At 37.5% G+C, this 72,089-nt stretch overlaps 3 pseudogenes; all 3 read left to right on the top strand.

Moving 5' to 3' along the window:
• Positions 1 to 39,027: 39,027 nt before the first annotated feature.
• Positions 39,028 to 54,444, top strand: LOC149188015 (putative xyloglucan glycosyltransferase 9; annotated as a pseudogene).
• Positions 54,445 to 55,211: 767 nt separating this feature from the next.
• Positions 55,212 to 56,427, top strand: LOC149188014 (putative xyloglucan glycosyltransferase 2; annotated as a pseudogene).
• Positions 56,428 to 57,230: 803 nt separating this feature from the next.
• Positions 57,231 to 58,427, top strand: LOC149188013 (putative xyloglucan glycosyltransferase 12; annotated as a pseudogene).
• The last annotated feature ends 13,662 nt before the right edge of the window (positions 58,428 to 72,089 follow it).

Genomic DNA, 72,089 nt, shown 5'->3' with positions numbered 1-72,089 from the left:
AGTGAGTGGAAACAATTCAAAATTTCATGGTGCATCAATTGCAGGAGCTTTAGAAGTTAAATATTTTGACATTCAAGAGAATATTATTCAGAACTCTATTATATTCATTCAGTTCTGTTCACCGCATTCACAACTTGATATTTATGGCTCTGGGCACATTCTAATAGCTAATCTTTTGAATCTGCTAACCAATTGCATTTGTTTTGAAGGGAACAAAGAAACTTGTTTGAATCTAGAAGGAAAACCTGTGAAAAAAGGCTTTCATTCAGAGGTAGCACAATCCTCGATTCTGATTCAGTGCAATGTTGTTGATATTGCAATAGATTTGGCAGAGTCCACGAATATAAGGGTTTTCATGGACGTTTCCTTGGAAAGGGAACTTCTAGGATTTTGGTCCAGTTTTCGACTAACAGTTAGGAATGTTGATGTTCTGTCCGTGTCAAATCTTGGGGGTGTGTCTGGTGCAAGCTATTTCTCGCTAAATCATGAAGAGGCATTATTGTATGGATCGCTAATTGACAAATTGGAGAATTCCCAATCTGTTGTTGCAGCTAGAGAATTGTGTTTACTTTGCTGTGAAAAAAATTGTTTTCGGGCACTGTAATGGGCAAGGTAATTCTGAATTGGCTAATGGAAATGCAGGAACAACAATTACACATCTTTATAATCGACGAGATTTACAGAGTCTTACAGCTGTTACAGTCAGATGTTGTACACTTATTGCACCTGGTGGTCATCTTGATTACTTGGCATCAATTATTTCGTTTTTTAATCAGTCTTCTCAGGTTGAGAACCAAATCACCGATACTGATCCACAAGAATGGCAAGGCAAGTCCTATTTTACTTCCATTTTGCTAGAATTACTAGACATTGTTGTCAGTTATGAGCGTTTTCTTAAAGGCTCAAGAATCAGTAATGCTGCTAATAATGTTGAAGTAGCATGTGCACATGTTGCTTGCATTTTAGCTGCTGCAGCAGTGAGGGTTTCATCAAAGACAAATCCTAGTACAGAGAACACAAAATACACCATCTCGCTAGAAGATGTAGATTTTTTGGTCTTGGATTTATCGAAAGGAAGCAACGATAAGCTTGCCTATGACGTAGAGTCCTTACAATCAGCAGGGGAGACTCTTCATGATCGCCTATCCACTGGCCGAAAATTGGACTTGCTACTTTTATCTTGTTCCATGTACACTAGGTCTGATCCTAATTTTGGCATTTCTGCGAAGGCAATTCAAAGACATGTGGAATTATTCGAATTTTTCTAGGAACCGATGGAAAATGTTTTAGCCATGAAAACAACAGCGCTGAGTTTTTGAAGGGGATAGATGGCATCATTCAAATTTTCCACTAGATAGGTGGCAGAGTTTGTGGGTTTGAAATCAACAATTGTTAAAAAATTACAGATTTCTAGCGATGACACCTTCAGCAATTCGAGTTCAAAAGATTGCAGCAAATCTATTTTGATGAGATCTAATTAAATTATTTAGTTATGATTTTAATTTATGTAATTTGACTGCAACGCATATATGGTTTTCTTTTTAGATTTAATTATTTTGATTCCTATGTTTAGGAAATCATAATTAATATGTAATAGAGTATATATGGGGTGATTTTTGAAGATGTAGAGGTTCGATTTTTGCAACAGGAAGAGGCATTTGGACTGTATAAAATTTCTTTAAATATTATTTTAATAGAGCAGTTTCTGCCCTTTAGACCTGGGATCCATTATGGTGTTTAATGTCCAGTATGTTTTTCTCATATATTCACTTACATATTTTGTCTTTTCTACTATTTTTGTTATAGCATGATATAAGAGAAGTGTTAGGAATCCATCCCCTATGATGCTCCTTTCGCAATGATTTTGCTGTTAGATGTAATGGTTGTCTTTGCAGAATACATCCTCTGTTAGATGCTTTGTTGAGCAACCCCGTGTTCCTCTTTCATCTAACGCTGCTATTGTAGATCCATTCCCTATTTGATGCCTGCAAGGTAGCAGGATTTCTCCTCTATTCTTCTCACATTTGCAATCTTTTATCTGGCTGAACATTGCACTTACTTTGCCCCAAGTTTGTTGGCAGAAGCTGGCATCGACTCCATAGCCTAATGGTCCTTTCTGTTGATGTTTTCAACCCAAAAACCTTTCAAACAAATCCCCGCACTCCATTGGGAATAACATCTTTGTTTAAGATTTTACAGATAACTATATTTTTTAGGCAAAGACAATGATGTCATTGAAATTTTGTCGTAGTGTACTTTTTTATACAAGCTAAGTTTGAGCACAGTAAAGCAAATTTGAATCAATGCATGATATGCATTGTATTGCTTTTGATTTCCAAGATGGAATGTCAAGTTTGTCTTAAACAAAGGAACTTCAAGATGTAGTTATTTAAGTTGTGAAAATATGGGTTTAAAGAGAATGTTTAGATAATTTCACTCATGAGTGTTTTTGTTCCTGCATCAGTAATAAGAATTTTTGGCTCAATCCTTAACAGGGCAGTAGGTCTTCACGAAGAAGATAGGTGAAGTGCCTTGATTGGAGCTTGAAGGGCACCAATTGAAAACAAAGCATTATGGATTGAGATTTTTGGTAATTTTGAGTTTCATCCTCATTTTATTTAGTTGGAGAAGTAAAATTTTGGAGTCCAAAAGTTCCTAGTGGGGAGGTATGATCCGGTGATCAAAGTTTAGCTCAAAAATGAAAGTTACCAGAAATTTTCGAAAGTGACGTCAAGTTGAAGTGTTTGTCATTTTGAATCCAATGATGTTCGTTTCACTTCAATCTAACATTGTATGCTCAAGTTATCACGTTTTGATTGTTTGGCCCAACAACTGAAAAATGAGCAAGGTCGTTGACTGGGCTACCGTACTGTTTTCATCATCAGACCATTGTGAAGGTATAGGCCAATGAGGTTCTTCCAAGTGGCAGCCTCATATTGCTTGAATTAGCTCATTTTTATTGGTTTGTGTTTTTGTGCAGTGGACCAATTATGGTGTGCCACGTGGCCCAACCAGAGGTTTCCGCGTGGCACCCCATAGTTAGCTAAAATTGTGTTAATGGTTGGACAGGTTGGGCAGGATTCGAACAGAAGATCTCTGTATACTATGCCAAGTGCCTTACCACTATTCTCTTATTGTGTTTCTTAAAACCATAAGTCTTTAACGCTATTTGAAGTTTAAATGGCACATGTTTTTGGAGGAAGGGTCAGGCGGTCTGCCCCAGCCCCCAGTCACCTGCTTACCATACGTCCTCGGTGCAAAGGTATGGGGCTAGGAGACCAACCCCAACCCCTAGTCACAAAACCCTCACATGACCATAGTACAAGGTGGAAGGGCTCAACGCAGAGGGGGTAAGTTTGGGGCCCAACCCATGGTCTTGTTAACCTACATGTGACCTTGGCAGAGTGCCAATTGGAAAGAGAATGGAGACAAGCCCCAACCTTGGGCATATGGGCGCTCATGGGACCGTCAGCACACCAAAGTGGAGTGGAGCACGGTTAAGCCCTAGGTTATAAGCATATGGCACTCATAGGACCTTGGCGAACTGACGAGAGGGCTTCAGTGGTGAGGGTGGGTCGTTGGCCTGACCGTTAGCCCTGTGGTGGTTAATATGGCCATGGCCCCAAAGTTAATGGGCCAAGGCTAACGGGGGCTGACAATTAACCTTGGCCGCTGATTGCATGGCCTATGTGGGAAAATTTTCTGCCTTTAAGGGTTATTGGGAAATTTAAGTATCCAACAAATTGCACCTTTGACGGGTGAATTTGTCACCTCTGTAGCAGAAAACAAGGTGAATTTGTAGGACATTTAGATTGTTGGTTGAATTTGTAGGACGGATAACAACAAAAATACATGGAGAGATTGTAGAGCCATATCTTTGTGAGTTTTTGGCCTTTCGGAGCTCAAGAATAGTCTACCTAGCGGTTTTTAGACATTCTAGATCCAATGGTGACCTCTATTTGCTGATTTGAGCATATATAAAGGAACTTTTTGCAGGTTAGATTCCATTGGTGTATGGATCAATTCATGTTTTGGAGCAATGCTTGAAGATGTTTTAGCATGGAAAAGGCCTTGTAGCGGTTTTCTTACCTTCAAAAGTTTACTATAGTAGTTGTTACTTGCAAGGTTCAACTCATCTAGACTTTTCTCACTATGTCTTGTTGAGGAAGTTTTTCTATTTGTCCTTCAATGTAGAATTGAAGTGCTTATATGCTCATGTATGCTCATTTTTAGATGGAGTATAGGGTAATTGTAGAAGACACCTTGTGTTTCTAATGTTTTCATGATTGATTGTAGGTTGTCATGATGTTTATGTGACAGTTCTTTGCAAGATAATATTTCCTTTACTTTTCTCACTATGTCTTGTTGAGGAAATTTTTCTATTTGTCCTTCAATGTGGAATTGAAGTGCTTATATGCTCATGTATGCTCATTTTCAGATGGAGTATAGGGTCTTTGTAGGAGACACCTTGTGTTTCTGATGTTTTCATGACTGACTGTAGGTTGTCATGATGTCTATGTGAGGGTTCTTTACAAGATAATATTTCCTTGATGGGGAAATAGCCACATGTTTTATCAGCAAAATTTTATGTACTCCTTTTCCACTGAATATATGGAGCGATCTAGCTATGTTGGCAGGCCCGAAGATGTAGACCAGGAGGGATGAAATCTATCACCAAATCCTTTGTTCTACTCTTCATGAATGCTTGTATGAGTTATGTTATGTTGTGTTTCTTATGATTAAGTTTACATGTGAAAACTAACTCATGACTTAAAAAGACTTTTTGGAAAACATGTTTTATGTTAAGACCTTTTTTTCCTTGCAAAGCGTCGGAGAATCATCCCTATTTTTAGGAAGAGGAAATTTACCTCCTCCTCCATTTTCAAATCAGTCGCAAACTGATGTCCCTTTGATTTTTGTTGATTGATCAACTTACATAACCAACTACAAATATGTCTTTCAACATGTTTCCCTTCTCCATCTCCTTGTTCATCATCCTGTCATGGACTGATAGAGTACCTGCATCTTAAATTCACTCATGCTAAGACAACATCAGTCTGATGAACCCTTAGTCTAAGATGTTGCATGTTGATCCATTGACTGAGCTGAAACTGGGTTGTTGGCTGAGGGAGATGCTCAATGACTGCATAGTTGTGCAACTCAGGTAGTCAGGGGTGAAGTTTGAGCCTTGAGACTGGGAAACGCGTAGTTTAGGTAGTTAGGGGTGAAGCTTGAGCCTTGAGACTATGCAAAGCACAGTTCAGTTTGGATTGGGAAGGTAGATTATGCAGTTTTGAGACTCAATGAGCCAGGCTGAGGGATTTTGCACTGTTTGAGCCAAATGCGCAGTTTTGGGAGGTAGATCAACCCTGGTTATTGCGTAATTACACAGCTCAGGATCTCAAGGGTTGGTATTAAGCTTAGAGACTACATAATGTGTAGTTAGGGCCAAGCTGGAGGGTTGAATTGCACAAATTTGGAGGTCAAGTTCCGGGCTTGGGCACTGCGACTGCATAGTGCATAATCTTGGGAGGCGGGAAGTGCACATTACACAGTGTAAAGAGGTAGGGTTGCAACTTGAGGGTTGGAACTGAGAAATGCCTAGTTCAGGAGGGCTGGATGAGGCTAAGTTTCTAGAAAATATCTGTGTTGGTTTGTGTTATATTCTTTCCATGACTAGCCCACATAGTTAACCGGGAGGTTAGAGGGGGGTTCACAGGGGGTTTGAGGTGTACCTGTAACCCCACTTTATGGGGTCCGGGGCAGCGACCTGGAAAATTTTGGTTTTGGACCCTATGTTAGGTTGGGTGGACCCACCTATGGTTTTGTGCATGATTTTCTCACATGTTTTCTTGGACGCGATGGTTTTCGGTCCATCGTTTTGGACGCGATGGTTTTTCGGTCCATGGTATTAGATGCTTCGGCATGTATAAATATGTATTATAACATTGAAAGTAACATAATGAAAAATCAAGCTAGTAGTCTCAGTTTTGGGATCCAGGGGAAAATCTTTGTGTATATGTGTTTTATGTGTTATGCTCTCGCATTGTTTATTTTCTGTGTTTTAGAATTCATATGCAGGTAATTTTTGTACAGGGTTAAAACCTACACTCTAGAATTTGGCTACGTGTGGGAATAATGAAACTAATGTTAACAATGTTATGACTTGAGTGTGATCACACACTTAGAAAACTTGATTACACAACAACATAGATCATCCAGGACAAATGAATACATACTTCCCTCAATGCAACAAGATTTGCTATGACTTACGACAAGTGCGACACTAAAGATACACTTTGTGACGACCGTGGCGACACTTGTACGACAATTCTTACAACTTTGGGAATGAGTGCGACATATGTTTACATGGTAAGATAAACTCATTCACACAAAGATAACCCCTCGAAACCACCAATATAGGCTTATATATATATATATATATATATAGATATAGATATAGATATAGATATCGTGCGACACTTAACATGCGAAAAGACGACATTTTTATTTTCTTGCAAAAGGGACCAAAATAATTAAATAAAACACATGGAATGGATTTCAATGTTTACAAAGACAATCTACAAGACCAAGGCAAGCTCCAAAATTTTATGCAGGTCAAAATTTTGGAGGTGTTGTAGCAGTGACAATAGAACCCAACAACCCACCTAACACGTAGCTACTAGTAAACCTCTTGTAGAAATTTTGACTGTAGATCAACCTGATAATACAATATACTAAAGAAAAATACTTAATCTACTTCTACAATCAAACTTGCGGAAGCTTAATCGATTTGAGCAAGATCAAACAAAACACATATAACAAAGAAGAAGAATCAATACACATGAAACATAGAAGAATACTCTGGGGAAAGCCTCAGCTAAAAACCCTACTATTTGTATTATCATACAAGTGGAAATATCTCAGGATTACACAAAGCTTTAGCTCTCACAACTATCCATCTCTCAGTACAATCCCTCACTTCTGCTCATAGACAGAATAGACAGCTCATATGCCTCTCCTCTGCCCTCTAAGCCTCTTATTTCCTTGCGTAGTTTTCCCTGGGTGTTCCTGCTATAACCTTGTGTGACACTGATCTCACACACTGCTCCAACACACTATAAAACTGCACAAATCTCAAGGAATTAATTCCTTCTGCATGCAAGATATTTTCTTATAGGAAAATTCTTGCAACTGATAGTACACTGTCCCTGCCTTTAATATCAACTGGGTCTTTGTCTAAACTGACATACATGAGTTATTTATGAGAGAATATTCAGTTATCTGGAGTACACTAGTTTCTTGCATGTACCCATCAACTAACTGAACTCACAATTAGTTCCTCCGACAGTTTGGAACTAATTTAACTGGACTTAACTCATTTAACTGAGCTAACTAATTACAATCAAATACAAATCATCCTTATCTCCTTAATTAAGGGATAATCTCCTCAATCAAAGGAATAACTGTTGCATGACTTCACAAAGACTTCTAGCTTGAATTTATCCAACTAATTAACTCAAGATGAATTAATTAATTATTTTCCAAGCAAATGGTGAGACTAAATTCAAATTTTAATTCAAGGACAAATTAAAATTGGAATATTCTTGTTGCCACATTTCAACACTTCCTCTCAACAAGAAAGGGATTATCTGCCACCCTGATCCTGTCTCTATGGAACTTGAATTTACACTTTGACAATGCCTTAGTCAAAATGTCAGCATCTTGCTCCTTGGTCAAAATATACTGCAACAACATGATCCTCCTCGCCACACAGTCCCTGAGATGATGATACTGAATGTCGATATGCTTGGACCTATCGTGAAATACTGGATTCTCAGAGAGTTTGATACAACTCTGATTATCATAATAGATCATAGTTGGATCATAGTTTTAAAAACCGCTCAGAAAAACCAGTAACCGGTCAAACTGGCCGGTTAGCTAGCTGGCCGGTCCGAACCGGCCTAAAAACCCAGTCAGACCCCTCATTTGCCCGATTTTTGGCCCTAACCGGTGAAAACCAGCCGGTTTGTATCAAACCGGCCGGTTCCGTCCTAAACCGGCCGGTTTATGGCAAGCCCACCGATTCATGAAAAAAAGCGTTGTTGTTTTGTGGTTTAGGGGTTTTGGGGGGAGGTAAAGGTATTTTCCCTCCAAAAACACCCTCTCCAAGCTATAAGAGACCCCTCTCACTCTCATTTGTCTCACACAACTGATTTGGAGTGTTTGTGAGTGTTTGTGAGTTTGTTTGTGAGCTTGGAGAGTGTGGAGTTTTTGCTGAAGTAGTCATCTTGGAGTTGGAGTTGGAGCTATTTTGGAGATAGTGTGTAGCTGTCAGTGGAGTTTCCATCTTCAAGAGGAGGCTAAGGGAGCTAGTTTGCGTTTGCAGGTAAGGATTTGCACTTGATAATTCCTCATTTGAGTCTGCTGTCCATGAATTTTTTTTTAATGTGTTATACTTATAAACTTCTCACTTCTATGATCTATCATGTATGCTATAAACTCTCTAGCTCTATGCTATCAAATTTTGTAGCTTGAGCCTTGCATGTGCATTTGTTTTCCTACATTTATCTTTGGTTTTCCATTTTGCTTAGCTGCAATTTTTTTTAAATGGCAGATTTCTTTGCAAATTGTTATTATTTCAAGCAAACATGGCTCCAAAAGGAAAGGACAGTGCATGGGCTCATTGTGATGTAATTGATGGAAAAATGATATGCAAATTATGCCATAAATCTATTGGAGGTGGGGGTATTCTTAGGTTGAAACAACACTTGGCTGGGGTAAGAGGCCAAGTAAAGCCATGTGATGCACCAAATGCACTGTTAGGTCCTATTAGGGCAGAATACATTGCCAAGCTTGAAAAATTTTATGAGGATAAGGCTAGGGAGAAGGCCATCCAAGATGAAATTGCAAGGAAGAGGGAATTAATAGAAGCCATGAAAGAGAGTGGGTATGATGATTATGAGATTCAAGACTCCACTTCTATCCCTTCCACCAATGACCCCTTTCACTATGTTCATCCTTCTGTTGGACTTGGCCAACCATCAAAAGGAACAAAGAGAGCAAACATCCAAAGTTATTTCTCATCTTCTGCCAACATTGCCTCTTCTAAATCTAATCCCACTTCCTCCTAGCCAAGTCCTCAACCCACTTTGGATCAACATTGGAAAAAACAATGCAAAGAAACTTCTCACCAATACATTGCTAGATGGTGGTATGATTCAGATATCCCATTTAATGCTGCTCGCTCACCTTATTACCAAGCTATGTGGGACTCTGTTATAGCTACAGGAAAGGGCTTCAAAGGCCCTAGTATGCATGACTTGAGGGGAGCTCTTTTGCAAAAAGAGATATCTTCCATTGATGAGTATTTGGTTGAGTTTAAAGAGTCATGGCTCAAAACAGGTTGTTCCATTATGTCAGATGGATGGACCGATGGAAAGAACCGCACTATCATTAATTTCCTTGTTTCTTGCCCTCAAGGAACCATGTTTTTGAAATCAGTTGATGCTTCTGATAAGGTAAAGGATGCAATCCTTCTATTTGAGCTTTTGGATAACGTTATTCAGGAAGTTGGGGAGCAGCATGTTGTGCAGGTCATCACTGATAATGCCTCAAACTATGTTCTTGCTGGAAAGATGCTTGAGGCCAAATATAAGACCATATTTTGGACTCCATGTGCTGCACATTGCATAGACCTCATGCTTGAGGATATAGGCAAAGTGGAGTGGGTAAAAAACACTGTAGAACATGCCAAGTGCATTACAAAATACATTTACAACCACTCATGGGTATTGAACCTAATGAGGAAACACACTGGAGGCAAAGAGCTTGTTAGGCCTGCAATTACGAGATTTGCAACTCACTTCCTCACGTTGCAATGTCTCAATGGTCAACATAAAAACTTGCAGAAAATGTTTTCCTCTGAAGAATGGTCTGAATCTTGGTGGGCTCATAGACCAGATGGAAAAGACACCAAAAAGAAAGTGTTAGACACTTATTTTTGGAAAAGGTCTGTAGAGCTTGTGAAAATTACCGAGCCCCTTGTTAAGGTGCTAAGGTTGGTGGATGGGGAAAGATTGGCCATGGGCTACATTTATGAAGCTATGGATCAGGCAAAGGAGCAGATACGGGCAGCTTACAAGGACAGGTTAGCTAAATATGGCCGTATATGGGAGATCATTGATAACAGATGGAACAATCAACTCCATCGTCCTATACATGCAGCGGGGTATTTTTTGAACCCAAGGTATCACTATAAAAATTGGCTAGGAGATCAGCATGATGGGGAGGTTAGAGCTGGATTGATTGATTGCTTGGAGCGCATGGTCCCTAACCATGTAGACCAGTTGGAAATACATAGACAGCTTACTATTTTCAATATGGCAAGTGGTACTTTTGGCAAAAACTTGGCAAAGATGGCAAGAGATGTGGACCAACCAGGTAAGCAATTCCAATTTCCATTTTGTTTTTCATTTCAAGTTAAAATTGTTTACGTTCTTTACAATTCAAATTATAAACTAAGTTACTAATTATTGTCTTTTTCTTTGCAGCACATTGGTGGGACTCATTTGGTGGCCAGTGTCCTCAATTGCAAAGGTTTGCAATTAGAGTCCTCAGTCAAACTTGCAGTGCTTCAGGTTGTGAGCGCAATTGGTCTGTTTTTGAGCGCATACACACGAAGAAGAGAAACCGTTTGGAACAAAAACGGTTAAATGATCTTGTTTTTGTGCAATACAACCTTCAACTGAGGAGGAACCAAATGATGAGCAAATCACCTGATCTAGATCCCATTGTGTTGGACGATATTGATCCAACATCAGAATGGGTGGAGGAGACTGAAGATCCTGTGTTTGAGGCTGATTTTGATATCGACATGGCTTTAGCGGGGGATGAGGCAGATTGTGTGGCGGCATCAGAACCAGGATCAATAGCGGCATCAAGGAAAGGCAAGGAACCAATGGAAGGCACTAGTCGTGCAGGTCGACAAACTCGTGCTTCCATTAGGTCCACTTCTATTGTCATTGGTGGCATTGATACTGATGTTGCAGATCAGGCTGAGGCATCCTCAGACTCTGAACCAGATGATGTCTATGTAGCTCCTGATGATGATCCTGTGTCTAGTAGTGGTGATGGACTTGATGATTGATCATGTGTACACTGTAGACTTGTAGTAGGCCATGGCCTCATAGCTTGCAGCATTGTTTTTGGACTTTATAGGCCATTTAGAGCCTCATTCCTTATGTATTTTTCTATTTTGTCGATGATATGTATTGCACTCGGTGCAATTTTGATATATTCACCTTTGCATGGTATATAAATGAGCAAACTTTGCATATTTTGTCTCTATTGGCTTGGAATCATGGTTTTACATCTTAAAAATAGTTTTGTTTCATTAAAAATTAATTATTTAATGTATTTTTTTAAAACCGGTTTGTTTAGACCAAACCAGTCCCGGTTAGACCGGTTCCGGTCGGTAAACCGGTTCATTAGGTGGACCGGTCCGGTCACCGGTTCCGGTTTTAAAAACATTGAGTTGGATCCATCCTCTGATCAAACAAAACAACTAGAATTTTCCGCATCCAGATGGCCTCACATGCTACCTGACTTTCAGCCATGTATTCATCCTCTCCTGAGCTGAGTGAAACTGACCTCTTTTTCCTTCTGTACCAAGAAACTGCTGCTAACCCAAGGTTGAAAATTCCTCCTGATGTGCTCTTCCGATCTGATGGACTCCCTACCCAATCTACATCAGTGAACCCTGTAGCTTCACTCCCTCTGTCCGTTTGTACCATAATCCATACTGAGATGTGCCTCTAAGGTATCTCAAAACATGCTTAGCTGCCTTCCAAAACAGCTTGGTAGGCCGAACCATAGCTTGACTCAGCTGGTTCACCGCATAGCACAAATCTGGTTGTGTGTTCGCCAAGTACATCAGTGAACCTACAAGCTACCTATACAGAGTTGTTTCTACTACTTCTCCTGAAGTAACATTCTCCTTCCTCTAGTTACCTGCTAGAGGAGTCTGCATGGGCTTGCACTTTTCCATGTGGAATCTCCTAAGTATCTCATTGGCATACTTGCCCGAAGACACAAACAACTCCCCATCCTTCTGCCACACTTCCATGCCAAGGAAGTAGTGCATGCGACCCATGTATTTCATCTCGAATTCTCATGCAAGGTCCTCCTTGCAAGACATGATCAACTGATCATCACCTGTCAATATGAGATCATCAACATAAAGAACAATGATCAACTACTTACCTTCCACCATGATGTGGTATAGGTTCACATCTGCTTCACTCTTTGTGAAGCCCAACCCGGTGAAGTAGCTGTCGATCCTAGTGTACCATGCACAAGGTGCTTTTTTCAGCCCGTACAAAGCTCTCTTGAGTCGACACACATGCAACCCACGATTGAAGGTCTCAAAACCTTCCGGCTGCTCTATGTACACCTCCTCCTCAATATTGCAATTGAAGGATGCAGTCTTCACATCCATTTGATGGATCTTCCAACCCATCTGTGTTGATATTGCCAACATTGATATGATAGATGAGTACCTTGCGACAGGAGAAAAAGTCTCATCATAGTCAATCCCCTCGACCTGTGAGAAACCACAGGCAACAAACCTTGCCTTATGTTTCTCCACACTACCATCAAAAACTTGCTTTACCTTGTGAAGCCAAAGGGAACTCACAACTGACTTGTTATCTAGTCTTGGAACCACATCCCAAACAGTGTTCCAAACTATGGTGTCATACTCCTCCACCATAGCATCAACCCAAATCGACTGCTGCACTACTTCCTCAAAGGAAGATGGCCCAGTATCAATACATTCCCCAAAAAGGGCCATGTATCTGTGTACCTATTAGGTGACCTCCTCTGTCTGCGCTGAGAAGATGGTTCTCCCACATTCTCTCTCGCATTCGACAACAATCTGTCAGCTTCCCTTGAGAGCTTCTGCCCATCTCTGGAAGATTCTTCTTGAGTGGATGCCTGCACTCCTGGAACCTTTGCGTGCGGCTACTCTGCATCAGTCTGAGACTCCTCCTCCTTAGGAACCAAAAGTTCCTCCACAACCCATAGTTGGAGCCCCCTCTCAAGGGAAACTCGCATGGCCTTCTGCTCATCAAACTTTAGATCTCTGCGTACCACTATCCTTCGACTGGTAGGCAAGTACACCCGATAATTGTGAGGTGTATCAGTGTACCCCACAAGTATCTCCAACTTAGCTGTCAGCTCAAGTTTCTTCCAGGCACCCTTGGTCACATGGAAAAATACCAATGAGCCAAAGATCCTGAAGTGACTCACATCTGGTCTCTTCCCAAAGAAAGCTTCTTCTAGTGTCTTCATCCCAAGTATGCGATGTGAGCTCCTATTCTACAAATAGATCATTATGTTGCATGCCTCAGCCCACAAATGAAGTGGTAGGCCTTGGTTATGTAGCATCGCCCGAGCTGCCCCCAAACTCGCTCTATTCTTCCTCTCGGCCACCCCATCCTGCTGTGGGTTATGAGGTGTCGTCAATTCCTGTTTAATTCCTTTCGCTGCACAGAAGTCCTTAAACTCTTGAGAGACATACTCTCCACCATTGTCGATCCTCAATGCCTTGATCTTCTTCCCTGATTCTTTCTCAACCAAAGCTTTAAACTCATAAAGCTTTGAGAAGGTTTGATCCTTCTTTTGCATGAAATACATCCAGCATTTACGAGAAAAATCTTCAATGAAAATCACATAATACCTTTGTTTCACGATGGATGCTGTCGAGAATGGTCCACACACATTTGTATGAACTCACTCTAAGATCGCCTCAGCTCGACTATCTCAATCATGAAAGGAAGACTTAGCGTACTTTCCCAAGGTACAACCTTTGCATGTGTCCACTTGCTCAAGTTTACCTTTGGGAAGTTTGGTAGAGATCTGCTACATTATCTTCAAGGCCCCATGATGCAAGTGGCCCAACCGTCTATGCCATAACTCGCCAATGTCTTGGCTTTGCACCAATTCTGCTTTTGAACTCAATGCAACACAGTCATCTACCTCTAGTTTGTAGAGATTCTTCACTCGAATCCCAATCCTCTTGGTCTAACCCGTGGCTATGTGTCTCAGGAACGCCTTTCCTTTATTGAATACAACATCATAGCCTTTTTCTTCCAACATCGTGACCGCTACCAAGTTCTTCATCAGTCCAAGCACATACTTCACATTTGTCAAGGTGAGAGGAGCTCCATACTTCCTTTGAAAAGTAACCGTGCCCACTCCTGAAACATTGTACTTCCCGTCGTCACCCATCTCTATGCGCATCTTGAGGTCTTTCTCCTCCAAGGCACTGAACAAACTCTTATCACTGGTCATGTGGAATGAGGCTCCACTATCAAGGTACCAAACACAACCCACCATCGATGAAACCATACGTGCAATGAGGGTAAAATCCAATTTGAACTGAGAGGCAAGTGCCTCACCTTCTGATCCTTTCGAGGATCCCTTCTTGGATTTCTTCAATGGATAATTAGTTGCATAATGGCCCACCTCATGACAATTAAAGCATCTCACTTTAGATTTGTCAATCTTATTCCCACCATGAGGAGAACCTGATTTGGAATGGGAAGCCTTCCCTTTCCCTTTCCTTGCCTTACTTGCTAAGGATAGATTTTCTTCATCATCATGCTTAGATGAAGAACCATCTCTGGTGCTACTCCTAATCTCCTCCTGCATCAGATCCGACCACAGTCGTTCCCAATCTGGTAGTTTCTCTCTTCCATTCATAGAGTCCTGGTAGCTATGCCAGCTCTCAGGAAGACCGAGGAGAGCAATAATCACCATATCGTCATCGGTTGTAGTTATTCCTACACTACCAAGCTCATCTCTGCAGGTGGTGAGCTTGTTCAGATATGTAGAAATAGTGTCTCCCTTTTCACACTTGATTTTCTGAAGCTTGTCCTTGAGCGCCAGTTTCCTCTGGTCGTTGTTGTTCTAATAGAGATCCTTCAATGTCTTCCACATTGAAAACAGAGTCTCCTTCCCATGGAGACTCGAGACAATATGGTCTCGAACTCCCTCCAAAAGAATCTTCCTCGCCTTTGCCACACACTTCTTCCATTCAGCCAATTCTTGGGCACTAGCTGCAGCCATCTTGGGGATTTCTTGATCAATGAAATCCTTCAAACCATTGTCTTCTAATACTGCTTCCATGCGATCCTTCCATGCCATATAATTTGAGCTGCCATCTAGCACATACTCGAGTCTCAAGCCATTGAACGCCATTGATGAACTTAGAAGTATGATAAGAATTCGATTTAACTTCTCCAACCAAGAACTTAAAACTTCGAATTTTCCCTTCTTCAGTATATTGTTCATTGCTTCGATCACCTTTTCTCTGATACCATGTAGAAATTATGACTGTAGATCAACCTGATAATACAATATACTAAATCAAAATACTTAATCTACTTCTACAATCAAACTTGTAGAAGCTTAATCGATTTGAGCAATATAAAACAGAACACATATAACAGAGAAGAAGAATCAATACACATGAAACACAAAAGAATACTCCGGGGAAAGCCTCAGCTAAAAACCCTGCTATCTATATTCTCATACAATTGGAAATATCTCAAGATTACATAAAGCTTTAGCTCTCACAGCTATTCAGCTCTCAGTACAATCCCTCACTGTTGCTCATAGATAGAATAGACAGCTCATATGCCTTTCCTCTGCCCTCCAAGCCTCCTATTTCCTTGCGCAGTTTTCCCTGGGTGTTCCTATTGTAACCTTGTGTGACACTGATCTCACACACTGCTCCAACACACTATAAAACTGCGCAAATCTCAAGGAATGAATTCCTTCTGCATGCAAGAGATTTTCTTATAGGAAAATTCTTGCAACTGATAGTACACTATCCCTGCCTTTAATCTCAACTGGGTATTTGTCTGAACTGACATGCATGAGTTATTTATAAGAGAATATTCAGTTATCTGGAGTATACTAATTTCTTGCATGCATGCATTAACTGACTAAACTCACAATTAGTTCTTCCAACAGTTTGGAACTAATTTAACTGGACTTAACTCAGTAACTGAGCTAACTAATTACAACTCATCCTTATCTCCTTAATTAAGCGATAATCTCCTCAATCAAAGGAATAACTATTGCATGACTTCACAAAGACTTCTAGCTTGAATTTCTCCAACTACTCAAGATGAATTAATTAATTATTTTCCAAGCAGCTAGTGAGACTAAATTCGAATTTTAATTGAAGGACAAATTAAAATTGGAATATTCTTGTTGCCACATTTCAACACCTCTGGAGGTCTATGACTGTCCTCCTCTTCATAAACCAGGCCACAACTAGGGGGATTTGAACTTTGGATTTATTAGTTTTCTCAAGACTCACATTACTTTGATCACCAATTGAGTTTCCCCCTTGGGACAATTATATTAAATTATTAAAATTGAATTATTAGATTAAATAATTATGAAAATAGTTAAGTAAGAAATAGATGAATTAAATGAAATAGAAAAAATAGGATTAAATAATAATTATTAATAATAAAATATTAGATTCATAAAAGGGGGAAAGTTGAAGCAAATTTAACTAGAAAGAAGGAAATTATAATTGGTCTAAATAATAAAGGAGAAGGACGGGATATACAAGTATTGAGATAAAATATGGTAGTATTATTTAGAATTTGATTAACATCAAGATTTAATTACAAATTAGAGATAAGGAGAAAATATTATATTTAATTAGGATTGGATTGAATTTTGAGGATCATTAATAACAATGAGGGGGGAGTGGGGTGTGATGAGAAGAGGATAAGGAAAGTAAGAAACATGGGGAGGGAAACAAGGAAATAAGGAGGACAAGAGAGGATTAGGATAAGGATGAAGGGGAGGGCTACTAACATTAGAGGGGGGTGGGGGAAGGGAGTTTATGTACATTAGTGGAAGGAGGATTAGGTTTGGAGAACATAAAGTGGATAGTGGGTTTCCAATATTTGTTTAAGTGATATCTATATTCATGATTAAAGTTATTAGGATGATTTTCAAATTTAATAGCTTCTCTGATGACTTAGTTCGATTGGAATGGGGTAGAGGCCAATATTCTAGTTTTATAAAAACAAATTAAATGCTTGATGTTGTGGGAGTTTTGAACAATAACAGCTTTGACAATTTAGTTATGGAAGGTGTCTGCCATATGTTCTTTAAGGCGATCTTTGAAGGATCTCCCTATTTGTCCTATGTAATTCATACCACAAGAACAAGGGATCTCATAGACACCAAGGCCAAGCATAGGGTCATGCTTGTCTTTGGTTGACCTAAAGAGTTTGCCAAGGGTTTTCTAGGGTTTGAACAAGGTTTTAATGTTCCTTTTTGAAAGGATTATAGAAATATGATCGATAATTCATTGAGTAGGGAATGGATATTTTGGCTAAGGGTAGATTGTTGGAGGGATTTTGAGGATTATGGTGGAGAGAAGAATGGAAAGCCTTTTTAATTGGGGATGAGGAGTAATCATTGGTTTTAGGGAGTTTAGCGAGATGGTATTTTTCATTGCAAAAAGATAGAGAGGAGGGAGTTGTAATGGCATGAGTAACCAAGGTTTTCAGAATAATAAACTTTTGAGAGTGATGATGATGAGAGTGGGAATGGAGGTACCTATCGGTATGAGTTTTCTTATGATAGACTTGGTGGGTAAGAAAGTTATCAGGGAGGGGAGAAACAAGAACATCAAGGAAGGGAATGGATTGGTTAGATTCCAATTCCATATTGAACTAGATGTGGGAGGAGAAGTGATTGAGATAGTTAAATAAGGCTTGGAGTTTAAGAGAAAAACTAATATTGGCATGAAATAATACACATTAAACACAAACATAAGGGTTTCTTAGGGTAGGGAAATCCATCTTAACATAAGGAAAGGTAGAAAGTTGTCATAATGGAAAATCTTTAGAGATGTAATGCCAAAATCAATTTCCTTTTTATTTTGATATTAAGAGAAATTATGTAAAAATCATAATATTAGTTTCAAAAAATATGGATTAATATGAATAATCTTTCAAAATTAGTAATATATTCATAAAATTATATATACACTAAAATGATCATTTTGTATTTATATGCAAGTCTATGTTTGGATTACAACAAATACATCAGATAGGAAATAAATATATCTTTAATTCCCCCATGAGCCCTCTTATCCAAGAAAATAAAAATAAAAAAATATCCAAAGGGACTCGAAATTGGATAATAAAACAAAGGGTTTTATAGGTATATATCTTATAAAAATAACTCACCAAAAAGAAAAATTATATGTCATACTATCACTGATTGATAATGCAATCCTTCGTAATTGTGCAATGTCATTCATATCAGCGCTAAGGAATATGCAAGAGCTTGATTTTATCATTGATTTTTAAATCTACTAATGTTAATTTACACCCTTCATTAGCACACATGTTCGCATTTTTATTGAGATAACAAAGGACATGGAAAAATGTTATCTAAGAGAACCCTTTCACTATTTTCCTAATTATTTTTATAAGATTATCTAATGTTTTTCCTTGAAGGGGAACCCTTCACCAAATGCTAAATAAGGAGGGAGTCTCCTAAAACAATGAGAGAAGCTACCTGATTTTATTTGGCTAACTGAATCCTTTAATAAAAAGCATAAGCTTCAATTTGGTTATTTGTAATGCATCCTAAACCCTAAAATACTTTACAACTTTAATTTCCTTGAAACCATAAAGCACTCATCCCCTACTATCTATCTGTAATATATATACAAATTAATAACATTAAAAAAAATTATTTAAAAAAAAACTTATTTTATTTCCTATGATATTATTAAATAGGTTTTAGATAAACAATTACATCCTTACAACGATAAGTAATTCTAAAAGGACGAGTAAAGAACTTTAGAATATGTAAATTATTTTTACTATCTTATTTCTTTAGATGATGTCACTACATTTGTAGTTTATTTACTTCTATTTTTTTCTCTCTCTCAGTATAACATATTATTTTATTAACATTGGCTATATGTTTGATAAGATGGTTTGTTGTTGAATTGAGACTTCTGTGATCCATAACAGTAATGGTTTGTCTCTTTTAATCATAGTTGGACAATGAAAGACAACCATCTAAAAGGTTAAATTTTTAATGATTTTAATTTATTTTTTAGATATTTAAATTTAACAAAAATTGAGTTATCTATATATATAAAAATAATAATAATTTAGTTTAAATTATTTATAATTTTTAATTTTTTAACATATATATTGATAAAAATAATTTATTCTAAAATAATTATAATTTTTAACTATATTGATAGATGTATTTATTTTGGAAGAAGATTTATAATTTTAATTTAATTATCAATAATTATTAGGTGAATGATAGCGAGTTAATTTTTACTAAATATTTTAGAATATTATCAGTGGTGTTAAAAAAAAAAAACATATTTCTATTCAAATTTGAAAGAAAATACATTTTCCATATACACATTAAATTTGTGCATTCACGAGGAATTTGTCCAGATCCTTTTTGTGGCATATATTGAAAACTACAAAAAACTAGCTAATACGTATTTGCATTTTTGGACATCAAAAACATGTTTGTATAATCAATATATTGTTGACCAACAATCACCAAAACCAATCACAAAAAAAAACTAATATATACATACAAAATCTGCTAAGGAGCATCCATAATATGCGACAATTAAGAGAACAAAAATGAAATAGCTAAACATGAATAACATGCGGGGGCTCGTCCATATATGGTCTGTGATAACACTGGAAGTGATCAAAGCCCACCATCTTGGTCACCTGCCATAACCCCCGATCCAAAACTAGGCCTTCCTTAGAAAGTCTATTAGTGGCTCCATTCCTCTCCTTGAATACACAGAAGCATAAAAAGGAAGTAAATAAATTTTTAGTCTCTGAATATCCTCCATTATATGATCAAGTATTATATTTCAACACTACTAGGTCTCATTGACCCAATTAACCACTAATAAAGAGTCACCAAAACACTGAAGATGATCACAACCTTTTTCTTGTGCAAAAGCAATAAGAGGTTTGAATGCTAAAATTTATTATTGAGCTGAGAGGCTCATTCTACAATCCATTATGAAGGGAATGTATAATTACGCCTGTGTTCAAATTAGAATTGAGGTATGCCCCTCTAAAAAATACTTTAAATGAAAAGACATTATCAATTATAATAAAAAACATAAATGTTTATACATATTGTTAATTAGTTTTAATTCAAAACATTATAAAACATTAATAATCGCATTCTCATTGTGCTCACTTGGTTTGTTAATATTTCACTTTCATTCTTCTAATAATAAATACAATATTTAGATGTCTATGTTAAATAATATAATTTTATATAACTTTATAGAGATAAGTCTCTTATAAATATTTCAATATAGAACTTAAATAAAGTATTTTAATATAAAGAGACAAAAAGTGTGTGTTAATGTTAATAATAATAAATTAATAAAAATACAATTTAAAAAATGAAAAATTATGAGAGACAAAGTAAAATTATGAGAAACATAAAGTCAATATAGATCTATCTAAATCATGGATTCGCTGTAGTACACTCTTTGACAATTTTTTATTCCGTCAAGTAATCGATAAAGCTCAAGAGGGAAACTCCTATTTCCACCTCTATAGCATTATAAATGCCCTCTCACATGCAAGGGAAATAACGCTCACCCTCTGAGTGACAGCACGTGAACAAATAAATGGAACGTGGAGAGAGAGGGCAAGCGCTATTTCCCTCACATGTCAGAAGGCATTTATAATGCTATAGAAGTGGAAATAGGAATTGCGGAAGACGTGAGTTCTGTCAACCGCATCCGCAACATGAAAGCGAAAGCGTATCCAAATAAATTTCGGCATTTAATGCAAAATCGAAGCACGGGAGTCTCGCTTTCTCCCACACAAATTGTGCGATGTTGATGCAAATTCACAACATAAAAATTCCAAAATCGAAGCACGGGAGTCTCGCTTTCTCCCACACAAATTGTGCGATGATGATGCAAATTCACAACATAAAAATTCGAATCACTCCAAAACAGAACATCCGCTGTTTGCAAATATCGGCAACGCCAGCTGTCGATCACATTGCCGCGCGCCATACAAGATATCTGAACGGTTCCCGTGATATCTGCGCTCCGAAACGGGATCTTTGGAGTGTTGTCGAACAACGGCCAAATCTGAGTGTGGACGCCGTCAGTAGCCAACTGCTGGACACTCGAGTCTCGTGATCGAATCCTGTTGCATCAAACAGACCACAGTCAAACATTATTATTTAATCCCAGGCTTCATCATAAATGCTGATTATTAAAAAGCTTGCTTCACAATAAATGCCACAGCCTCGGAACTCCCGTCACATGACGCTGCCACTGAATCGACAGAGTGAAAGCCACAGTTCGGTGTAACCTCTAGCGACCTCTGATTTATATTTTCTTGAACAAGATTTTGTTATTGCAGATTAGTAAGAATTAATTAAAAAAGGAGTAGTGTTTAGGGCGCTGAATCTATTTTTTTAAGTGCTGAATTTAATTTGGACAAAAATACATTTTAAATAACGAGAAATTTTAATCTTGCTTTAAAAAGTCATTTATTCTATTAGTTAGATTCCATGTGTAAGTCAAATTTAATATGAATTTGGTGGAAAATTTAATAAACTTTTATCATGATGTAACATTTTTATATAGTGAAATCCTGAGGGGTGTTACTTAATTTTGAATAGATTCAAATTATGAAACATTACTTTTTTGTATCTCTAGATTTTTCTAATTAGAGAGAAGTTTGTTACAAGATTAGACAACTCTCATAAGAATCACCCTAGTAAACAGTAAGTGACATTTACTAAGTGCAATCATAATATCAATCACTCTGACATTTATTAAGTGCGATCACAATATTAATCGCCCGAATAAATATTAAAGAACATTTACAAAATGTAATCAGAATATTTGTTATATTTAATTGGGCTAGATCTATAAATGAAATAGTTAAAAAGGCCATGCAATTTCTATTAAACATGTAAAATTTTTATCCCATAAGCATGCTTCATTATATTCTTGAAGAGGTTAAACACTATAACTCAAAATCATTATATTCTTGAAGAGGTTAAACACTATAACTCAAAATATATTATTGTTTGATAGGTTTACAAGGATATTACCACATAGAACATATAAATTAAGAAAATTGGTGTTTAGAGTGTCATTTTTATAATGTGTTTGGGAGATATCTAAGGAGAGTAATTGATACTTAGGGAGGTATTTAACAAGGATGATTAATGTAATGTGGCCATAGTTATGCCATAAGGTTTGTAAGTTGCTAATGTGTGAACTCATTAATTATTGAAATGAGTGATACTTATTTAATAGAGCTCACTAAGTCGCTGGTGGTAATAAATATAATAATGAGGGGTAGTTGGCATAGACCGCTAAAAAAATACTCATAACAGTTAACACACCAATAATTTAGTGGGTCTTATTCGATGACTATGACAACATTGCATTAATTGTCTTTTTATGTACCTTCCTATGTACTTAAGAGTATGCTAATTAATTTCCATATGTATCTTTTGTGTAAATTACAATCTCCTTTCTACAACATTCCTTCTTCCTTCAACACTCAAAGTTATTGACTCCATGGTCTCATAGCTCATATAGTTTCCAACGATGACAACTCCACTCTCCAATTCACATAGAATAATGAATCACATTATACTTTATTTCTCTCACAATGTTGCACCCTATAACCTCTCAAAATCCGTAGAGCACTCAAATAACACTAGCATGCTCAGGGTCTCATGACCAAAATGATAGCATCAATAGTGGACCAATAATCAAGAAACTCAATAGTCACAACTAAGGGAAATCATGGGTGGTACTTTTTTTGGTAGACATATATGATCACAAAGTTTTGCTATGGTAAGTTTGTAAAATCAATCCTAATTGTATATGATAAGCACCTAAATTGCTTTACCTTACCACTGGAAAAAATGTCTTACCAAATGTTCTAGATAGACTTCTAACATTGGGCCCACCAACAAATGTGCACTAGAGTGATAAGGATGTACTTAGTTATGGTAGTCTTGTTTATTATGATAATCTCTTCATGCTTACTTTAGTTTACCCTTTGATTCTAACATGATTATTATGGTTGTAAGGATTTCATGTCAAAATGATATCAATGCTATGGTTTTGACATGTTTTTCATGGTGATTATTATGTATAACTAGAAATTTCACCACAATTTAATATAGGGCACATGGGTATCAAATACATTGACCATTAATGCATGAGTAGTGTCAATATTGTATGTTTGAATTGTTTGTTGGCATCTTTCTTTGTTATATATCAATCTTATGTACTTACAAACAAATGGTTAGTTTCATGAAAAGGTGTGTTTGTGCGTGTGCACGTGCGCAAGTGTTTTATGCTAGAGATAAGGTCAAAGCTTATAAACTCGAAACTTAAATACATGTGGATGTGAAAAGGCCATGGATAATAAAAAAGTGTGCAACCCATATCAAATATATGCTTAGAAAATGTTTTGAGGTGACTTATAGAGCTACATCAATATCTCATTAGGATTGTGAATGCACTTTGTGATTGGAACTACTTGTCTTGAAGGCAACTTGTATTAAGACTAATGTTTAAATGGTGTACTTGCATGCTTAATGAATCAAGCTCCCATAATAACTAATCTTGATTCTCAGCGTGGATTTCAAGCTCCTTGTTTCAATGACACTTACTGTAATATTTCAACCAACTTTATCAATAACTAGGCCTAATAGAGATTATCCCATCTAAGGCTTCATCAAATATGTCACAAGTGCTTGTACATATTCACATCAGTCATGCTAGGGTTTCTAAATTACATATCTCAAATCTCTTCCATAGACCAGGGTTTCTCCCAAACCCTAACCTCATAGTATCCATCAAACTCTAATAACCAAATTACCCAGAGTTTCCTTCAAATCCTAGTATTTTTTTAGGTCTCCTTCATCTTCTTTTGCATCCATCAAGGTTGTTTTCATAGAGGTGATCTTCAATGACTTTTCTTCAGCCCAACTCTAATACTATGTTAATTTTTCTTAGGGCTATATTGCTATTTGCTTTGATAATTGCATTTCATTATTTCCATATTAAATTCACCCCATAACATCATAACATTTTTCATATTTACATCATTATTCAATAGCATATGCAACCGCATAGAAATAACAATATCATCGTCAATGCAACGGAACATAAAGGAATAATAGAAGAAAATAATTCACACATAGAGACACTAGGATTGGTCAGAGACCAGGGAAAAACCCACTATGGGGAAAACCCTTTGTCATTGAATGATTCAACAGGGAGAGAGTACAATGATCCATAACTTCAACCATAAACCTATCTAGAAAAAATAGCTAAACAACATTCATGAGATGAACCCAACAATGCCAATAAACAAAACCCTTATTTAAGAACTTGTAATCAATTGTCATTGTCTGTATTCAACTTCCAAACTCTGCGGTCAACGGGCAAAAACTTCGGTCAACTGAAAATTCAACCTTTAGGTCCCAATCACAAGGAAGATGTGTCATGCATGAGGCTGAAAGGCTTTGGTTGAAATTTCTCCATGAAATTCCTATGACTACAGTCGAAATTTATCCATGACATGCCTATGATTGAGACCCAAAACCATAAAAACAAAGATGGGAGCTTCAGACCCTGCAATTTCGGACGTGTGCCAACCAATCTCCGAAACTTGCCTCAGACCTATGCGAGACAAACCAAAGAAGAGGATAGAAGAATGATCCAAGATGATATCCAAATGAGACTGAGGTCACTTGTATTTATAGCCTTCCAAGGGTGTCCAATTAGCTTTTGGGTTGACCTAATCAAATATGTGCATGTGGGATTTAATTCAAAAATATAGTTTCCCTTGTCCAAATTAAGTGCTTCAATAGTCAAAATTGGTCCTCTAAAAAAGTGGAATCTCATCCCATGGTTGAAATTTGTCACTGAGTTTCCAAATTAACACTCCCTCTCATCTAGGGAGAAATTCCAACTACATCATGTAATCATCACAAGAATATTGCCATCAAATCATATCTAATCTCAAGTATTTCATCATCAACTGTCATCTCTACTCATATCTACTCATCTCTTTCTTATTCCTACTGATCTCTTAATTGTCCCTACTCATATGTTGAACATTCTCAAATCTAAAGGAATAATAATTTGACATCGGAGAGGAGCCTAATATACCACCATTTATCCATCGGGGAGTCACTACTAGCACCCGAAATCATTGCCAGCGGGGAGCTCGATGCTACCACCTAGGAAACATCAGAGATTTGATAATTAGGGAGCACATCTCAACCTGGAACCACATCTGGGAGGTTAGTATCAACCCAAAATTTCATGGGGGAGCAAAACATCTCCAATCCCATATTGAGCAATAGGTGATATAGGGGAGCACATCTCAACCCATCCTATTTCCCATTGATCTTCCCAACAATGACCATCAAGAGTCATGTGGTAGAACACCTGCATCATAACTCGAGCTTGGATGATAACTCGACTTACCAAAGGTAATGATCATACACCCCCAAGCCTCCTCAACCTATTGGCCAAATGGGGAGGGACAATCCCAACAAGCCCACCTTGTGGGTGTGATGTCAACTGATGTATACTTTGCATATACCAAGATAGGGGGAGATACCCGACTTGTCAAAATAGAAAAGGATCACACACACCCTATGGGTAACAGATATGGGAGAAACATCTACGAACCTATTGTCCATAAGTCCCTCAACCCGATGAGCCCTCCATCTCAATTCCTCACACTTGAAGCTCAGAAAAGGGGGGAATATTTGGCTCAATGTTCTTGACCAATCCTACTCCCTATACATCATGCTCATATATGGTACCTGTTAATCATCATCTCACAATCAAATTAGATATCACATCAAATATATATATATATATCATAAAAAGGATACTTTATTCATCCTCCCTCTCATGGAGGCGACAACCAAAAGCCTAATCTTGCCTTGTACAACAACGTTGACTCAATATATGAAGAGATCTTAGTTCCAACTATATATGAGATTCTTTGCCAATCAGATCCCACTTAATATTATCACAATGTATTCCTATCATATTAAGAACCTGCTTAAATAACTCTCCAAAGAGATTATTTTACCTACCTCACAATTAGCCATGCCAACATCATCTTTCTCAACCTCGAGTGTGCTTAAAGCTACGAAATTCTCATCTAAAAATATCATGGTAGATATCATACTAAGGCAGCACCCAGATGTGATCTATCAATATAACTATGTAGTCACATATCACACGAAGAACGTCTCGGGCCAAAAATTGATCAACCGATGCAAATATCTCGAAGTGTGCTCGACGACAACTCAATGTGTATGAAGAGACTCAATCATGAATTGACTTAAGTTGATCTATGCAAGACATATCTCTCTCTCTCTCTCTCTCTCTCTCTCTCTCTCTCTCTCTCTCTCTCTCTCTCTCTCTCTCTCTCTCTCTATATATATATATATATATATATATGAGTACATCAATGCTTCAATCGACTATTAGTTTCCAAGGCAGGTTTAACAATATCTCTTCATAACTTCTTGAAATTCAATCAGAGTGTCCAAGGATTTGGATTTCCACTTTCCAAAAACTCTTCAATAAATTCATGATATATATTTTATTTTCCAAAATTCATAAAGTGATTCATAATGCCATGATTCATTATTTTGAGCCTAAAAAGCCAAATCCCTCTTACTTTGATCATCAGAGGATCATTACCTATCAAGAGTATACCATAAACATATAAAACCAAAATCAAAGTCATACCTTGGACCCATTTTGAAGTAGAGGTTTAAATCAACATATCTTCTTGGCTTCACTAGATAACTGTCAATGTGGACATACCAAGCTCGGGGAGCTTGCTTCATATAATGCTTTCTGTAAACATAACACTTAACCAAACCAATATGCTCAACCTTACACAAATCAATATTGTGAAATCAAATAAACTAAGTCAACTTATCAAGCCTTAGATGTCAAATCAAAGCTAATATCAAAGTCATAAAAGCTTCGGCCAATATCACTGTGACAAACTCTTTGGACCAAGTATTAGGTAGAGCTCACATCAAGTTACAACAACCTTTTATTTACCAAGCACTATCCAATCAACCTTTATCAAGCCATCCTTATGATCATAACATGAATAATTTTTGCCACTAAATATGAATGGATACATCAGGGACAAGTCATATAAGTTTCATGCATATACCAAGAATGAGTCATGCAGGTTCCATCCATTCATTGTGAGATTAATTCATACTAAATCACAATTGTTTATAATTCAACCATTGTACCAAGGAAAATGAGGCCAATACAAAACCATTATTGAATACCAATATTAGTCATTGAAAGTTATTATGCTCACATAGCACTGTCATCAAGGTAACTCATCAGATATCAAGTCAAAACCCTAATTTTCTTATCACGATGAGTTCAATCAGTTCATAACCCAAAAACATATGAGGCATCTTGTCAATGTTCTAAATAATATTTATGAACTATCAAGCATCATGTCAATTCTCATCTATATTAATCAACGAAATTTTGTCCACCCCTTGCAACTGTTATCAAATACTATCATACACTAGTTGCAATGATCAAATCAAAATAACATACTAATATGCATATTCCGGTCACCCAATTTTATGCATAAGGCTTTAGTTTTGTGACCTATAGGGATAACTGCACCCATAGGCTTTCTTCCATACAGTTGAGAGGCTACAACTGCACCCTCAAGCTTATTTCCATGTGGTTGAGGCTTAGAGTAAGTAAAAACTCTCTTCTCATAATAGAACTTGTTGTAGACCAAGAATATCATATATTTGTTTATTTATGTAAAAAAAACACACTTTAGCAGTAAATAATCTCGTATACATATAATTAAAATGACAATAGGAGAAGGGATATTGTAAATAGATTCTCCCTCTAAGAAGCCACTTTAGTCATCATCATTCAAGATATCAACCTGTCTATCAAAATACTTCTCATGCATCAAAAAAACTGTTAGATCATAAAATATAGCTATATTGGGTTCTAAAACATATAAACATCATATTCATAACATGTAAGAATAAACTACTTCATTATCATATATGTACTTGACATCAAAATTTTATCAAGAGTTAGAGTCTTATGATAAGGGCACCAGACATGTGATTCATCATACTTCAAATATCATGAAAACAATATCACTTACATAGCTTAGTCCATCAAGTCAGGTCATCCAGATTTTACCACATGACATAATTACTAAGTTTAGCAAAACCTAGCCAAGGATAACAAGAAGATCTTGTATATCAATCTTATTGTCATACTTTCTCCATTAAGGTTACCATGCTTATCACAAACATCAATAGTATCAAGTTACCATCTATTAGAATCAAGGTGTTACCCTTATTTATGGGATCAAGATATCCAAAATGATATATGTTAGACAAACATAAAGTATACCAATATATCAAAGATCGATATTAAGTAGCTTCATAGAATCAAGAAGTTCATAATGTCTAAAAGGTAAGATACTTGTTCACTACTGAGTACACCATCCCATCATGAGTACCATGAATCAAAATTTCATATACATGAGCCATTTGTGAAGGTGGCATTCCCATGTTGGCTTGTATGGGCCTGACCCAGGTTCAAAGGTGATTTAGCCAAACAAATCCCTGTACTACTGGCCCTTTCGGCAATAGTCCGCAGAATGCGGACTGAGGTCTCACCCGGAGTAGTATGGGAGGGTGCTAAAACCAGGTTTCTGCACCCTAGGGATGTCTGATGAGATTCTGGTGGTCCACGTTTTGACCCTACGTGCACGTCGCTACGCGCATCTATTTGTCCCTCGCAACCTATGATGTTGCCTTCGCGTAGTCCTATCCGGGGCGTGATTCGTGATATTACCCAAGTTCCTCATTATTAACATGTTACTATCCGATTACATAACTTATATGTGTAATTCTAGTGATAATTAACAATATATCCAACATTCATATAAGTGCACGTGATAAAAAAAACAATGTAAATGTATAGAATGCAATATACAAGCAAATGCATAGAAATTGGAATCAACTTCTCTTTATTATTCTTCGTTCAAGGTTACTGACTCGACACCACCCTAAGCACTCAGCTGCAGGGGTCCACGCACTCAGCTGCAAACTCTACTGGCCTCTGTGCACTCATCTGCAGAGCCTCTTCCTACTACTATGACCCAATACACTTAGAATATTACTCTATGCCCGAACCATTCATATTCATCTATCATTATCCAATTAGCTATCTTTACAACTTAGAGCCTCGCTCTATTTATACAATCCCATGGTTTGCAATCCCATGGTCTGCGAACCATGGGTAGGCCGACATGACATTACATTACATTACAAAGCTTAGGGCGGACAACCCTATGACTCAACCTATACTTTGCACTCCGCGCCTACAGTTCGCAGAGTCATACAATACATTTGACCAAAACTTGGGCTTTGAGCCCTAAAACATGTTGTGGGGGGATCCGATGCCCAAAAGGCCCCCAACACAAACACTGTGACTCTCCCTCGAGTCACTCTGTTGGTGTGGCGATCTTGGGTCGGAGTCCCTCCAACTGGTCCTGAACGACCTGAATGTCGGCAGCGCACTGAACTGCTGCCTGTTGTACCTATTGCAATCTTGCTTCTAAATCATCTGTGTCTAAATTGTGTCCTTACCTTGGTACCAGTGTCTGCTGCGTGTGTTTATAGTCCCGCGCCCTTGTCCAGCTCCTCGAGTTGCGAAGACCGTGCTTCGGGCGGTTAGTCAGGTAGCCAGCCCACCTGTGTAGGGCTTCAAGCGACTGTCATTTACTTTTCCTGGGAAGGGTTCTCCATTTAGTTTGACTAGCTGGACCGCACCTCTGTCTGTGACCTCCTTAACCACGTATGGTCCCAACCAGTGCATTCTGAATTTTCCCGGAAATTTTTCAAACTTACTGTCATACAGCAGCACTAAGTCATTTACCTTGAAGGTGCGCAACTTGATATGGCAGTCGTGTCAGGCATTTTCACGCTATTTTTGTACCTGCTGATGAAATCTAGCCAAAAACCGTTCTTCCTCGAGTTGTTCTAATTGTGCGAGCCTTTCTTCCAAAGCTTCGCGGTCCATCATGCCTATGAGTGCTGCTATTCGCAGACTAAGTATGATGTATTCCATCGGCATGACAGCTTCCGTGCCATAGACTAACCGGAAAGGTGTTTGTCCCATCAATTTCTTACACATTGTCCTGTAAGCCCATAATATGGCAGGTACGTGTAGGACCCAGTCATTTTGTTGCGCGTTACATACTTTGGTTAGCGCAGCCTCCACTATTTTGTTGAATGCCTCTGCTGTCCCATTAGCTTGTGGGTGGTACGGTGTGATTTTCTGATGATACACTTGGAACTCTTCTGTGAGTGTGTTGATGGTTTCATTTAGGAAATGTGTTCTGTGATCACTCACTCAGATTTTCGGATAGCCAAATCGTGTCAACACATTTTCGAACAAAAACTTCGCAGCTATAATGGCCGTGCAGTCCTTGACCGGCTACGCTTCCACCCATCGTGTTAGGTAATCCATCGCGGTGATGATGTAGCGTGCGCCCATCTTTCCCTAAGGTTTGATTGGTCCCAAAAAGTTGATTTCCCATTTTTCAAACGGCTGTAGTGTCATTTATGGATTTAATGGCATCTCGTCCCTTCATGATGGTTTTCCAGTCCTTTGACATATATCGCAGGCCTTACAATGCATTTTCAAATCCTGGTGTGGGGTTGGCCACCATAACCCTACACGAAGAATCTTCTGTGCGGTTGTGTGTCCTACATAATGTCCTCCTGTGGTGCCCCCATGTGCTTCCACGAGGATCTGACCTCGTTCAAATTCAGGTACGTATCTTCGCAATATCTCATCGTTGCCCATTTTGTAGAGGTGCCTCGCGATCACAGAAAAGTCTGTCACGCACACCACCAATTCCTTCTTCTGTTGGACTGAGTATTCCTTTGGCGTAGTCTCTATTGTTAGAAAATGGATTATATCTTTGAAGTGTTCGGCCACGATGCGCACTGCAAAGCGATGTGCATCAGTTAGTCCCTCTTCTAAATTTGTAACAAGTGATGTGGTCCTTCGTTTAGGCGTCCTAGCTTGACTATGACCTCAAAATAATATTCTTGAAATAGTAAGAGCCATTTGCATATGTGCCCCCACAACACAAGCTTATTCACCAGGTATTTCAACGTGGAATGGTCGGTATACATCTTGAAATGTCCTCCGAGTAAATAGTGTCGGTATTTTTGGAGCGCGTACACCATTTCCAACCCCTCGCGCTCGGTGGTGGAATAGTTCTTTTCTACTTTGGACAATCTTCGACTTGCAAACGTGATCAGGTGATCCACACCCTTTGCGCCCTCCTGTGTGAGTACGACTCCCAGCGCGATACACGATGCATCAACATGTACATGAAATTCCACATCCCATTTTGGGAAGACCAGGATTGGAGCGAAGGCCAGTTTCCCCTTTAGGACATCCAAACTTTTCATGCAATCATCATTCCAACAATATGTAACATCCTTTTTCAATATCTTTTCCATCGGCGCTGTTATTTGGTCATAACTTTTGATGAACTTCCTATAGTATCCAGTGTGCCCCAAAGTAGCATGCAGTTGTTTAACACTTCACGGTGCTTCCAAATTTAGAATAACAACAATCTTTGCAGGGTCCACCATCAGGCCTTGTTTGCAGACCACATGTCCCAGCAGGTTTCCAAAGGGAACGAGGAATGTGCACTTCTTAAGGTTCAACGCAATCTAGTGTCGGCGGCAAGTATCCAGCATCAAGCGTAAGCTCGCTACATGGTGCTTAACTAATCCAAAGACAATCCAATCATCCAGATAGACCTCCAAGAACTTGTGGATGTATTCTTTGAACGCGGCCACAACGATGCGCGAAAATATAGCTGGCGCATTCTTCAGTCCAAACGGCATAACGGTGTATTGAAAGCAGCCCCATTCTGTTGCGAAGGTCGTTTTTCTCCTATCTTCTAGCGCGATCTTGATCTGATGGTACCCTAAGAACCCATCCGTGAACGAGTATGCTTCCTGACTGCCAACATTCTCCAGTACTTCATCTGTGAATGGTGTTGGGAATGGATCGTGTACACAGGCGTTGTTCAGCTTCCTGAGGTCCACGCATATTCTTATTTCTCCCTTCTATTTTTTCTCCTGTACTACCATAGGACTCACCCAGTCAGATTCTTCCACTGGTTCAATAATTCCGGCTGCGAGCATTTTGTTTAATTCATCACGATCTTTTTCTTTATACTTTGTATTCAAGCGGTAAGGCTGTTATTTAATTGGCTTTGCGTCGGGTTTCAAGGTGATCTTCATCATCCCTAAGTCGCCAACGATCCCTTTTAAGTCTGTAATTTTGGTTGGGAACAAGTCCTAGTATTCGCGGAGTAACTCAGCGACCTTATCCACCATGGCATCATCCCAATAGTCCCCAAGCGTTGCGTACTTCGGCTCTGCCTCCATTCCAATGTTGACCTGCTTTGTCTTTAGTGGCACGGTGATGTCGAGGTCTTCAAGTGATGGTCCTCGAATCTTGCGACAACCTTCTATTTCTGAAATGTTAATATTTCGTGGGTCCTCATCATCCTCCTCAACATTTACGTTGTAACACTCTAGCGCGCAGCTTAAATGTGTTGCCCATTCTGGCTGAAGTAATTCCATTGGCTCTTGGGGTATTTTGAAGATAGTTGCTTTTACTGCCTGTAGCGCATCGTCAACAGTATCTGACCAACGATCTTCAAACGTGAAGGTTAATAGAAATCCCTCACGTAAGACATCCCATTCGCTCGTACCATGGCGAAGCTCCGTCTCAATATACCAATTCATGGGTATGACATCCAGGGTATGATAGAATAAATGTACCCATTCAGGCTGTGGCTCTTCCTCATAGACCTTGGTCCATTTCGCGAGGTGTGTGCGTGGGTCATCTCATCCGTCATATTTGTCTACTAGCCATATCCATAGTTTCCCAAATCGTAGGTGCATCATTCTTCTGCATCTGCGCCAATCCTCAAAACTTCCTTGATGCATACCCCACCATCATGTGAGCGTTGCGCGCAGTGCCCACTTCAGAGCATCGAACAGCTACTGTTATGGTACTGCGCTTTCAAATTTGTTTAGGAATTCATCCACCACTGTCAACCCATCATATGTAGGCAGATCCCTTGCCTCTATTGTCACACAACACAATGATCTAGCCATCATGTTGCAATTAAGTGTTGTTACTTTGTGCAACAAATTCTACCATCGCTCTATCTCTTCGTCTGAATCCAAAGTGTAGGAGCTTTCACGCTCCCGCAAAATCCTTCCATCTGCAGTCAGATTCACCCAATCCTCTTCTCGCACATTTATCTTGTAAATACAATCGAGATCATCATCACTATCATCGTCGTGCATTGGTTCAGTGTATCGCACTCCTTTGGCTGGATCTAGCGGTACTACTACGCGTAGTGACTTTTTTCAAAGATCATTTTACGCTTCTTTAGATCTGTGACTCCGTTCATATCGGTGGCCCAGTCTATTCCTAGTAGCGTGGGATAGGGATTACTGTCATCGACAATCTCTATCACTTCAAAATCTCCCTGCGTGCTCGCGCCTTCAATATCTATTGTTACCCCTTGCAATCTTCCCATGGGTAAGATCTTCTGTTGGTTCGCCTTTCATAACTGAATAGGAGACAACTATAGCGCGGGTCTACCCATGTGTTCCCATGTTTGTTTTGGCAGTATATTCGCGTCCGATTCGAGATCCAGGATTACCTGATCCATTTCATACTTGCTGATTTGCGCAGTCAACCTCATTTCCCTTCCTAAGCACAATGCATGCTTTCCAAGTTTCTGGACCACACGTGGTTCTCTTGACCCCACGCACCTAGTGATAAGTTCCTGTAGTCCTTTTATTGCCTTACTGTCACGTAGCAGTTTCATGCATGTCTCCAGAAAGGTAGTGAGCATTGAAGGATCCATCCCTGGTTCTAGTTGATCCTTACTACTTGAAGTGGAGGCCTCCGTGAAGCTCTTCTTAGTTTCCATGATTGTTTCCTTCGCGCGTTATAAATCAAATTCAGGTTCCTTTGTAGGAGCCTTGTGAACCCACGCACTTTCTTCTGACTGCTTCCCTTTATCATCGCCAGTTGTCATACCACTCCTAATCATCATGTTTACATTCGGGTCTTCTTCACGCGGCTCAGACCTCATCATCTACAAATTCTGAGTCGAAAGGGGCTGAAGTACCCTTTTTTCATGTAGTCTTTCTACAATGTAGGGCAGTCTTCTGCCTCATGATCAAACTGAGTATAGTACAAACATGATGTCCTTGTCAGGTTTGTACAATCGCAGGCATAGTGTCCTAGCCCTCCACAATTGTAACAAATTAATTGTCCGCAACCCCTTCCTGGGCCCATTCTGCCTCGACCTCGACCATGCCCGTGAAAACCAACGTGTGCCATTCCTTTATTTGGGTCGAGGGCTCACGTTTCAGTCTACACCCTGTAGGTAGGAGTCTGATCCATCATTAGTTCGTAGCTTCTGCAGGTGCGTTCATCATGGCCTACCGACCTGCAGAAATTACAAAACAATTGTTGGGATGTCTGCATATACTTTTGCAATAGATGACAATTATTCGTAGTGTGTTTTCCTCCTATCTAACAGATCGTGCACCATAATGCAGGCGCCGCGCTTGGTCCTGCATGTGCCTCAGGTCTTAACGGCATCGACCCTCCTCCTGTCATGTAATTCGCAAACACTGTACAATGGCCCTTGTCATGCCCCTGGCCTTTTCATTTTATGCACCATACCTACTCACGCACCTCTAGACAAGGTGTCCTGTCCTGTTTCAAAATCTGCATCTCCAGACACAAATTTTGAAGTTGTGAGTGGATTTGTTGGACTCCCAGACCAAGGTCTTGTATAGGGGTCTCATGCAATCTCATCGCCATCTCCAAAGCTTCGGCTTGGGTGGAAAGTTTTTGTTGTGACGGCGTCGTCCTCAAGTGCGATGTTAGTGACGCTACAAACCATGTGTGTTGCTGTCCATCCATTAACATCATGTTGGCTTCGTGAATCATACCCTTCAATCTTTGGTCCAAATCCAGGGGGTCTCACCTAGGAGCATCGCGATCTCCTTAAACCTGATGATTGATTGTGTTTCTAACTTTGGCCTGCTAAATTCCATGTTCAACATAGTCTGGATTTCTGCGATTCCTGCATTTGGATGGTCATTAGAATGCTTGATGTACCTTGTTAATGCGTGATCCTGCAACATGCTTACCAATGTAACCTTTTTGATATTGTCATCCACGACTCCTTGTGCTTCCCATACCGCTCTTACCACGAGCCAGAATTGGTCCAGATCTTCATTCCCTACTCCTTTGAATACTGGTAGTTTGATCACACTCGCCATATTGAACTGTGGTGGTGGTGGAAGTGGGGTGGGTGAAGATGGTGGTGAGGAGGGTGAGACGGGTGGTGGTGTAGGTGGAGGTGGTAAGCACAAAATTCGTTGCCTTATCAGACTGACCGCGCTTCTCGAAGAGACTTTCGTGAGCTCTATCTCACTTTCCCGCAAGAGGGAAATTAAGGGACTGGTTACCAATTCTTCACTACTTCCACTTCTATAGATCTTCCCACTTCGCGTAGTCCCAAACATTAATTTATTTGCATAACCCACTTTTCACACAATAACATCTTAATCCAAGTGTTCAAAGATTTGATATACTTACCTCGCGGCCCTTTGAGGAAACGTCGCTCCACCTCACTGTAGATGACGGTCGTGTCTATCGCGAACTCAGTCATAAACCCTCCTATAATTTGGACAAGCCAATGGCCCACAACTCGCGCAATCTTATCTCCTGATGCTTCTAGTATGTGCACTAATTCCAGAGTCCACACAATTGGTTTGTTGAGCCTACGCCTTCCCTGATTGTCTGCTAGCTTCACGATCCACTCATACAACTCAGAAGGAAAGGATGTAAAGAAAATTTCATGGATTTCCGTATACAAGTAGTGCTCCAACCACTGTTCCTTAGATACTCACGGATTTATGTTTTGTTGTGCCGCAAACTCATGAATATTCTTGTCCAACCACCCTTCAATTTATTTCTTTGTTGGATTTCAGTGGCACGACATCAGACATCCCTTATGCAGATCCAGGTCCCAGCAACGGAACCGTTTGTTGGCTTGTATGGGCCTGACCCAGGTTCAGAGGTGATTTAGCCAAACAAGTCCCTGTACTACTGGCCCTTTAGGCAACAGTCCGTGGAACGTGGACTAAGGTCTCACTCGGAGTAGTATGGGAGGGTGCTAGACCCAGGTTTCCATACCCTAGGGATGTCTGATGAGCTTCTGGTGGTCCGCGGTTTAACCTTGTGCGCACGTCACTACGTGCATCTATTTATCCCTTACAACCTGTGATGCTACCTTCGCGCAGCCCTACTTGGGGTGCAATCTGTGTTATTACCCAATTTCCTCACTATTAACCTATTATTATCCAATTACTTAACTTATCTGTGTAATTCTAGTGATAATTAACAGTATATCCAGCATTCATATAAGTGCGCGCGATAAACAAAACAATATAAATGTATAGAATGCAATATACAAGCAGATGCACAGAAATTGGAATCAAATTCTCTTTATTATTCTTCGTTCAAGGTTACAGAATCGACATCTCCCTACGCACTCAGCTGCAGGGGTTTGCACACTGAGCTGCGGAATCTACTAGGCCTCTGCGCACTCAGCTGCAGAGCCTCTTCCTACTACTACGACCCAATACACTTAGACTCTTACTCTATGCTCGAACCATTTGTATTCATCTATCGTTATCCAATTAGCTATCTTTACAACTTAGAGCCTCGCTCTATTTATACAATCCCATGGTCTGCGGACCATGGGTAGGCCGACATGACATTACATTACATTACAAAGCTTAGGGCAGACAACCCTATTACTCAATCTATACTTCGTGCTCTGCGCCTGCAGTTCACAGAGTCTTATAATACATTTGACCAAAACTTGGGCTTTGAGCCCCAAAACATGCTGTGGGGGGGTCCGATGCCCAACATCCATCATAACTTAGCTCTTACCTTCCCATCCTACTTTGTAGCTATAATATTGAAATAAAGCACCATACAACCTTGACCATAATATTTTGTCAATTTTTCATCAAGTGCCTCTTTACCTTTTCCAATGCTAGTTCTTCTCTTCTTACACTAACCATGATCCTCAAGAAGGATCTACTTATCAAAAATCATCAAGAGGTTAGAAGCCTCCAAATACTCAAATATACATGCAAGAAGTATAAGTAATAATCAAATCAATAAGTCACCCCTGGTCAGGGTGAGAGGTGGATGACAAACCCAATAAGGGGGTCATTATGACAAGTACCGACAAAGGTAATTCCACCGCCTTCCACACACTCGAAGCGCAAGGCATGGTGGTGATCAATATGATTATGATAAGACAGAAGAAGGAAGGTCGCATACACATGCATAAGAGGTGGTTGACAACAAAGAGGGTTAATAGGAAGGAGGGAGATAACGAAGAGGAGACATCAATGAAGGTGGCGTAGCATTTTCCGGAAGGCGAAGAAACACAATGATCCCAAGTGCTGGTTAATGGGTATGTTCTTTGCCTGCACTTCATTATGCTCCCCAATGTCTGGTTTGTTGAATTGGGATTGCAAGGGGGCAAGGGGCTGGGAAGAGAGAGAAATTGGGGTGGTGGGAGTAGCTAGGAGGTGAAGTGTGACGGGAGTCATCGTAGCTATAGAAGCTTTGCAAGGATATCACTACGCTTGGATAATTCATTCTTGCGCATGGGGATCATAAGGATGGGGAGGAAAGAGCCCAAAGGGTTAGCTCAGTTGGTCAAAAACCGTGCCTCGCCATCGAGAGGTCACAGGGTCGAATCCACCCGAAGCCCTTGGGGTCAGGTCTTGCAATAGGCCGAGGGGCGATTTAGCCTAGCTATCGCCCAGATTTTTCCGTGGACGTAGCGATCACTCACTGACCAGGGTGCTCGTGAACCACATGCAAAAAAAAGGATGGGGAGGAAAGGATCCTAGCTAAATGAAAATTGTCTGCTTGTCTGCTTGGAAAACCTAAGGGGAAAGGGTAGGGTAGCAAAAATTGTTGTAGAGGTAATTCTAGTCTGTGTCCTAGAATAAGGCGCGAAGGCTAGGGGTCGGTGGAGGTCGGGGGCCATGAGGGAGAACACCATGGCCCTAAGGGAAGGTAGTAGGGGGGAGGGTATCTAGGATAGGAGTCCTACGGAACGGGGGAATTAGTATGCTGGGATAGCCGATCAGGTTGGCTTTGGCTGACGACGGGAGCAGGGGATGGTTCGTAAAATAGGGGAGGGATACTTGGTCAAGGAAGGGGCTCAGAAGATGGGAGGTCGGGGTGAGCAGAGGAAAGAATGGCAGAGAGGTAGTCAGGGGGATAGGGGATGAGGTCATCCAACAAGGGGCATTGGGGAGAAGGAGTAGGGCTCCTTTCGACTGGGCTTTTGGGTCTCTGGGCCTGTGGGCAGCCATGCAATTTGTGACTGAAATCATGGCCATTATTGGCATAGGGCAGGGGGCATGCAGGGGTGTCTGGGGCATCTTAGGTGGGGGTCTTCTATGCTCGGGGGCTTTGAACTGGCTGCATGGGGGGAAGAAATTCTAGATGAACAAAACTAGTGGTTGTCGAAAATTATGAAAATAATGGTTTGGAATTCTTGGTTGCTTGTTCCCGAAGCAGGTAACTCCCCTTGGAGGAAGAAAGCGCTGAAGCTAGTTCTGGGCCACCGTCAGCAACAGGCTAGAAGGACATGGGACAGTACAACAATGGCTCGAGTAGTGAAAGGCAAGGGTAGAGGCAAGAGACCGCGAGAGAGCGAGGCTGAGGCTGAGCCGAGCAATGTTGGAAAACGCCGTGGGAGGAAACCAGTGGACAGACTGATCCAAGAAGCAGTGGTTGCATATGTGGGTGGCACCAGAGAGGAGATTCAATGGCTCATCACAGAGTGGGAGGAGGACATCAACAGATTTGAGAACACGGGGGAAGTAGACGTGGAAGAGTGGAAGGTATTGGTTCTTGATCTAGGACACACTCGTGGCAAAGAATCACAATATAAACAAACTCTACACCTATACTGGCTACTGAAATGCCTCCTAGGGAAGGCGATAGAACAAATCTGGATGACCGCCATTAAGGACTTTCCAGACTACAAGCAGGACTTTCAAAAGATCCAAGCTCAGCTGCGGAAACAGGATGGATGTATGGGCCGAATCGAGGAGAACTTCTTAGGCATGTTCTTGCCGACCGATCTGCCTGGATCCAGTGCGAAAGACCCGAACCCCGATACCTCGGCCTCAACTGATCATGAGAACAAGAAGGATGAAGTCGTAGTCTTTTTTCTTAAGTTTATATGCGGTTAGCATTTACTTTACAGTTTGTAGTAGTTTATATATATAGAAAGACAACTCATGGTTGTGGACATGATAGTCAAGTATATACAGTTTGGATAGATAGAATAACTATTTTTTGCTACTGGATGATGTATAATTCAGTTAGGTGGTCAACAAACCCGGTTTCCCAACGAGCTGGTTGATACTACCTAACCAGGCTAAGTGGTTGTAACCTTCTTGCGTATATTATAATGAAAAATGAGGATCTACCAAGCTTAACAAAAAAAACCAAATCAAAACAATAAGTTGAAACAAAAGTAAAGACATAAAGGAGAACCATAAATTGAAAAGTATTTATCTTCAATGAGAGGTGATCATCTCCCTCTTAAACCAACCCTCAAGAGCCATCATTGTTGATTGTCCATATGAAAATGTCTCCTTCAATATTTCAACCAACTTTATCAGTAACCAAGCCTAATAGAGATTATTCTATCTATGGCTTCATCAAATCTGTCACAAGTGCTTGTACATATTCACATCAGTCATGCTAGGGTTTCTAAATTACATTTCTCAAATATTTTCCACAAATGAGGGTTTCTCCCAAACCCTAACCTCATAATTTCCTTCAAACCCTAATAACCAAATTGCCAAGAGTTTCCTTCAAACCCTAGTATTCTTTTAGGTCTCCCCCATCTTCTTTTGCATCCATCAAGGGTGTCTTCAAAGGGGCGACCTTAAATGACTTTTCTCCAACCCAAATCTGATACCATGTTAATTTTTCTTAGGGATATATTGTTCTTTTCTTTGATAATTTCATTTCATTAGCTCCATATTAAAATCACCCCATAGCATCATAACATTATTCATATTTACACCACTATTCAGGTGCATATGCAACTATATAGAAATAACAATATCATCATCAATGCAGCGAAACATAAAGGAACAATAGAAGAAAAACATTCACACATAGATACACCATGATTGGTTGGAGACCAGGGAAAAACCCATTATGGGGGAAACCCTTTCAAATTCTTCTTCTTATTAGATTGTCATTGAATGATTCAAGAAGGAGAGAGTACGATGATCCATATCTTCAACCATAAACCTATCCAGCAAAAATAGATAAACAACATTAATGAGATGAACCCAACAATTCCAATAATCAAAAACCTAATTCAGGAACTTATAGTCAACTGTCACTGTTTGCAGTCAATTGTCGAAATTTTCGGTCAACAGGTCAAAAATTTAATTAACTAAAAATTCAACCTTTAGGTCACAATCGCAGGGAAGATGTGTCATGCATACAGTTGAAAGGATTCGTTCGAAATTTCTCCATGACATGCTTATGACTGCAATTGAAATTTCTCGATGACAAGCTTGCGACTAAGACCCAAAAACCTAAAAACATAGTTGAAAGCTTTAGACCCTACAATTTCAGACCTATGCCAACTGATCTCTGTGAACTTGCCTCAAACCTGTGCAAGACAAACCAAAGAAGAGAATATAATACTGATCCAAGTTGATATCCAAATGAGGCTGAGGTCACTTGTATTTATAGCCTTCCAAGGGTGTCCAATTAGCTTTTGGGCCAACCTGATCAAATATGCACACGTGAGATTTAATTCCAAAATACACTTTCCCTTGTCCAAATTGAGTGCTGCAAAAGTCAAAATTGGTCCTCTCAAAAAGAGGAATCTCGTCCCATGGTTTGAATTTTTCACTAAGATTCCAAATTAACATCTATAAGAAAATCAATTATAGAAACTGGTTTACAATTTACCATTGCAAAATGAAGATATGCAACCTTTTCACAATGCTTCAGAAAAACAGATCTCATATTTCAATGTATAATTACTATTATTTATTATTATGATCATATTTTGTTGTGCAGAGCTTTCGCACTAAGCAGTTTCCCTTGTATTATGGACACTCTTATCCTAATTCTGACAGAATGAAAAATTCATACAATGAAACATTGAGGTGTGCCATTTTCTCTTTCGTACATGCATTCATAAATAAAGACGACTGCAACAAAATAGTAACACTTTCTATCCCAACAACCCTCAATAGTTATCAACATAGTGAATTTTATTCAGATTCAAATGCTAGTGACAACAGATGCAATAGATACAACTTCACATGTAAAACATAATCTAAGAATTATTGAAATAATTGGTAAAGTTTGAGTATTAGAATAGAGTAAACATAAATGCATTTTAATTATTATTCATTACAGAACACTAGATAATATATAAAAACAAAAAGCGAACATTGGTAAACAATTTTTCAATTATTGTTTTCTACATAACATTCGAGCACTCGAGTCCATACAACAAACATAGAAAAAACATTAATTAGAATTCAAATAAGTTATGATCACAAAGCCATGGTCCAGGAAATAGGCTCTGTTGCATAAAGCACTTATGAAAATGTCAATAGGTCAATTGCAAAGGTCTCCTAATGACAACTACAATTGCAATCCCGTCAACTTCAATCTCCAAAATTCATGTGCAACAGATATCAAGGCACTGCATTTAGGAATAAGAATAGTCCATCATAATGCATACATAAGATCTAAATAATAAAATTCTTTGATGGAAAAAACAAATGTTCCAATGCATTAAAACACTTATAATATGCAAAAGAAGAGTATGGTATTCTTCAACTCTCAGCTAGCTCTTGCAATTAGGTTTCCTGCAACGAATTCCTCCATTTTAGCTTCAATGAATTCTTTCATCAGAGCAACAATAATGTCCTTCATAACACACTTATTGAATATATCCTCCTCAATTTATTTTGCTTTCTTGTTTCAATTGAAAAACCAAGGAAGAGTACTCTTCATTAACAATAACAAAAGTAATTAGTCATTTGCTAATTTCCTATGCTCTAATCAGTTATATCACCGAACTCTACTGTCTGCAATTGTTTCAACTTCTCCAAATCAACCATGAAATTATCCTTTACAATTAATTTTGATTCATATGTAATAAATAATTTGTTTAAATTTTGAATAATCGGTATCACCTTGACATACACATATGCTCTTCGATTTTATATGTTTCCACACTAAAGAACAAATATATTCCAATGTTCTAATTTTCCCAGACCGTGCAACGTTGATCTACCTCATCTAATCAGCATCAAGAAATCCTTGTTTATCTCTTTCTAGTTCAAACAATGAATTAAGCTTTGACCAAAAGTGAATAGGTCACTTTCCACGAATTCCCTATCTCCCCCCAGCTCACTTTTGACCAATTTGACAAAATACCTCGTTCTCTACTTTAAATGTCGAAGATCAAAAGCAACTTTCCATGCAGATTCAATGATTCACAATCTTTCAGATATACTATTAATGATATAAAATTTCACTGCACTCAGAAGATTGCTAGGTTTCTGAAACCTATTATATTTTTCAAGTATCACCAATGGAATCTTCAGCAAAGGACCCACACTCAGAGCATTTTCTACCTCTTTTATTTTTTCCTTCAAATTTTAATTTTCTACTTGTCATCGACCAACAGAATCCATAAGCGTTTCACCACTATCTTGATGCAATTTCATCAACCCAGGCATTGCGAACGAAGACATATCAACATTCAATTTTGTCCGATCAATAAAATTTCTGTTAGAAAGTTGTATTCTTTTAATCTTCAATCTCTTACTGCCCTTGTCATATTTTGCACCCTGGAATGTGACAAAACACTCATTTCTCTGGTTTTCTCGCAAAGAAGCACTAAACCAATCAAGTAGTACAACGTTATCAACTTCCATGTCCATCGTTTCTTCAATATTCTCTGCTTCAGATGCACTCTTGGATCTAAATTATTCAAAAATATGCACTCTTTTTGGAGTTACTCTAAGAGGACGCCCTTCGTCCACCCCGTCACTTGATAGCCTATCGAAAACTAATTTTTCTCTTCTATTACTTCTTTTTCTTTTTTTGCTAGTAGATGAAGTCGCACCAATATTGCATGTGCAAGATTGAGATTCCACTTATGGTTTGTGCCTTTTTTCTTAGGTCTTTCTCCCATCGTGACAATATCTTTTTCAACAACTTGTCCAACATCTACTAGCATTTTTGATAAACACTGTGACTTTGCTTGCCTTGATCTCTACTTCTCGGAAACAAGTTATCGTATCTCATATACTCAAGGTGGTTCGTGAAAATTATTCCTCTATCAAAGCCTTTAATAGCTTCACCATCACTTAAGCTGAAAGCATCCAATGACTCTGCAACAACGAGAGTGTGATCCGTAGTCTTTAAAATCACTTCTCCAATAGTAAATGCAATAGAAATAAATTCTCTTTATATATATATATATATATATATATATATATCTGTTGAGGCAAATCAATTACTTATCATTTAATTGTCAACCCGGGGGTTTCAGAAAACTTGCAAAGAGTGCATGCACTGTATATGCTAGAAATTAACTTGTAATTTAGATCAATCTAACTACTAAACCAAATACCAGAAAACCAAATTCACCTATTCTAATTCAATAATTAGTTCAAAAAAGAAATTATAGTATAGTACGCAGAATTGAAATCTTAATTTATCACACTTGCAGGAATTGAAATTGCATGAAATGAAATCTACTCTAAGGGATCATGTGTGCATTATCAAATCAGGATCCTATGAAATGAATAATCAAAACCACATGACATGAAATGAAAGCAAAAACAATCATTCTTAACCTCTCACACAGGAAAATATATGAAAGAAAATAAAAACAATTGCTCTTAACCTCTAGATATGAAAGCAAATAAAAACAATCGCTCTTAACCTCTAGATATGAAAGCAAATAAAAACAATCACTCTTAACCTCTAGATATGAAAGCAAATAAAAATAATCACTCTTAACCTCTCACACAGGAAAAGATATGAAATAAATAAATATTAATCTATGAAATAAATAAATCTTAATCTATGAAAAATGATAAATCTCACACATTGTAGGTGACCAATCCAAAAGTATGAGGGATGGAAAGTTGAGAGGCTCCAAATTCAAGCATAACCAAATCAAAGTGAATATCACTCATGAGCATGGTGCCAAATCTAAATTCTATATTCAAAACATGAGCATTTCCCCAACTTTACACATGCCTTTGAAAGGAGAAGGCTCTCCTATTTATACAAAAACATAAGAATCTACCTCATTAATGGAGGTCCATTATTCTCTCCCTAGATCCCTAGAAAATATCATAGAGTTACAACTCAAATAGGTAATGATGAGACACATATCCTCTTTGACCTTTATCCAAATCTTCTTCCATATCTTGAAGGGAATTCGAATTTGAGAATTGGAGGCCATATAAGGGTGCCTTGGAAGCTTCCAAATGACCTACACATGTCATGAAACTCAAGCCACTTTTAAGTGTTAGAAAGTATATGTCATTTTTCTAAGTTTTAACCATTTAATTCACTTATAATACTAAAAAATAATTAACTTTTGGAAAACACAAATGGAACCCATATAATTATGAAAATGGAGGCTAATGAAAGGTTATATGGTCATGGAGTTACAACATGTGAGTGAAATGGCGGCGATAAAGGTGAGAGTGGATGATATTTTGAATACATTTTGGAGACTCTACATTCCCCCCAACTGACGTTATTGCATGTCCTCATGCAATCTACTGCATTGCTTAGTCATGATTTTCTTTTGAATGATCTTGGATTATATCAATTGTCGTTAAACTTTGTATTTGTCAATTTCATTTCTTTTTGCAAAGTATTCCTTATCATACATTGAGTTGCAACATGTTTGGTTGGTTCTTGTGTGACAACCAAATCTTAATTAGCATTGGTTCTTGTGTTTCAATACCTTGTTTCTTTTTGTCGCAACAATATTCATTGAACATATTTAAGAATGGATCTTTAAATCAACCATATAATATGCTCATCATTTAGGCATTTATTTGCAAGTCAAATAACTTTTGAACCATAATGCAATCATAATTGATTAGGAAAAGTATGTTAGGATGAAATGAAGTGAAATGGAATGAAGTGATATGGATGTGATAATATATGAATGTCCCTTTCCCCCACAACTAAAGGTGTTTATGGTTTTTTAAATTAAGAAAGGAAATATGGTGAAGTATTTTCCAAACAATTATAATTTCAGTATTCAAGGAATTCTATGATTAAAAGCTAGAAAAGAACACACTTTTACTTACCTAGGAAGTGGACAAACTGTGCATGTAGAGAAGTTGTAACTACTGCTGGATCATGGAATAGAATGTAGAATTTCATTTGCTTCTTGGTTGCATAAATGATGGATGAGGTGGTGAAAGTGGATTCTTTATTGTTGCTGCTAAATCTGTTGTATTTGTTGCAAAATGCTAAAATGATAGAGTCTTCACTTACTTCAAACCCCGATGGTACAATTCTAGTCATGCGAATAAATGTGTTGTTGTCGAGCATGAAGATAAGTCATTGGATTACCTACCATTGATGAATTTCATTAACCAATCCGAGGAAAACTCGTCATTAATGTCAACGAGTGCCAAGGTACCTAAGTACATCTTGCAAAGTGCGAATAGATGATATGATGTCGAGCCACTTGCAAGATCTAATGATCTAGGGACATTGATGTATTCCCATGATTGTCAGTGAGAGAACTTGTCACTGATGCATACAAACCTCAAGGTACTAATAAGGACTCTAACCATGAACCTAGATAATGTGCTGATGTCGATAGGATAAGACTTGTTAGAAGGGAGGCCTTAATGAATCCTCCATCATCTAACGCGAGCATAAAACAATAATTTTGAAGGACTATGGATGATTTTTTTTTGCAGTGGATCAAGGTTTATTTGAAAAAGATAAAAGGGAAAATGGAATGAATCAACTTTATAGGGGAGCTGAATGGTTTTATTGCTAGGTTTAAAGTTTAGTGAAAGCGAGGTAGGAAAATGATTGTGAAGGAAAATGAGATGAAGATTTTATTGACTGAATAAGTAGGAATGCAATGGTAAGACTGGTATTTGAAAGGCTTCCAAATGGTGTGATGGATCTGATTCGACATTTTTTATCCAAAATCATGTGCTAATGCTTGGATATTTCATCTTTGATGTTTCTCTGATCATGTTCTTTTGAAAGAAATGTGGTCTTTGAGAGACACTGTTTGTTTGTGTCCATCTGTTTATCTTCCTAGAACCTGCAAAAACTTAGTACTTTTTCTGCAATGAAATGTAAGATTATCAAAAGAGAGAGGTGATTAATCTCTCTATTTATGACATTTACACAAAAAAACTGAGAATTGGTACTAATAAAACAAATTCACGAAAGAAAATCAAATGAATTTTTACCTGTTTCGAAACTAGTGCCTCGGGTTACCTGTTGTGTCTTTTCAGCAATTTATTCATTCTTTATTGTTTCAAACTCTGATGATAGATTTCTCATTGTGTAGATCTCATCGAGATATTTCCAATGATGCTTGAATCATTGAAATCTGATGTCGTATGAGAAAGTTAGGATGATTTGAAATTTGGGTGACATAGTGAAAATTGTCATGCTTAAGTGTGGCATGGGAACATGATGTTGATGTGAAGGATGAAGTAGGAAATTAGATGGCATGCTGCTCATGATTTTTTATTAGAATACGTTGCCACAAAATAAATCATTGAATTAAATATAGAGTTGCAGAATCGATGTTCAGCTACGAAAAAGTTTTTTAGCTGCAAAATTGTTGTTCAGCTACAAAATTGTTGTTCAACTGCAGAATTGCACAGTTTTTGTAGCTAAAATCCTAAACAGACAATTAAGTACACATAGCTATTCATTTTTTGTTATAAACAAACAACCAGTCCAATCTTTAAATTGATCAATACCTCTTCCAGAAAAATTAGCAAATAAATCAATTTATTATTATTATTATTATTTTTAATACACAAATGAAATATAACAAAATCCATTAAACAAACTTACACACAGAAAGGTGGCTGCAGGGAAACTGTTGACATTTGAAAATAGAATTTGGATTTGGCACCATGCTCATGAGTAATGTTCACTTTGATTTGGTTATGCTTGCATTTGGAACCTATCAACTTTCCATCCCTCATACTTTTGGATTGGCCACCTACAATGTGTGAGATTTATCATTTTTCATAGATTAAGATTTATTTCTTTCATAGATTAAGATTTATTTCTTTCATATCTTTTCTTGTGTGAGAGGTTAAGAGTGATTATTTTTATTTTCTTTCATATCTAGAAGTTAAGAGGGATTGTTTTTATTTGCTTTCATATCTAGAGGCTAAGAGCAATTGTTTTAAATTTCTTTCATATCTTTTCCTATGTGAGAGGTTAAGAATGATTGTTTTTGCTTTCATTTCATGTCACGTGGTTTTGATTATTCATTTCATATGATCCTGATTTGATAATGCACACATGATCCCTTAGAGTAGATTTCATTTTCTGCAAGTGTGATAAATTAAGATTTCAATTTTGCACACTGTACTATAATTTCTTTTGAATTAATTATTGAATTAGAATAGGTGAATTTGGTTTTTCGTTATTTGGTTTCGTAGTTAGATTGATCTAAATTGAAAGTTAATTTCTAACATATACAGTGCATGCATGCTTCGCAAGTTTTATGAAATCCCTGGCAACGGCGCCAAAATGTTGAGGCAAATCAATCACCTATCATTTAATTGTCAACCTGGGGGTTTCGTAAAACTTGCGAATCATGCGTGCACTGTATATGCTAGAAATTAAATTTCAATTTAGATCAATCTAACTATGAAACCAAATAATGACAAACCAAATTCACCTATTCTAATTCAATAATTAATTCAAAAGAAATTATAGTACAATGCGTAGAATTGAAATCTTAATTTATCACACTTACAGGAATTGAAATTGCATGAAATGAAATCTACTCTAAAGGATCATGTGTGCATTACCAAATCAGGATCCTATGAAATGAATAATCAAAACCACATGACATGAAATGAAAACAAAAACAATCATTCTTAACCTCTCACACAGGAAAATATATGAAAGAAAATGGAGGCTAATGAAAATGAAGGCCAATGAAAATGGAGGCTAATGAAAGGTTATATGGTTATGGAGTTGTGTCATGTGAGTGAAATGGTGGCAATAAAGGTGAAAGTGAATGATATTTTGAATACATTTTGGAGACTCTACAATATCTAATGGCCATATTGCCTACAGGCTTCAGCAACAAAATACCTATCTAGAACAAAGATTGGCAAAAGCAATGGCCTTCGTCAAAACCATAAATTCATATAACCGTATTTCTTTCTCTTTCCTCAAATTCCCCCTTGCGAAGTAAGAAATCCTTAGCCTCTACATATATTTGAGGAGGCTCTTGTCTAGTTACCATGTTATACACTTGTCTCACAAACACATCCTAAATTAAGCAAAAATTTAAAGAAGCTTCATGCTTCCACAATATAGGATACCATAATTGCATTGGTTCCTTGGGAAACTTGAATATAGGATTACAGGGCAACTCGTCAAACACATGCCTTGACATGAGAAGGGTTATCAAATATAACATCATAAAGAACCCATTTTTCTTGGGTAATCTATGTAACTGAAAAGCTAATTCATTCGAAATGACACAAGCCCAATCGAACATACAATTATTTGTGTATGTCTCATAAAGCACATATAAAATGTATTTTAGAACATGTGATGTACTTTTTAGCCCTACTACATGGGAAAACAACCAATATAAATCCCTAAATGGTTGCCTAAACAAAGAAATATCTACAAGAGAAAGATCAGAAGGAACCTCATAACTTGCAGAAATGAATTCTTGCACAATGTCAATTTCGTGCCCTTCTACCTCTAGGAAAACTATCCAGAACGGATAATTCTAAATGCTTTTTTGGTTTTAGAAGTTGAATAAGAATATGAATAGATTGGGATTCAAAGAAACCTTTATCGATCCTAGCTTAATTTCCCTCTTTCTGAAGTCAAAATTATCTGCACAAAGATAAACAATTCCTTTGAAATTAAAGATCTTTGGAACACACCCAACATTCTCCAATACGGTTCTCTAGATCTTGTCATCTGTTTTTTCTTTTGTTGACAGATTCACATATCCCTCATAATTTCTTTACCAATCAAAGCTATCATCGATCTCAGCAAGTGAGTTAACCATATCACTGCAAACAACCTCTTTCCCTCGCATGTTGTCCATTATTCCTTTGCAACAGAGGAAAAAAAATTGTCAGCGAATAACGTATTCAAATCATGTTCCACTATACACTTCCCCGCTTTCTCAACAAACATTGACTGTCACTATTAAGCATGTGAAAAATCGTTATAGATGGTGCTCTGAGTAAATAGCAATTAAAGATAGCAAAACCAAGTTTTATGGACAGTAATAGGAATTTTTTTTGAAATTCCAAAAGCATCATGTGCATTTACTACACACTTTTCTCTCACTTCAAGATCATTGATATACATGCCCTAAGAAACATAAATTTTGATAACCGAAAAGTTTGTCTACATGACCAAAAAATTACCATTTAACCCAATCATTTTTCGGAATAGTGGAAATGGATTTAGTACCATAAAAAACCCCATCGAAAATATTTCCAAGACCACTAAAAATCATTGCAAACAGCTGTTTTTTCTTAATTAATATTTTTTTTTCACTGTGTTTTTTTTAGCATATCAGATTGGAACCCAAGAAGATGAAATTTGACAACTGTAACCACGAATTATAGAAATTCACCCCCATATTTTTCAGCAATGCGCCCGAATTTCCTTTGTTTTTTTCGGTGAACTTTGAATACCCAAAAATCTATCCATAATGTCACACTCTAACCATATTTTTTTTAAAGATTTTGGTAGCAACTATCAAGATTCAGAGAAAAAAAAATGATTCAAACACTTTCAACAATCGATTTCTTCAAAAATTTCCCACTGAATCTCATAGTGAATTTTGTTATCCATGTCAAATATTGTCTTCCATAGAGAATGGCATCAATAATAGCTACAAATAGTAAAGTGCTAAATATATATAGATTAGTCTAAATAGACCACAAATTCACCTAGAAAATAGTGGAAATTCCACCACGATTTTTGCTAAAATCTCGCAGAAATTTTGGGAAATTTGGATTACAACTATTAGGCTTCAAGATTTTAGGTGTTTAGGGTGTTTTTGATGGTGTTGAATCAAATATCCACATTTTGGCAAATTGTAACTCTTCGGGACAATTTGTAAACTATATTCAGCTACTCTCTACGATAAATTGACTTGACAACTTGTCCCATTACTTTGTAAAGCCAAACAAAATTTGATTTACGATAAACCAACACATCTATTTCTCACAAAATTTGACATTCATTTACAATGCAGTGTAAACCTTTTCCACAGAAACACATCTAATTTTAAACTCTTTTATTTTTAAAATTGCGAAATTAATATAATTACTGAAAGTTAAAACTCGTAAAACTATCAATAATACCACAAAATAGAAAAATTACCTTATACGATGAATCAAATTCACAACTACTCCCCACTACTTTGTAAAACCAAACCAAATTTGATTTACGAATAACTTGACACACTCATTTCTTGCAATATCGTAGAGAAAACCAAAGTTTATAGAATACTGCAGAGTATTATAGAGAAAAGCTTAACGAACCAAAAACTTGCACCATTTCTAAAAGCGAACAGGAAAATTAGTATAGAAGCTTGCAATATTGTACAACTTATGTATCCCTACACTATTGTTATCATCCAAGCTCATATTTACAGATAACAATTTATATAAGGCAACAAAAGCTCAGACAATACTCCAAGCTCTTAAACGTAATTTGCAAAGAGAAAATGCTACATGCCCCATTGTTTTGTCTATCACTACAAATAATGTTTTTCCACTTACTATGCTAGCTATTTCAAATATTTGTAGTAATGTTTCCCTAGAAATCTACACCTACCACTATTTTGCGTCTGAAACACGCTATAAAGATAAAATCACCATCCATATTTTTCATCGTATCGATTTCTATTCTTTGATTAATAGAAAAAGGAGTTGCAGATAAATACAAGTCATCTTAGCATTCAATTCACCAAGTACACATCTACTCATGCATTCAGAAAACCACATAAGCACAAAAACATCAAATCTAGAAACATGATTTTCATACACTTTGAACATAACACAAATGCATATATGTGAAACCGCAAAGCAAGTGCATTTACGCACAACCACATTCAGACTCGATAATGCCCATTTCATCAGTCATTGACATTTGAAACTGATATTAATAAATGTGGGCCCTAAATATTGTCGATGTTCTCCACACACGCTACCTCCAAACAACATAGTCCATTGTGTGCAAAAGGCTTTCAAGCTTTGAACTGACCACCCAGCTTCGCACAACCACCTTCGCATAACCACTTCCATAGTTAAAAAAAAAATGTTCCTAACTAATAATAATAATAATAATAAAAAGACAACCTAATTTGCAACTGCATGAATTCTTGCATCATTGAACAAAGCATTAACACAATAGTGTACTGAAACTGTATCAACAACTCGCTTCACACAACCACCTCCATACAACTACCTCTGTAGTAGTGAAAAACATCCCTAAATAATAACTAAAAAGGATAAAGTATTTTGCACATTCATTTTACCGCACAACACTTTTCCTTCATGCGGATTGAAAACACAGTTTATTTAGAACCATCATCTATGCAAAAGACCCTGGTTCTCCCACACAACAAAACCATACCAATTACTGCATCATTCATTAGTATCACAACATTCACTATGTGAAGAACCCGATCTCTCCCACGCATACTTTGTCCTACACACAAGGAAATCGATATTAATTAACGATTATACATTGTTAAATATGTCCCTAAATAAGAATTAAAAAAAAAAAGATTTGTATATTTACGCCATAAGGCGTTCCCCTCTGAGAAGAACTCTCCTAACTACTACCTATCATCAATCTGGGCCATTATATTATATGCTAGATGATTTGGAGATGATCAATCCTTATATCAGAAGAAGGTAGTTTCTGAAGTTTGTTGGAAAGAAGGGTTATTAAACCCTTGCCACAACAAAGTTTTTTTCTTTTTGGCTCACTGCTAGTCTCACTTGAGCTCTGCCACTGCGGGTTGAATTCTCTGGTCAAGTAATGATCAAGAGTTCTTTTGTGAATTTTTTATTTCATCTTAGGCATTCCTTGAATATTTATTACTCATTTCCTTTCGGTTTTCCACAGAATCTTCAGAGGGTTGCAACCACCTTCGATTCTAAGGCATAGATAACAATTTGGTCCAACACATTTTTTATTTGTTTTTATTTTAGTTATGGATCAGTAGTTTACAACCTAGGTATCCATAAACATTTCATATGTGCATGTAGCAGTGCACTAAATCTTGATGGTGGATTTTATACATTGAATATGGACACTAGCACAGAGCCCTTTAAACCAAGGTTTGATATGCAGCTTGATGTTGCTAAACTTAAGGGCTGACGTGTCAATAACCGGAGTTCAAGATATGTAATCGTGAGGTTCATATCAGACCTGGGCTTAGATAGGTTTGCACTAGCTTATAATCTTTTAAACATGATCTTAATGTGTCTTAGCTTTCATTTCAATTGCACTTTATTTAAAGGAGCATCGAGAAAATTGATTCACTGTCATCTATTTGACATGGCTCTTGGGAAATATGGACGCAAGGAAAAACATTCGTCTTCTTGTTTTTCATCAGTGGCGGTGGTGGTTTTTGTGGGATTCTGCATGCTTGGGGCGTGGGCAATAATGTCCATATCTGTGGTGGTAGCATAGAGAATGAGCAAGTGGAGGCATTTTTCTAATAGTGTTATGATATTTTTGGTGTTTTAGTTTTTGAAATTTCGTTAATTTTATTTTGGTTTAAGTTTGAGGACCTTCAATATGACTTCTTGGTATGATTCTAATTTGAAACATAGTATTACTTTAGGTTCTTTGTGATTTTGTGAAGCCTACAGGAAGTAACAACACCAATGGCATTTTGGTCCTATGCATCTTTTTCGACTCTCCCTTCTAGATATAATTACTTTATCATGCAACATATTCAGAAACTGCAATAGAAAGAAATTCTTTGCAGAAAATTTATAATCTCTAAGGGTGAAGCTACTAGGAGTTTTACTAAAGCTTATGAGAGCAATCTCATTTGTCACAATTTTCTATTTTTTCTGATGGAACTTTATTGTCTCTAGATGCAGATATCTATTGGAAAGAAAACAAACCTCATTTTGTTATTCTTCCTTCTAAGAACGTTGATTCTTCCATTTTATTCCTTCACATTGTTTTGCATTATTCTTCCAATGACCATGTTTGTACCAGAGGAAAAACTAACTATCTGGGTCATATATTATATCCCTGATGTGATGTCATTTTTGAATGTTCTGCCAGCACCGAGATCGTTCCCTTTCATTATCCCTTATCTTATTTTTGAAAATACTATGTCGGATACCAAGTTCAATGCTATGGTATTTGGACTGTTTCAATTGGGAAATTCCTATGAATGGATTGTTACAAAGAAGACAGGCAGAGCTTTTGAACCACATTTGCTAGATGTGGCCAAAAGAGAATCAAATATTCTAATACAACCACTTCATCGCGGGGCTTCTAAAACTGGCCTCGATGTGTTGAGAAAATTTAGAAAGCAACCATCCACACATCGAATGAAAAAGATTAATCGATTGTACAGAAAGGAACTGGCTTTGGATTTTCTCCTTCTTACTCTAACAACCATAAGTTTACTATCATCCCAAGCGATTCATTTCTATTTCCTACTATTTTAGGGTGTGTCATTTCTACTTGTTGGTCTTGACCTGATCTCGGAGCAAGTTAGTTGAAATGTGATCCTATTAAGCTTTTGTTGCGATGTCATTGCAACAAGAGAAGTTGTAATAATATTTCTTCATTCACGCGTTAAGTGCAAAATTCCACACTTGGGGATGTCTCTCATGTAGATTTTCATCCAAACTAAATATATTTCTCTACAATTCCATGGCTTAAAAGTTTTATTTTCCATAAAGAAGTCTGGTATTGCAACTTTCTCATAACAATTGAATAGTGGGAAACCAATGTGCCAGACAACTAGGATGTTAAGGAGGTCTTCTTCACTAAGTAATGATAGACAAATTAACATAGTTGTGGTGTTTTTGAAGGTGATATAGTCTCCAAATATGGAATTCCAACAATTTGGTTTTCTCACGTGCCATGGAAGCCTTAGCAAATCACCCAAAATTCCTTCTTTGAATCTAGAGTGTGACATTGTTGTTATTAACTGACACCTTTGGTAGTCCTCCTTTATGTTCTTTTTCATTTCATTATTTTCTTCAACATTATTATCATAAAGTTAGCATTGAAAAATTATGTGCTAGTATCGTTTTTGTCATGGTAGGCTTGGCATTAAGCCCATCTGTCCTAAGAGTTTGAAGTATAGAATTACTATTATTGGCAATGATGTGTTGTAAGCAATTATTTTTTCTCTTCAATAATCTTGAGATGAAATACAAATTTGTATTGTTCATTCACACTTCAATTGAATGGAATTTATTTAATGAAAGCATTTCTTTGCAATGCAAATCATAGAATTTTAATGTTTAAAATTTAGTTGATGGGGTTCATCTCACTCTGTATATTGAGGCTCAAATGGAAGACGAACATACCAACCCAATTAAGTAGGATAAATGCACCCGGATATGGCGGTAATGTCCATATATGTGGTTCCAACATAGAGAATGAGCAAGTGGAGGCATTTTTCTAATGGTGTTATGATCTTTTTGGTGTTTTTGTTAATTTTATTTTGGTTTAAGCTTGGGGACCTTCAATATGACTTCTAGATATGATTCTAATTTGAAACATGGTACTTCTTTAGGTTCTTTGTGAGGTTATGAAGCCTACAAGAAGCAACAATACCGATGGCATTCTGGTCATATGCATCTTTTTCGACTCTGCCTTCCAGATATAATTACTTCCAAGGTTTGTGATAAATATCGTTCAACTACTTTTTCTATGTTTAGCATGACGTTATTCTGCAACATATTCAGAAACTGCAATAGCAAGAAATGCTCTGCATAAAATTTCTAATCTCTAAGGGTGAAGCTACTAGGAGTATCATTAAAGCTTGTCAGAGCAATATCATTTGTCACAAATTTTCATTTTGTGTGATGGAATTTTACTAACTTTGGATGCAGATATCTATTGGCAAGAAAGAAAAATTGATTTTGTTATTCTTCCTTCTGAGAAAGTTTATTCTTCCATTTTATTCCTTTACATTGTTCTACATTATTCTTCCAATAACCATGTTTGTACCAGAGGCAGAATTACCTATCTAGGTCATAAGTTATATCCGTGTTGTGATGTCATTTTTTAATGTGCTTCTAGCACCGAGATCATTCCCTTTCATTATCCCTTGTCTTGTTTTTGAAAATACTATGTCTGTTACCAAGTTCAATGCTCTGGTATTTGGACTATTTCAACTAGGCAATGCTTATGAATGGATTGTTACAAAGAAGACAGGCAGAGTGTCTGAACCATATTTGTTAGCTATGACCGAAAGAGAATAAAATAGTCTAATCCAACCACTTCATCATGGGCCTTCTAAAATTGACCTCGATGTGTTGAAAAAATTGAGCAAGCAACCATCCACACCTCGAATAAAAAATATTAATCGACTATATAGAAGTGAACTGGATTTGTCTTTTCTCCTACTTACTATAGCAACCATAAGTTTACTATCAACCCAAGGGATTCATTTCTATTTCCTACTATTTTAGGGTGTGTCATTTCTTCTTGTTGGTATTGACCTGATCGAGGAGCAAGTTAGCTGAAATGTGATCCTATTAAGCTTCTGTTGCGATGTCATTGCATCAAGATAAGTTTTATTAATCTTTCTGCATTCACACGTTAAGTGAAAATTTCCACACTTTTGGATGTTTCTCATATATATTTGCATCTAGATTAAACAGATTGCTCTACAATTCCATGGCTTAAAAGTTTTATTTTCCATAAAGAAGTCTGGTATTGCAACTTTCTCATAGCAATTGAATAGTGGGAAACAAATGTGCCAGACATATAGGATGTTAAGGAGCTCTTCTTCACTAAGTAGTGCTAGATGAATTAATACATTTGTGGCATTTTATAAGGCGATATAGTCTCTAACTATGGAATTCCAACAATTTGGTTTTGTTAGGTGTCATGGTAGCTGTAGCAAATTCACCCAAAATTCCTTCTTTGAATCTAGAGCGTGACATTGTTGTTATTAACTGACACCTTTGGTAGTCCTCCTTTAGGTTATTTTTCATGTCATTATTTTCTTTAACATTATTATCGTAAAGGCAACGTTGCAAAATTATGCACTCATATAGTTTCTGGCATGGTAGGCTTTGCATTAAGCCCATCTGTCCTGAGAGTTTGAAGTATAGAATTAATATTATTGGGAATGATGTGTTGTAAGCAATTATTTGTTCTATTCAATAATCTTGATATGAAATACAAATTTGTATTGTTCATTCACACTTCAATTGAGTGGAATTTATTTAATGAAAACATTTCTTTGCAATGGAAATCATAGAATTTTAATGTTTAAATTTTAGTCCATGGGGTCCATCTCACTCTGTACATTGAGGATCAAATGGAAGGTGAACATACAAAACCAATTAAGTAGGAGAAAATGCACCCAGATATGGCGGTAATGTCCATATTTGTGGTGCCAGCACAAAGAATGAGCAAGAGGAGGCATTTTTCTATGGTGTTATGATCTTTTTGGTGTTTTTGTTTTTGAATTTTTGTTAATTTTATTTTGGTTTAAGCTTGGGGACCCTTAATATGACCTCTAGATATGATTATAATTTGAAACACAATATTACTTTAGGTTCTTTGTGAGGTTATGAAGCCTACAGGAAGAAGCAACACTGATGGCATTCTGGTCCTATGCATCTTTTTGTACTCCGCCTTCCTGATATAATTACTTCTAAGGTATGTGATAAATACCATTCAACCAATTTTTCTGTGTTTAGCATGATGTTATTGTGCAACATATTCAGAAACTACAATAGCGAGAAATGCTCTACAAAATATTTCTAATCTCGAAGGGTGAAGCTACTAGGATTTTTACTAAATCTTGTCAAAGCAATAACATTTGTCACAATTTTCTATTTTGTCTAATGGACTTTTAATGTCTCTAGATGGAGATATCTATTGGCAAGGAAACGAACCTCATTTTGTTATTCTTCCTTCTGAGAAATTTGATTCTTCCATTTTACTCCTTTACATTGTTCTACATTATTCTTCCAATGACCATGCTTGTACCAGAGGCAAAACTACCTATCTGGGTCATATGTTATATCCCTCCTGTGATGTCATTTTTCAATGTGCTACCAGCACCGAGGTCATTCCCTTTCATTATCCCTTATCTTCTTTTTAAAAATACCATGTCTCTTACCAAGTTCAATGCTATGGTATCTAGACTGTTTCAACTGGGCAGTGCCTATGAATGGATTGTTTTGAATAATAAATGAAGAGATTCTGAACCAGATTTGATAGATGTGGCTGAAAGAGAATCAAAGAGTCTAAGCCAACCAATTCATCGTGGGGCTTCTAAAACTAGCCTTGGTGTGTTGAGTAAATTGAGCAAGAAACCAACCACACCTCGAATCTAAAATATCAATCGATTGTATAGAAAGGAACTGGATTTTTGGCTTTTATCCTACTTACTGCAGCAATGAGAAGTTTACTATCATCCTAAGGTATTCATTTCTATTTCCTACTATTTCAGTGTGTGTCATTTCTACTTGTTGGTCTTGACCTGATCGGGGATCAAGTTAGCTGAAACGTGATCCTATTCAGCTTCTGTTGCGATGACATTGCAACAAGAGAAGTTGTAATAATATTTCTTCATTCACACATTAAGTGAAAAATTCCACACTTGGGGATGTCTCTGGTGTAGATTTGCATCCAGATTAAACATATTTCTCTATAATTCCATGGCTTAAAAGTTTTATTTTCCATAAAGAAGTTTGATATTGCAACTTTCTCATAGAAATTGAATAGTGGGAAACTAATGTGCTATACAGCTTGGATGTCAAGGAGCTCTTCTTCACTAAGTAATGCTAGAAGAATTAACACAGTTGTGGTGTTTTAGAAGGTGATATATTCTCCAACTATCGAATTCCATCAATTTGGTTTTGTTAGGTGCCATGGAAGTCATAGAAAATTCACCCAAAATTCCTTCTTTGAATCTAGAGCATGACATTGTTGTTATTAACTCACGCTTTTGGTAGTCCTCCTTTAGGTTGTTTTTCATGTCATTATTTTCTTCAACATTATTATCATAAAGCCAGTGTTGAAAAATTATGTGCTGATATCCTTTTTGGCATGATAGGCTTGGCATTAAGCCCATTTGTCCTGATAGTTTGAAGTATAGAATTACTATTATTGGCAGTGATGTGTTGTAAGAAATTATTTGTTCTCTTCAATAATCTTGAGATGAAATACAAATTTGTATTTTTCATTCACACTTCAATTGAGTGGAATTTATTTAATGAAATAATTTCTTTGCAATGGAAATAATAGAATTTTAATGTTTAAACTTTAGTCCATGGAGTCCATCTCACTTTGTATATTGAGGCTCAAATGGAAGACGAACATACCAACCCAATTGAGTAGGAGAAAATGCACCCAGATATTTCTAAGGATACATTTTACTGATAGACTATTTTCAGATATACTTCAAATGGATGATTTTTTTTTTGTTTTTGCCTCTTTAATGACATATATTGGATTTGGATTTCTGATATCTACCATGCTAGTTCGGTGCCAGATTTATTTGAAGCACTTATGAGCCTTCATGCTTGCCATATTGACACTTGTAATCCCCTTTTCTTACCATATTATGTGGGTTTACAATATATAAAGATAAAGTTCAATTATTTACAGGATTTTGGAGGCAATTAAGGAGACCTACCAGACAAAGCCATCAAAGGGGATGATAGTGCTGAAAAGATATCAGAATTTGACCAAAAGGCACAATCTCTTTTAGGTGATGCATATGAATTAGAAAAGGTACCAAGAGAGAAATATGATGAAGGAAAAATTGGTGAAGAAACCAATATCAATCAGACAGATGATGAAAAGCTGATTGCAATGGGGAATAAAGATGTTGATGTAATTTTTTTTGAGAAATTAGATGATAAAGATAAGAATTGGGAAAACAAAAAAATTAATGATGGTCTATCAGGAAAGGTTGAAGGTGATGCTAGTGAAAGTAGGGGTGTCTAGACTAAGGAGGATGTGGTAGATCTCAATGAAAATGGACAGTCTAAAAAAGGAGAGAAGGTTATGGATCTCAGGTTGGATGATACATTACCAAATACTTGAGAGTCTGAGATTCTGAAGGAAAACAAAGTTGAATCAGCGAAATGGGAGACACATGACACTGAAGCTAAGAAAGAAAAGTTTAGTCAAGTAGTATACAACTCAGATGATGAGAAAAGATATTCACAATCTCAGGACCAGACTACAGATCATAAGTTCTCAATGGACATAAAAACTAGCAAACAGGCTGAATATGGTGAGGAAGAGTCAAAGGAATAGAAGAAGGAACAAAAAGAATAGGGTAATGGAGATCTAGAGCACCAATACAGTTGGAAACTTTGCAATGTTTCATCTGGTCGAGAGTACATTCCTTGTCTTGATAATGAAATGGCTATCAGACAACTTCGTAGTACTGCACATTATGAGCATTAAGAAAGGAATTGTCCTGAAGATCCCCTACATGCCTAGTTCCTCTTCCTGAAGGATATAAGAAACCACTGAGAGGAAATTTGGGTTGCTAAACTTGGATGGATATGATGTAGATTTGAGTTGTGGTTGGTGTGCATCTCCTCCTCCACCATATTCGCCTCCTACAAGCCCACAACCTTGCTCAATTTCTTTATTCTTAGGACCACCAAAAGGTTCAAGGGGAGGCCTTGGCAGTGTTGTTTATTGCATTGTCAAACCAAGTTCTGATCCATCTGTTCTTCAAGAGTCTTTGTATTTTTCTTGTGGGCTGGGTGGTGCATATTGTTCTTCAATTCGTCAGGGTAGACCTTACTATAAGCAAAATAATGTCCATGCCCATGATTCATATGCAATGAATAGTTATTATCATATTCATGGTAGAAACTATTGGAAATGTGATTTCAAATGCATTGCTCTCATCAGAGATCCAAGTAAGGATTATTCCATTCATTTCCTCTTCTAGGGAATGATTTCCTTTACTTTTTCCTTTTTTTTAACTACTTGAAACATATGATGCATTATTTGTTTTTGTGCTTCATATTTAATCTGATTCAATACATCAAATTTCCATATATTGGGCATTGGACATGGAATTATTCTTCTATATTCCAATTTATGCACTATAATCACTCTGATAATGTATAGTTCACATAGTAGAGTTGAATAAGGTTGGGATCCATCAGGTTTTCTTTGTGTTTTGTTTTTTTTCCTCTACTTTGTTGCAATTATCTTTATCCACGTTCTTGGATTTTCATGCCTTTGTTTTCTCAATTAACTCTTGAGAATTTAATTGCAAATTGTGAGTGCTTTTATTTCCATGGTAAAGGGAACAATGACCTTCTCAATTACTTCTCAAGAACTTATGTTCTCAAAAATTGAAGTCTTAAAACCTTAGATGAAACTCTTCTTGTGACCTTCTCAATTACTTCTCAAGAACTTATGTTCTCAAAAATTGAAGTCTTAAAACCTTAATGGGAACTCTTCTTTCCATTGTAGAGGAAATATACAAAGGTACCATGTCAAGCAACAAAGAGCATGAAATTGGTTACTTTCTTTGGAATTATTATTTTCACACTAATAATTTTAAAATATTAAAAAACCAAAAAAGGTTTCTCATGTCATGCCCATTTTTCAATTCTTGTTTGCGGCAACGTAGGAGTATTTGATACTTCGAGGTTAATATGACTAGCAAGGAAGTTTCATTGTGAATTTTATTTTGGATAGGTACTTCATGTAATCGCCTTTTGTTCTAGCGTTAAGTTTCCATTCAAATGAAAATAAAGAGTTTTTGAACATGATATGGAGTTGAGATTAAGCTTTGTTTATATTGATTATGTCTAGATAACTCTCTTAATTTGGGGTGAAAAGAGAAAGAATGGGAAAAGAGTTCAATATTGGTTCTCTTTTTCTTAATATAACATGGTTGAAACAGGTACAACAACATTTGCAGCTCCGAATTGAAGCTCAGGGTAAGTACTTGCAGTCTGTGCTGGAGAAGGCCAGGGAACCTCTTAGCCACAATTTGGGTTATATTGGACTAGAAGTTGCCCGTGCAAAAATTTCAAAATTTTCTTCAAAAGTGTCGAATGAATGCCTCAACAATTCTTTTTCTAGTTTAACTGAAATACCATCATTATGCAAGAAATTGTATGATGACATGGTGCACATTGCAATAATGTTGGCTTGTATGCATTTTCCTTTCAATTTACTGTTTTTTTTTATATTTTTCCCTTTTGTTTTGTATTTTAATTATACAATAGAGAAATATAGTCCTTAATATTTTGTATGCTTTCAAATTGTTGAATTGGTTGAGTACTAACCACATCCAGGATTTTTTCTCTAGACGTTTCATATTACACATTCACTATTAATGCTACTCTTTCCTATGCCACTGCCTTACAACATTTGCAACATTTGGTGCAATTTCTAGTTATTATCCTAGCAAACTTTGCACAAAACTTTCCTACAACATCTGCACATGCACAACCACATCCGCACAACTTCGTACACACAACCACTTCTCCACTCGATAATGCCCTTTGATCAGTCATTAACATTCAAAACCCTGCACAACCACCTTCGCAGAACTACTTATGTACTAAAAAAAACTTTTCTAAATAATATTTTAAAAAATGTCTTCTTGCACATTTGTTTTACCGTACAACACACAGTTTATTTAGAATCCCTGTTTATGCAACCAACTCCATAGTGCTAATTCCACACTCGATAATGTCCTTTGATCATTCAATGAAATTCGAAACCTCGTAGGCGCTACCTATACACAACCATCTTCACAGAGCTACTTCCGTACTTGCAAAAAAAGTTCCTAAATAATAATTAAAAAAGAAAAAGCACACAGTTTATTTAGCACCCCCGTCTATGTAACCACCTCTGAAAAACTTCGTCCACATAGCGACTTCTGCACAAACATTAACCTTAGCTTGCGAAGTATTTTTTTTCCCGTAGAAAAAGTCGTAATTTTATTCATTAGATAAAATTACATTTTGTAGATGCAAAAGCATATGCAAAGATATTGATCCGGTTTTCACAAAAACCAAAAGAATAAAAAAATGAAGTGAAAACTATTCTTTTCTCCCTTTCTTTTTCTCCACCTTTCGCCATCCCCCAGAGTTGGGGGTAGTGGTTACTATGGAGAGCTAATTTTCTATTATGGTTGTGGGAGAATCCTTGTCCGACTCGGATCCTTCAGATCCATGAGTTCTCTTGTTGCCGAATATTTCCTTTCCTGTTGTCTGGAGGTCTTGTTTTTGCAGAGGGTTGCTGGGAGCTTCCTCTTGCTTTTGCATGTTGGGCTGGATTTTTTGTTCCTCCTTTTCTGCTTTGAATTCTGTGGTGTCTACTACGTCTTCTTCTTCATCCAATAGCACTGTGTTTTGCCATCCTTTAGGCTTCCTCTATTGCTGCTTCTTCTGATTGGGGATGTTTCTTGCATGAGGACAAGGTGGCCTGTTTGTAAACATCCTCGGCATCAGAATGCTGTATTTTCATAATCCAAGGATTGTGTCCACTGAGTGTTGTTAAAATTCAATATTATACTTTCTGGTAGTCCTTGGCTAAGATCTACTTCGACACATATTCTGGCGAAGGTAAATATTCCCTTTGTCAATCTGTCGTCATCAATCTTTAGAAATTTCCCCAAGGTGTTCCCTATAGCTATTAAAACCTTGTGATGCCAGAAGTGTAATGGGAGGTTATGCAGCCTGACCCAGACTGTATCTTTGATACCACCATTGTATTGGCGTCAAAATCTGGAAACCATGGTGTGATGTAGATCCCTGTGCTGCCCCAGAACCATGGCCCCTTATTAAGGATGAATTCCTTTTCCTATTATGTGTTGAATCTTACTATAAAAAAGCACTTAGGGCATAAGTAGATTTCACAATTTGGTGTCTAGATGGTATGGATCAAGTGGTGCAGATCACCTGATTTGGGCCAGTAACCATTGAATCTACAGATAATAGAGTGAGAGAATAGATCTGAGTATAAGTCATTTACCTCAGGAATTGCAATGGTGAGAGCAGGATTCTCAGTTTTTTGTTCAACTATGTAGGGCCCAAGAAGAACAGGGGTTGTTGCTGGATTGACTTGAGCTTTCCCTTTACCCTTCACAACATCCTTGAAAGTGCCTGTGTTCTTGGAGCTTGTATTCTTTGAACTGGTTCCAAAACATCCACCTCGCAGTCGGAGGTTGATGATGATGGTCGAGTCTGTGGTTATGCTATATTCTTGAAGGGTGTGTTTATCCTGTAAACTGCGCCCCATGTAGATCAGATTTTGCCTCTGTTTTGGGATGCCAAGAAGGTTTTGTATTTTATTCCGTAGTTCCTGGATACTACTGTCCCTTCGTAACCTCAAGTAGTAACTCCTGCCTTCCGGTGCTTTTATGAGGATCTGTGTGAGATCCACCTCTCTGGGGTTTGAGCCCAACTGAGGTTGCCCCCAATCTATTTCCTGAATCGTCTCGTTTCCAAACCCCAGTTCATCGCCATTCAGACGGCGTTCCTCTGCGATTTTGGCCCAGGTGTCAGGGCATAGGGGTATCTTGTTTTGCCCCCAGATCTGGATCTTGTGTGGTTCAATTGTAGATCTAGGCAAGTGACTATCTTCTGTGGACAAGATTCTCAACCCAGATCTGTGGTTTGGCCCTGCAAAAATGCCCTGGGCAAGTTCGCGTATACAGGGATGATATATATAAAAAACAAACTGGCCCTTACCGCAAAAATGATGTCTTGTAGTCTGCTTGAGCCAGTCCTATGAGCGCTCAGGTGTCCCTTCTGCATCTTGGCCTCCCCGGAGATCTAAAGACTCAGATCTAGGTTGTATTCCTCGGCTAGCTCCTCGAAAACTATCGTCTGGTGCTTGTTGGTGTACTCGTAGAAGGTCGAGACAGCTTGGCGGAGATCAATGATGAGGCCGATTGCAAGATGGATCTCGCCTTTCCAAGTACCGAAACTGCCATATTTTCCATCTGATGAGAGATCCATACTTTGGGCGTTTTGCAAGTAAACAGTGAGACGACAGCAAGGGTTTCCTTGTTTCACTAGTTCCTTGGTTGGATCGCTCAGGAGGGTCGGCATGCTGGTTGCCAAGATCATACCCAGGAGGTCAGTCATGAGGCCAATGACAGAATCTACTGTCGTGAAGCCCGTTCTTGTGTCGCGTCGAGACTGGGTATTTGTCATTCTTCTTCTCCAATCCTAGCTTGCAAAGTATTACAGATAAAAGCATGACGAACCAAAAACTTGCAGTATTGCCAAATGCGAACAGAAAAATGAAAAACATAAATCGGTTTAGAAGCTTGTAGTATTGTATAACTTCTGTATCTCTACACTACTGCTATCGTTCAAGCACAACTTTTCATATAACAGTTTATGTAAGGAAACAAACATAAATTGCAAAGAGAAAACACTACACGCCCCACAGTTTTCTCTATCTTGTAAATAGTGTTTCTCCTCTCACTATACTAGCCATTTCAAATATTTGCAATCTTGTTTCCCTAGAAATCACCACCTACGACTATTTTGCGTATGAAACATGGTACAAAGGTAAAACTGCCATCCAAATTTTTCATCGTCCCGATCTCTGCTCTCTGATTAATAGAAAACATACCTGCAGATAAATACAATTCATCTCAACATACAATTCACCGACTCCCTTCCATAAATCATTAACATTTGAAATTGATATTAATAAATGTGGGACCCAGATATCGTGGGTAGGAAGAATTTTTTCTCTACACACACTACCTCCGAAAAACACACTCCATTGTGTGCAGAAAACCAAGCTTTCTTTGTATGTACTTTTGCATCTTGCAAAATCTATTAATAATAAAAAATAATATCAAAATGCATTATAATTAAAATATCCCTTTGCACTTCCCTCATTTCGCACAAATTTCACACATGCATTTGTCCTCTGCATAACCATCTCTGCACAACTTCATTCACACTACTTCCACAGTCAATAACGCCCTCAGTCATTAACATTCGAAATTGATATTAATTAATGATTATACACTGTGAAATATGTCCCTAAATAAGAATTAAAAAAGAGATTTGCATATTTATTATTTTAGTAAACTTTGCACAAAACTTTTTGATAACATTTGCACATGCACAACAAGCTCCACTCAACTTCGTCCACGCAACTACTTCTGCACTCAATAATGCCCTTAGTTGACATTCGAAACTCTGCACACAAAACCTCTGAACAACTAGCTTAGAAACTAATATTAATTAATGATTATACATTGTGAAATACGTCCCTAAATAACAATTAAAAAAGAGATTTGTATATTTATTATCTTAGTAAACTTTGAACAAAAATTTAGCATAACATTCACACACACACACAAAACTTCCGCACAACTTCGTCTGCAAAACTATTGCACTCAATAATGCCCTTAATTGACTTTCAAAACTAGCTTCACATAACCACCTTCAACCATTTCAACTTAGAAATTTGAAGGGTTAAAGATTTTTTAGATATGTTGATCCAAGAAACACACCTAACAGTACTCTAATGACATAGTAACAGCCAATGTTGATCCATGCAACATAAGCTTGCCATCCTGATCCAGCCACTACTCTTGAAAATTAGGTCAAAGCAGAAATGCACGTTTAGATATAAAAATAAACAGGAAGATAACCCTAAGGAAAGTTTTATGACATTGATTTACATCAAATGGAATAAAACTACGGTAACAATGTTTGCTAAATATCAATTTAAACCAATATTGTGAAATCAGCTGAGAGAGCAACTAGTTGCCTAATTAACTTCTTATTTTTTAAATAAGCCAATAGACCATCAACCATAATGTGGTGGGTTAATGGATCATTAACTTATAAGTGGTGTAGTGGTGTTGATTAGTGTATTTATGTTGCCTTAAATACTCATTAAATTACTCATCCAAATTTCATGAAAAGATTGAGAAGGAAAACCACTTAAAAATATAGATGTTGTCCTAGACTATATCTAGGCTCTAAAAGCACACAATCTTGATTACAGATGGTAAAATCTTAATCACATCTCATCACATCTCATGTTATAAGCTGGAAAACATAGCCTAATGGTTACATAGTCTAATAATCAAGTATTTATCAAATGTTACATTGAAATATGTATAATGTTTATTTTGAAAATTTGAATTATTGAGAAATTTGGTAGTTGATAATAATAATAATTAAATGATCCATTTCTCGATAATATAGTCATTAAATAACCTACCTGTATATTTAATTTAAATTAAAGAGATCCATGAATTATTTATGCTTTTTTCGGGCTTGAGATCATGGAACGTTAAAAAGATAGAAAGTTTGGTAACTATATTAAGTTTGAAACAGGAATCTGTTATTTTCACATTTCAACATTTTTTTAGAACCTGTCATTTTAATGTTCCCAATAAAATACTTAATCGATGCATAATATTCCTTAATTATAAAACGATAATGAATGGTTTTAAATGAGTGTTTAACATTTTGATTTTTTCCTCTATTTAAATTGTACACATGGTTTATATGTTCTTATTTAAGTGGTAGGTATGGTTTATATGGGAATTAGACTTGAGGAATTTGATTTTCAAATAAATGAATGGACCATATTTGATTTCAAAATAATATTCTTAGTCTTATACATTATTCAACAAATCATATGAAAAGTATTTGAAAAGATTTTCAATTTCAAATTAAAAGATAAGAAATTTAATTTAAATGTCATTTATATCGCGACTTGTTAAGCACATTGGAATCAAATAGTTTCATTTGGTTGTGCTATGAATATGTAAAATATTGATTAGTATTTTTAAACTCTTCAATATTTATTTCTCATATTAACTTTATAGCATGCAATTACAAAAGACAAGGTGGTGTTGTATCATTCTTTTAAATTTCCATAGGCCTTCTAAATTCATCATATTTCCTTCCTCTTTTTCCTAATTCTGTCTTTATATTGGTGTCTTAGGAGACCAAAGCTAACAATTTCTTCCTGAAAAAATGTGTCAAGCATTGAAATAATCCCTATCTTCCCACCTCCAATCAAGATATCACCACTCTCACGATCCCCACAGGATCATTGAATTGTACAAAACGAGAGTTGTTGCAAACACCTTGTTTGCCATTTTCACCACAAATAAACTCACGGGTATACCATGATATTGTTTTTTCAAATCGATCTCTCTCATAATTTAGGGTTTTGTTGTGTGTGAGTAATAGATTTTCTTTGATTAGATCACAACACCAATGATAGGAGTAGGTCACAGTAAGTTTCTTAAGGAAGAGTGTTCCAAGGATACTAATAACCAAGTGCAACAACATTTTTTCAAGAAAATTTTATCTAAAATTTTCCAAAATATTAATGTTTCAGCTACCTCTATCAGAAATATACAGAGCCCATGTTTTCTATTTGAAATGTGTACAACACACATTTGAAACCTTACATTTTAAATATGTATTTTATAAAAAAATAAATCTTTTGTATTCTAATATATTTGGTCTATCAACACACAATTTGTGATAATCATATGTTGAGTTAGCTTGTATGACTCTTTTTGTATTAATGATTCTATCAACCACATTTATTAATGCGGTTTTGCTAATCATCTTAACTATGTATTGCACAGTGCAATAAAAAATATTCATACTAACTTTGTATTGAGTTCAAACATACGAGATATAACTTTTCTCAAAAAGAAAATAACAGTGACAACCACACTAGTTAAAGGATCTTCTATTCTGATTCTTTTAACTTTACACGATGATTAGATTACAATATTACAAAATCCAATTGGATCGCTCTTGTGCTTAACCCATTTTTGTGTCTTTTTTATTTTGTAGTGATTTGCACTGCAATGATAGGGTTGTTTACCGATCTGCCAATTTTAATAGATCTGATATCCATAGAGACGCTTTTTGTCTTCTACATGCATTAGAGAACTTTTGAGGTCTCAATTGGGCCTCCTAAGAAAAATGTACAACCAAAATAAACTTTATAAGAACCAATAGGATTCAAGATGATGATATCAACCAGCTAAGGTCGATTACGAGGAATAGTGTGTCTACAACTTGAGCTAGGGTTGGAGTTGGCGCTAGGGTTTTGACTCAGGGTACCATGGTGGGACGCGCAAGGGGGAGTGTTGCTCCCTCCTACAGTCAGGTAGTTACAGAAGGAAGCAAGGAAGCGAGAAAGAAGCATTTCAAAAAACCTCTGGAGAAGGTATCAGAGGCAAGAAGCAAGGGAACATCTGGAAGAAATGGACTTCAGGATCGGGAAGGGGATCAATAGGAAACAAGTAAAGAAAAGGAGAATGGAGGCAACAGTGAAAAACTAACTTCCATAAGGACAACTGGGGTCTGCAAACCCAAGTCGAGCATTATTCCCTGGGTCATATTGAGTGATCCGACGATACAAGCGCATAGGGATCATATGACGGAACATGCAATCATATGCAAGTTCATGGGGTTATGGCCAACGGAGAGGGCGTTACACGTCTGGATAAGGAGCCATTGGAAGCCAAAGGGGGAAATACATCTACATCTGGGTTCTAAGGGCTTCTTCACAGTGGTGTTCACAAGCCTAGAGGACAAGGATAGAGTGTTCGAAGGGGGGCCATATTTCTATGCTGCGGCAGGACTCTACATGTGGCCATGGATGATGAACTTTGTCCCGGAACGTGAAACATTCACATCAGTACCGGTTTGGATCAGACTTTACTCCCTTCCTCTGGATTATTGGCTACCAGAATCTTTGAAAACAATAGGTAACAAGTTGGGGCATTTTCTAAAGATCTCGGAGGCAACTCTAAAAGGAAAATATACCTCCTTCGCCCGAATATGTGTGGAAATGGACTTATCTAGAGCCCTTCCGAAAGCGATAATTTTAGAAGTGTATGATGAAGAATGGGTGCAGACTGTGGACTATGAGCACATCCCATTTAAGTGCCACAAATTCCATGAACATGGGCATCTATTCAGAGACTGCCCAACAATCAATATGGAAGGTAGTGGGAAAACTACTGTGGATAGAGATCATGAGGGTTTCACCAAGGTTGGGGGCAAAGGGAAAGGGGGTAAACGTCCACACAAGAAGATAAATGAGGACAGACATACAAGACACAACAGTTTCAAGATCCTAGAGGAAGAAGAGGGGAACAAGGATACAGTCCAGGACATGGAAAATATAACCAAGGAGCAGGATGAGGAAGCTGAAATGGAGGATATCACAGTAAGCAACCAGCAAAAGGATGATCTACCAAGCTGCATGGAGATCAGTAGGGACCATGAGATGACACCAAGTGAAGCGGGAACGGAGGACCATGAACTACAGGAGATACTAGATAGGGAAAATCTAGATCTAGAGAAATTTCTAGAACAAGGAAAGAACATAGGAGTGGACTCCCTGCCGAAAGAGGATTATGACAGAGTACAACAACTCTTTCTATGGAGGTCACAATCGAAGGGAGTTGGAGTCAAAAGAAATCATGAAAGCCAGGAACCAAGTGGGGTCAAAATGATGGAGAACTCACAGGCACAATCTCCAAAGAGCTCAGGAAGGAAAAGAGGAAGAAAAAGACAGAATGAGCTGCTGAACGAATGTGGGAAACTATTGATTAACTCAGGTAAGATGAAAGATCTCACCAGTTATTCATTTACAAACCTTTCTTAATGAAGCTCACAACCTGGAATATTAGAGGCATAGGAAATAGAAGGAAACAAAGAAATCTCAGTAATAGAATGAAAGAAGAAAAACCAGATATGGTTTTTATTTAGGAGACAAAATGTTCGATGGATAAAATAAGAGAAATTCACAATAAGTGGTTAATCAAGTATGAGTATCTCGAGGTTAAGGCAAATAACTCGGCGGGGGGGATTCTCACACTGTGGGATCCACAGAAATTTGGAATCCTGGATGCTGAAGCATCCAGGAACTATCTTTCCTTGGTATGTCAACCTGTAGGTGATAAGGAGACATACATGATCACAAATGTTTATGGACCTCAAAAGCAAGCAGACAAACTCAAGCTTCTCACCTCATTGGAGGATCTAAGAGCAAGACATCCCAATATGCCCTGGATCGTTGTAGGAGATTTCAATATGATAAGATCTCTTTCAGAGAAAAAAGGAGGTACTAGACAACTAGGTAGAGACTCCATGGCCTTCCAGAACTTCATTATGAACATGGGACTAGTGGACATTGAAACAATAAATGGAACCTTCACATAGAACAATAAGAGGGGAGGGGCCTCTCAAGTTGCATCCAAACTTGATAGATTTATTATTTCAGAGGACCTCCTTCTCATAGGCCCTGCCATAACAACTTCCATTCTACCCTTTGGAGGATTGGATCACTGGTCGGTACAGCTGGAAGCCACCTTTATGGGCACACCGAGAAACAAACCTTTCAGGTTTGAAAATGCCTGGCTCTCACACCCTGAATTCACTAGTAACATTGATAAATGGTGGAGAGAGGAGTTGAACATTCAAGGCACTAAAATGTTCATGCTCCAACAGAAACTTAAACATATCAAATCCAGACTTAAAGCTTGGAACAAAAAGGAATTTGGCGATATCTTCAAAGCCAAAAGAGAAACTGAGCAAAAGCTCCAGGAGATCAATCAAATCAACATCACAGATGGCTTCACCGAAGAGCGGCAAAAACTAACTAACTCTTTGCAGGCAGAAGGGGAAGATCGATCCCTACAAGAGGAAATTTTTTGGAGGCAGAATCAAGGATACAATGGATTAGAGAGGGAGAAAGAAATACAAAGTTCTTTAACAAATCCTCTATGGCTCACAGGGCACACAACAAAATCACAAAGATCAAATATTCTCAAGGGATTGAGCTTGTCTCTCACAATGATATGGAATCGGTCCTTGTACAACACTTCTTCAATATTGCAAAGGAGCCATTGGAGGATAGATCCAGGTTCATTGATCATTTCACTCAGTATATCCCTCAGCTGGTTACTAGAGAGGACAACCACAATCTTAACAGGCCAGTGTCAGAAGAGGAGGTCAATGAAGTAATTAATGAAATGCAGAATGGAAAAGCACCAGGCCCGGATGGATTCAATGTAGACTTCTTCAAAGCCTACTGGGAAACAGTCAAACAGGATATCCTCGAGGTTGTGGAAGACTCAAGAAAGTCCAAAAAGGTTCTGAAGGCTCTTAATGCTTCCTTCATAGCTCTGATCCCA

This window comes from Pinus tabuliformis, chromosome 3_1 (assembly GCF_031772625.1).
Source record: "Pinus tabuliformis cultivar Carrire ecotype Pingquan chromosome 3_1, CPIR1, whole genome shotgun sequence".
In the NCBI taxonomy this organism is placed as follows: Eukaryota; Viridiplantae; Streptophyta; class Pinopsida; order Pinales; family Pinaceae; genus Pinus; species Pinus tabuliformis.
Note: the sequence above shows the minus strand (reverse complement) of the source record. Positions and strands in the feature narration are given on the sequence as shown.